Source organism: Gymnoscopelus braueri (assembly GCF_963280865.1).
Source record: "Gymnoscopelus braueri genome assembly, chromosome: 24".
NCBI classification, from domain to species: domain Eukaryota; kingdom Metazoa; phylum Chordata; class Actinopteri; order Myctophiformes; family Myctophidae; genus Gymnoscopelus; species Gymnoscopelus braueri.
Genome location: NC_137626.1, coordinates 21018771 through 21090859, shown reverse-complemented (window position 1 = coordinate 21090859; position 72089 = coordinate 21018771). Strand labels below are relative to the sequence as shown.

The window sequence follows — 72089 nt, the reverse complement described above, 5'->3', positions numbered from 1 at the left end:
CAAAAGAACTGGTCATTAAAACAACCCACACCGGACCCCTCATTTATGGTAAAACAGTAGAACAGGTTGCCAGTTTCACATATCTTGGACTCACTTTGGACAATAGACTTAGTAGGTTTTATCAACACATTACATCTACACACATTCTCAGCAAAGACTTCATGTAATAGTTAAGATCATTGTCTGTTGCCCTCACCTTCTGTTATTATTACTGTACCGTACAAAAGCATTATTCAACCTGTTCTGTTGTATTGTTTCCCATGTTTTTTCACTATATTGTCCATGTCTAACAAAAACAAACTTTTCAGTATTACCCGTATTATTGCCTCTAAGATTATTGGACTTCCCACACCAACACTTTCTGATATGAACAATAAAGCCATCACACGATAGCAAATGAAATTGATCATCCCTTACATCGTCACTTCGAACTCATGCCATCTGGATGAAGCTGAAATGGGGGGAAAAAAATGTTTTGTCCCTTCAGCCATTGCAGCATTAAACAAACTGCCTCACTGATAGGATGTTTGTGTATACTGGGGACTTCATGAATTGTCTTAGTGTCATGTTGTTATGTACTATGTTGTTCTGTGCTATGTGTTTTTCTGTTTGAACACAATGTGAAGATGAATATCCCTGTGGGGACAATAAAGACAATTATTATTATTATTATTATTAATACAGAGGGAGCGGGTCCTCTTCCATGGAGCCCACCATATTGCACTTTTGTACAGTAGCCCAGAAGGGACAAACTCATAGAACCTGTTTATGTTTGTACAGTTGTGTGATTGCTTATTATTATTATTACTACTTCTTGGATGGATGTATAAATCAGGGAAAGGAGGTACTGAAGCCATTTGAGAACCACGGCTGCACTGCATGTTCCTTGTGGATCATTTCACCATCAAAATGTATATAATGTGCAAGTAATCAAACTATTTCTATGTTTGTGTCCTTCTGAATAGTGATTTAATCATCATCATCTACTACCATAAACCATTATTTCAACATGTATCTAATGACATCTCTAACGTGTTTTTTTCCCCTTGATCCAATTAAATCACTAATCCAATTGCCTGTCATTTCTTCAAAACGAATCGAACAATTTGCTTATACTTTATAGAACCTATAATGGATTGCTGAAACATTTTCTCCCCAATTAGATTACTGTAATCTGATTACACGTAATAACTTATTTCTCCACCTTCCTGCTAGACAAAAGTGGAACGAGCCTGCAGGGTTGTTGTGTTACTGTAGAATGTGCTTGTTTCTTCCTCTTGTCTGGGCTGGAAGCCAGAGATTTAAATTGACCAAGCAAATTGAGAACAAAATGGTATTCAGCAGCTGAAATATTAAGCTAAACAACTTTGTATGAGGTCATTATGAAGATAAGACAGCCTGCTTCTCAAGTCCACAACACCACTCTATCTCTCTCTCTCTCCCTCCGTCTCTCGTAAAACGTTCAAACTCTCCCTCTCTCCCTCCAAGCTTCCCCACTGTCTACCTCTCCATCACTTTCTCTTGGGACCATATGGCATGTATGGTCGTTAGCCAGATTCATTTGCAACCGAAACGTGCTCATACAGCTGTAATTGTGGGGACCCCCCCTCCCCCCCCACACCTGCTGTCCAACCACCCACATGACAACAAACATTCTACACACACTGTTTATACTCAGAGAAATACAGGCCGACCTGACAATGTTTTTTGTATGCAGTATTCTCTGTCAATATCCCTATCTCAGCAATGGCTAGGCCGTTTTCTTGGGGCTATAAAGGTGAGACAATTACTACTTATACAAACCAATAATATTTCTCACACAAAATTAGGACATAATTACAACAGGGAATTAACTTAAGAATAAGAATTATGCACTGTGGCAGGTAACCAACCATCATTCAGGGGTCATGTATTATTATTACTACTGTATCCTATTTGGCTTGTAAAATACTAGTGCAAGTGACAACTTTGGATTACATTGGTCACCATGGCTACTAGACTAACATGAAAAAACAAATAAAGGTTTTCTGTTTTTTTCTTCTACAAAAATAGCAAATAACGTGACTTCAAATTATAAAATAGGACTTAAGTGATTAAATAGCTAAAACACTGATTAACTAATGATTAAAGTAGAGACGGTCAGGGTGCCTGGTGGCTCTGTTGCTGGTGGCTGTGCACTGACCACACGCTACCTTGTGAGTCATAGGACCCGGCTTCGAATCAAACACCCATAATCTCCCTGTCCCCTCTCTCTATGCCCTTGGTTTCGTGTCTCTCTCCACACTACTTTCTCAATAAAGCATAACGATAAATAGATAAATAAAAAAACAGAAATGGAGTGGAGAAAGCCAGGAGTTTTAGATGGATAAGTAGAAAAGGGATGCAGTGGATGAATAAACACTGAGGATGAACACAGGTCGCACACAGATGGAGGCATGAGCGTGCACACACACACACACACACACACACACACACACACACACACACACACACACACACACACACACACACACACACACACACACACACACTCTCTCTCTCTCTCTCTCTCTCTTCTGGGAACACAGGTGCACACATACTTGACCAACCCACTCATGCCCTCTTGTTGAGCTACCACCCACACAGTCGACAAAGTGCAGAATGTGCGTGTGTGTGTGTGTGTGTGGGGTGCATAGATTGCACTTCCATTTCCTAAATGTGTGAGTCAGTGTGGTTTCTCAGTGTGTGTGGCGTGGGCTTTAAAAGTAAACGAAGACTACTACTGGACTCACCACTACTGGACTCGGAAGTACTGGAATTTGGCGGAAGAACAGCCCAAGGAGATTACATTGAGGCTTTACACATAATGTTGACATTCCCGTGCATGAAACCAACTGTTGGTGATTGGTTGAAGAATGACAGAAATTAGGTTGTTACCAGGCTTTTCTCCTCGGAGATGAGAAAAGCCTGGCAACACACACACACCTTCCCAATCCCTCCTACGCTGAGCAGCAAAAAAAAGAGGTTTCTGATTTACAATTTAGGCATTTAGCAGACGCTCTTATCAAGAGCAACGTACAAGGTAAACACATACAGTACATAAAATACAGAGACAGTGTAGTGCCTCAGTAAACTACTGTATAGGATCACAGGTAAACCAAGAACCTAGCGTCAGTCTAAACAATATACCATCAAAAAATCATCTGAACATTGAAACTATAGGATACCAGATAGACAATGAACCTAGCATATATCTAATAACATGCTACAGCATCTACGTTACATTTTTTTAACATTGTGGTCAAGAATATAAACAAAACAAAACAGAAAAACAAGCCTATGTAACAAAAACATGAGAACCAATGACCATGGTATGTCTGCATGGCCGTCATCGTGGGCTATCTAGGTTAAGTGCTAACTTAGGGCTGAAGTGGAGTCTTCAGATTATGATGACCTGAACCATGACAGGAAAATAAAGCTTAATAGAGCAACCAGCACCTGCTCACAGTATCCTGTCTATCCGCCGAGTGCACTCTCTATTCTCTCAGTATCCTCCATCACCTCACTATCCTCTCTATTCTCTCAGTAGTCGATATCATTTCATAGCACGCTGACTATCCAGATAACCTTTTTAGAAACACCTTGGCGAGAGAAATTCAAAACATTACTGTAACACTGTAAATACCCAAGTACGTACATAAATGCTACTGAAGGAAATATGCCGTTTTGTTACAGTACAAACCTAACCTTGAAAAGTCAAGAGTCCATGCACAGTATAAAATACCCCATTTCCAAGCTTTCTAAATGCAGCAAATGTGCAGGTTAGTGAGCATCAGCATGCATTCTCATCATGTCATCTAAGCCGGTATGGGCCAGGCTATAATATCTCGTCACCTTCACACATTATGTTTGCTCTGGCCAGGCAGCGTGGGACAAATACCACTGTGTGCCTCATCCCAAACCCTGGACAGACTGGGATCACTAGGATATCACTACTAGATCACTACTAGCTCACAATGCATCAAGATTAGATTTACATTTTCATACATTTTCAAACATTTTCCAAAAATAGCGGAAGTAGCTGACGATTATGTAAAATAATCGCGATTTTCTCAAATATTTGCGATTATCTCAAATAATTGTGATAGGCCTAATCAAGATGTGACACATTGTGAGCTTGTAGGCCGGCTATTTTTGCTGTGTATAAAATAGGACACAAGTGGTTCACTCTGAGAGAGTATAAATGGACAGTGTGCAGAGCGGAGATGGAGAAGGCCTCATCAACTGTAGCCTACTATTAACGGGCAAAAAACTAGCACTTTTGACAGAATAATGTATCCGGTAAAAGTTCAATGTGCAGACAAGACATGCACTGAATTTAATCCTGTTCGGGCATCACTGGCAACAAAACAAATGGGCACAACATTACTACATCCAAGCATTGAATTGGATTGCATTGGATCATTCTGGGACTGTTTCTCAGAATATATCACTTCTGAAACAAACTGATTATTGTCTCTCATCAGAATGAACACACACACACACACACACACACACACACACACACACACACACACACACACACACACACACACACACACACACACACACACACACACACACACACACACACACACACACACACACACACACACACACACACACACACAGTCTCCTACCTCCCCACTCCTGTCGTCTCTCCTCTCCTCTCCCCCCCAACAGATGTTGCAGTCCCATGGCTACGGGCACCTTCTGAGTTAATTACACAGGGAGACAGACAGACACAGATAAAGAGACGGACCACGACAGAGGGAGACAGATTAAAAAGAGAAGTCATGAGCAGGGAGGGAGCCAGGATAAATGTGTCCGTGTGGAGTACAAAGACAGATTTGTCCACACCTTCCACCATCCATCCACGAGTCAAGCAGGCAGACGCCAGTGTTGCCAGTTCTGCTTACTATAGCGACTTTGGGCTTGTTTTTTCTGTAAAGTCGCTTGTAAATATTGGTGGTTGCGGGTTTATGGGCTTGTTTCTAAAGTGTAGTTGCTTTTTTGGGCTTGTCTTTAATATTGTTTAAACCCAGTGGTTCTCAAACATTTTAAAATCAAGGACCCCCAAATTAATATGTATTTGTCCATGGACACCCGCATCTGAAAATATTTTGAGCCAGGGACCCCCCATACAAGATTTGTGTTGTTAAAGTAATACTAGGTAACGTTTTCAACAAAACTAAAGTTAAATTGTATATCTTTTGTGAGTGGCAAAAGTTTCACAACACCCACATGAATTTCACCCCCGGAAGCCTTTTATTTATATATTTTCTATTTCTATTTCTAGTGACGGGGGGGACTTTCCCGGGAAAATGACGTCATCTGGCCGGAAAACGGAGGCGGAAATGCACTGGTTTCCTGTTTGGCCAGGAACTACCGCAACGGTTTCCTGTTTGGCCAGGAACTACCGCGCTAATAACAAAAAGGAACCTCACGCTGATTTTAAGAGAATGTAGGATTGGAAGATCGAAAAAGAACAGAAAAAGAAAGCACAGCTCATGGTAACTAATGCTCCACTGGCTAAGAGAAACGATCCGCAGATAGTATAAAACAATTAAAAGAACGCTTTTTGAAACGCTTCCGGCTTCCGGTGAAAACAAATGGAATTCTGGGTAATCGAGGACTACGGAAATTGTATGCAGTGACGGTAGTGACCAGCAGAGGTTGCTAAAAATCGTTATTTGTGAATCTGCATTGTACAACTTTAAAATGTTTCAAAATATTCAAATATTTCTTTTAAACATTGTGAGCTTGTAGATCTGCTATTTTCAAAGTGGTCAAACTTGGCCTATAGTCGCTTCTTTTGGATTTGTTTTTGTACTAACCTGACTGCTTGTGTCTCTTGAAAAAAACGGGCAACACTGGCAGATGCCCGGTACTCGTGGATGAACTGTAAACTACGGCCACAAGCTGTAATGAGACAACATCAAGAGGACTGGTCAATGACTTGACCATAGCTTCCCTCTGGTGTTGCTTTTCTGTACAGCCGCTGTTGTAATAATGACTAAATTTAACATTTTCTAATTCAGAGTAATATGTTTATTTGAATTAAGTTGTACCTCTTGAGCTGAGCACTGAGCAGTTCTCCTCTTAATATGGCATAATAAAGTACAGAAAAATAAAATGCAAATCTGTGTGTCAAAGTACTTATTCCTTGTCATTAAACAATTAAATTAATGTACAGTACTTCAGAATTGGACAAAAACAACTACATTAGAGTAAATGATCCTTTAGATTTTTAATGAACCACAAAACGTATAACTATTAATGAAATTATTCTGCGCATGTCTAAAGAATCCTGCTGTGGGGCCAGTATGTGCTCTCACCTGATGAGAATACAAGTCCTTCCCACTGCTGGTCAGGGAGGGTTTCAATCCGACCCGAGGCTCTTTGCTGCATGTCATCCCCTCTCTCTCCCCCGTCTTTCTCGTCTCTGTTTATTTTAATTATCAAAATAAAACAGAAATGCCATAAAAGTATTATCCTGCATTGTTCTTTGTAAGAAAAGAAAAACCAGACGGCTAAATGTTCCAAGGAACTCCCAGGGAATAGAGAGTTAAAGTAAACTACCTTTATTAAAACATGGGTATTAAAAACAAACTGCTGGGGACCTGTATGTTGTTTTAATGTACTAGCACCCATGTTTTAATTACGGCCTTTTACCTTTTGGGTGCTTTGGAACAACAACATTAATTGCTTTAAGACAATGGAAACTTGGGAACCCAGGACACAAATCTTCATGTAAAATTAATCCAACCTAAGAGCCAGAATGCATTTATCTACCTGGTATAACAGAAAAGTAGTCTAGCATTCTGGGGGGCCCAGAACAAATCTTAGGGCCACTGCGTTAGTGCACTCTGCTGGCCATGCAGAGAAGTAATAATGTTTGTGACCAAATTATATAATGATCCACAGACAGGTAAAACTCTTAATTCACCTACAAAATGTACATAACTTAAGGGACACTAATCAATTGCTTCACACAGACAGTGTAGCAATGATGCTTAACAGCTAGCTTCAGCAACAAATGTATCCCTTGGAGTGGAGGGCAGAGAAGAATGAAACAAAGTTGAAAAGGAGGGCAAAAGAAAGAGGTAGAGAGGAGAGAATGAAATGAAAGAGAGATAGTGAGAGAACAGAATGCTCTGGCTAGCCAACATGTATCTAAAAAAGCAATAGCTCCAAACTAAACATGTGGTGGTTATAGCTGCTTTGATATGTTTATCAACTACAGTTACATTTTGTTCACAACTTCAGTTTGCTTGCTGTGACCACAACATAAATACAGCATTTTCTTTCATTAATTGAATCTTATAAGTTGACATAGCTGTTATCAGGTCCAGGAAACTGCTTGTGTTTCATCCACATAGCTATTCTCTTGTTAGCAAATGTAGAATTTGCTGTAGTCTTCAGGGCATTCTGTAATGAAAAGGGGACCGAACTCATTTCCACATGCAGCAAAAATATAGTTCTCCCACCCACAGGTAAAGCAGCCTGGTAAATAGACCCCCTAACAGACGACGTCACACTGATAAGAACCAGTATGCGCGCGCAGGCCGGCACCAAATGAAACCCATTAAACGATTCTGTCATGTCTCGCTAGGACGCGCCTCACTAGCCAAGCCAACACACAAGAGGAGGTTGAATGAACTGATATCAGCGCACCCCGAAACAAAATATGTTGGGAATTGATTGCATGAAACAATCACCTGCGCGTGTGCGTCCAGTCTCAATGTTGGTAAACAAATAATTGGTCTATGAAGATGCACATTGTACACACAAGAAGGAATAAATTGTTCACAGGTGACCTTCATTGCTCTAATGGCCTCTCCCATTAGTGCAATGAAGGTTATTCCAGACCAGACCTGTTGACACCAGCCAGGGCTGTAGAGATAGAAGCCATCTCCGTTCATTCCTTATTTTTAACTCTATGGTTCATTCACTCCATCGGGCCAGTCCAATGGCGGCTCATGGGAAGCCAATAGGCTATAGTTCCAAAACTGTAACCCGGTTTAGGGTTGAAGTCTATGAGATGTGCTTGTAGATAGGATATTTTCACTATTAAAGTGTCATTCAACTAGCCTATGTGTTAGTTTAAAATCACTATTATATATTTATATATAGATAGATATAGATATAGATATATATTATAGTACTGTGTGAATGCAATAATACCATACACATACATATAATGATATGTCATGTCAAGTCAGTGACAGCACACTGTAAAATTTCATTTCCCCCAGCTGTCACACTGACAGTCAGGGATTCACAGCATTTCTCATCTGGATGAATTGATATTCTGTTAATACAAACCTTCTGGTGTTATCTGAAAGTTAGACAAAATGACAGAATATATTGACAAACTCAATCCTATATTTTATGACACAAATAATAGCTAACGGCTAATTTAAGCACCTCAGTAAATAAGGCTTGCTGCCTTATAGTTACTGAACTTCTCTCCTCAATTATTGTGAATCACTTTATTTTATATAATGTTTTTATAATAGTATAAAGTAAATATTACAGACATTTAAGTTGTTTAAAGTACTTTAAAACAGTTGTCATATTGTATTATATCATACCATCTATCTATCTATCTATCCGTTTCCGTCCGTCCATCCGTCTGTCCATGTGCTCTGTGTTTTATACATATGCTTGCTACTGCAACAAGAGCCAAGGACATTGCTTGTACTCTAGGTTGTACCACCTGGCAATAAATTGATTATGATATTCCACCAACAGAGTTTGCAGAGGCTTGTTGAGTCTCTGCCAAAGCAAGTTTAGTCACACTTTAGTTTGGCAGGTATTATATGTATTTGAGAAGAGCACTGCCTGTCTCATCGTGTGCAGTTCAGGAAGTTCCCTCAAGTGCTCTCAGTCAAGTTCATATCTAGAAGGCAAAGTAGAGAATTATCCGAGGGAAACGCACCATATGCTGTCACACGCACACACGCAAACACACGCACGCACCCACGCACGCACGCACACACGCACACACAAACTTTCTATCTCTATCCAAGGTAACTCTGTCGAACTGAAAAGAGGGGAAATGGGAAGTCAAAACAAAAAAGTGAAAGATTGAAAAGGGGACACAGATGGAGAGAGAGAGAGAGCAGACAAAACAGTGGGCAAGGAAAAGAGAGAGGGGAACATACTTCCTGACAACAGCTGGGCAACTTCCTGTTTTCCCCGGAGGAATGAGGCACTAGGCATAGTCACGGTAACGGTTGTCAAGGTGTTGAGGGGCTGTCAGACGCACCAGTCACTAGGGAGAATCAAACTCGCTTTGAATCTGCCAATCAGAAGACAGCTATGTACAGCTATTGCACACAGACAGACAGACAGACAGACAGACAGACAGACAGACAGACAGACATCTTTCACTAGCAGCCCTGACATGCACCCTCGGTATGTGAGTGTTTGACCTCCATTAACTCCCTAAAATTCTGCTTTAAGTTTGTGCATTTATTGGTGTCATTTAGAGGTCAGACCTCCACTACAGTACACCTACACTCACTGACCCTCACTTTATAGGCATTGATTTTATATGATATATGACACCTAAACATCCTCCCATCAGTGTCAACAACAGGCCTGACCCTGCTGGCGCGGGAACACCACCCTGTTCTGCTTTGGAACTGTTGTTCAACTCTCACACCAATAAATCATCTGCACTGGAAATACATTGACGCGTGGAACACATGACTGGACTGGACTGTGAGTCGAGACAGCCGAAGTTATGAAGCAAAAATACCAAGATTTCCCTGACTGTAAAAGGGGAGAGAGAGAGAGAGAGAGAGAGAGAGAGAGAGAGAGAGAGAGAGAGAGAGAGAGAGAGAGAGAGAGAGAGAGAGAGAGAAAGTGGTGGAGAGTGTGTGTGTGTGTGTGTGTGTGTGTGTGTGTGTGTGTGTGTGTGTGTGTGTGTGTGTGTGTGTGTGTGTGTGTGTGTGTGTGTGTGTGTGTGTGTGTGTGTGTGTGTGTGTGTTCCATATCTGAAAGCTGCATTTTGTGCCATAAAAAGTCATAGCCTGGTGAGCTAGGCACTGAAAGGGAGAGGCTCACACACACGCACACGCACACGCACGCACGCACACGCACACAAAATGAGTACATGTCACATCTGTCTTCTCCCTACAGGGGTAGAGAAACAAAGAGAGAGAGAGAGAGAGAGACAGAGAGAGGTGGAGAGCTGAGCGCAAAAAGCCTGGATGCTCCAGTTGTGATGCTTCACTGATTTTTAGAGAGAGAGAGAGAGAGAGAGAGAGAGAGGGAGAGAGAGAGAGAGCGAGAGAGAGAGAGAGAGAGAGACAGAGAGAGCGAGAGAGAGAGAAAAGGCCCACAGCCCCCTCTCTTCTCCCATTGCTCTTTCTTCTGTCACTCTCTCTCTCTCTCTCCTTTCACACACAAATACAAACATAGTAGGATATGCTCCCACTCCTTGCTCATTTTGCCCTTACAGTTTAGGAAAATGTCTTGTCATTCATTCAAAGGTGGAACTCTAGGGCACTGCTGAACAAATGGAATCTACCTCTCAACCACCTAAACCCAAGCATCTGTATTGTGCGGAAAATAGCAGATCGACGAGCTTGTCAATCGGCTATTTTCATGCAGCAAAAGCTTTCCCCACAATAACAGAAAACAGAAAATACACTAGTAGACTCCGGTCAACCTTGTGGTTGAGAGAGAGAGAGAGATGATGGATGCCTTTGTCAAGGATCAATAATCAAGGATATGTTGTGTAAATCAATCACGCAATCTACCACAGTGCTGTATAGAATGCTAAGAAGATACAGGAAACAGATCAGGCTACAAGGGCCGCTATTTGCTTCAAAAGCTCTATGGCAAGTTATACCGGTAACTATTCCTGCATGCAAATGTACATTTTCATGGTTTTGTAAGCAATGTGACACAGCTCTGTTTGTTTGTATTCCCTTTTACACACAGGCCTAGTTTTTATTTGACACTAGCTTTGGCAGCGCAAATGTATATTTTTATCATGCCAATAATGCTCCTTTGAATTGAAAAGGAATTGAACTGAATTGAAAGAGAGACAGACAGACAGACAGACAGACAGACAGACAGACAGACAGACAGAGATGTTATTAACTAATTGAATCATCAGGCCCAACCAGACACAGCTTCACCCAGACCAGACCCATGCAGCTTCCCAGACCTTCACCCTGATGCTGTCACTTTGCTCAGCTCACGGTGTGTGTAACAGACAGCTATATAGGACTTTAATTCAGTTGGTTATGTTTAATTGACAAGTGAGCAGCAACCAAATATTTTGTTGGTTGCGTTCTCTTCGCAGTGAAGGGAGAGATGACTGATGCTTGCTTTAGGGTCATAGATCTGCATGGTACATTTTGTCTTCCACCCACATGAAGCAGCACAAGTTACATCACAGTACCAGAGATGCATTGTCTATTCACATTGTTCTATCAAAGAGCCATGGGTATCTGCTTTGGCTGGGGAGGAACAGCTCTGTAATGCTAATAAAGCACATTGAATTAACAGAGAGAGAGAGAGAGAGAGAGAGAGAGAGAGAGAGAGAGAGAGAGAGAGAGAGAGAGAGAGAGAGAGAGAGAGAGAGAGAATAAGAGAAAAAACAGTGAGATAATTAAAGGATACAAAGCCATTTAAAGTGAAATTAATTCTGATTGATTACTGTTTTGTTTCACATATTAAATATGTTACTTTTTAAACAGTATTTTATTTTCTAACGATATTAATGTGTGATATGTATTCTCTTTTCTCTCCCTCTGTTGTTTCCTTCCTTCTTATTTGGATCCATCTCTCTCCCCCCATGGCAACTGGTACACGGTGAACTCTGTATGCTTGACATGAAGCACATTTCACACACATTCTGATACATTTACATATTTATATAACTGCCAGGCTCTCAGTGCTTAATGTGTGGTGTAAAAATAGATAGTGCTGCTATTGGAAAGATGAAGAGAGAGAGAGAGAGAGAGAGAGAGAGAGAGAGAGAGAGAGAGAGAGAGAGAGAGAGAGAGAGAGAGAGAGAGAGAGAGAGAGAGAGAGAGAGATGATCACACATTCCTAGAGGAATGTATGATCATCTATTTTCCTGTTCAAGACGGAGAGAGAAAAGTAGACTCCTATGGTCTTCCTTTGATATGAGAGCGAGAGAGAGAGAGAGAGAGAGAGAGAGGGAGAGAGATATTCTATAATATATGGTCCTTTTTATAAAGATCTGTATGACTGAGGTTCTATATAGAACTTTTTAGCAGGAATGTATTAACCGTCTTGTCACTCCAGATCCTATAGTGTCCATGACCTCTTGTTCTACACTGTTAACATTATTTGGATATAGCCTTCCGAGTGATCACAACAATACAGCTACATGAAAGATGCCCTCACTGCAAAAAATGTTACAATTTTGGCACAATAACAGGACATTTTGGACATAGGCCTATATTGGAGTCAATGAAACATTTATGATAGATTATGCAAACGTGTTTAATTTCCTGTCAGCCCAGCTTACCCAGAAAAAGATTATTATTATTTTTTACCCTGTGAAATGACTTTTAGTCTCACTCGAGGAGTTTTTTTTATTCTTTGTCTTATTTATTAGGTCCATGTTTTGGCATGAATGAATAAGTCTCTTCTAGACATAACTGTGTTATGTCACATCCATCCACAGGGTGGCAGTGCTGGATTTTTCAAGACGTTTCCAACACTGAGCTGACACGGAAGGTGTTCTCTCTTGCCTCGCCTCCTCAGCAGTGTTGCCATGTCTGCTTATTATAAGCGACGTTGGGCTTGTTGTTTCTGTAAAGTTGCTTGTAAATATTGGTTAGTTGCGGATTGCGTTTTGACTTGAGCTTGTAGATCGGCTATTTTCAAACATCCGACGCTCAAGTGGCCTAGTCGCTTCTTTTGGGCTTGTTTTCATAGATAGACCTCTTCTCTTCGCAGATGAGTGAGGCTGGGACCGAGGCTAGATAGACCTTAACCTCGCATCACCAGTCTTTCCACCTCGGAGGAAAGCCTGGTGTCTGTTACTAAAGACCCATATGATCCGGTCTAGGCCACGCCTACTGAAAAAGAAAAAAGAATCCTGTTTCCGGATTGTCGCGATCCTGTTTTGCGGTGCCGCTTTGTTTTGGTTCCCCAATCCCTATTTAAATGGAATAGAATTTCCCCGTGGGATAATACGGATAATACAGACGCTAAATAGTCTCCGGAAAGTACACTCACATTTATATTTAAAAAATAAGCTAAACTACGCCGCATCAAGGATTTTATAGGACGGACCTATTTTGGGGTGAGACGTGTTTCCGGTTTGTCGCGATCCGGTCGCTGATGACGCGGATGACGTAGAGCTCCCGACCGGATCATATACCCGAAAAGGAATGGTGCCCAGGCTAGATAGACCCATAGATATATATGTTACAGGGTGAATGGAGAACCAGGGTGATTGAAGAAGGCTCGCTCGTTTTTACCACCCACCCAGCAATTCTGTAGAAGCAACACTAGACACTAGAGGGAGCCACAAGCCAGGCTTGTGCACAAGCATATATGGCCGCTACCACACACACACACACAGTCACACACACACACGCGCGTGCGCGCACGCACACGCGCACATGCTTTCAATGGACTGTTAAGATACTTTTATTGTGTTCTGCTGGCTTTTGTTTTAGTTTCTCCCTGACACACACACACACACACACACACACACACACACACACACACACACACACACACACACACACACACACACACACACACACACACACACACACAGTGATCCATGAAAAGAACTATTCTGTCCCTATCGGTTTACAAATCAAACGGCGCTGAGTCGACTAGTGGAGCGTCGGCCGGTCAGTGCGGGCACTCGCGCCCGGAGGCGCGAGGGCGCACTTCCTCGGCCTCAAGCTCCACTAAGTCGGCGCGCCGTGCGTGTGAACGCGTGTTCAGCGTTCCCCTCATAGATATTATGGTTGCTATGTGGGGGGGAACAACAAAAGACAGGTCTCCACTCTCCGTCGGCGCATCAAAGCCCCGCCTCTCCGCGCTCTCCTTCTCCTCCTCCTCCTCGGAGGAGAAGGAGAGAAGGAGAGGACGGGACGTTTTAAAACGCGAGGAGGAGGAGGAGGAGGAGGAGGCTCCTCTTCCTCGCGAGCCTCGCGTAATAACCCCCCGCATCGCAGCGCCGTCCTCCTCCTCCTCCTCACGAGCCTCGCTAATAAACCCTGTCTCGAAAAGCCCCGCATCGCCCCGAAGCCCCGTGCCTAAAAACAAGCGCTCTGTCTTCAATCACCCTGGCTCTCCAAACACCCTGTGACATATATAAAGGCTAGATGATGATATATAAAGACCCGCGCTGCTGGCCAATGGAGTACAACGTTGCCACATGGCGGCCATCTTGGGACGGTCATTCATAACATTATGTCTATGGGGCATATACTTTGAAATAACCATAGCGTGCTCAATTTTCATCCAATTTTCAAACGGTTTGGTGTTTTGTAAACACCAAAGATGTAGTTATGACACTGCATACTTATAATTATAATCATGTTTTTTTTTTAAATTAAGTATGCAGTATCAAAACTACATCTTTGGTGTTTACAAAACACCAAACCGTTTGAAAATCGGATGAAAATTGAGCACGCTATGGTTATTTCAAAGTATATGCCCCATAGACAGAATGTTATGAATGACCGTCGCAAGATGGCCGCGGTTGAGCTACGCTTGCAACGCCCCCTTGAGCCATCTAGCCTTTATATAGTAGGCAGCCCTGAAACTGAAACATGACCGTCATACATTATGACAGTCATGACGAAACCTCAATCTGGGGTTTGAACTTTATCCCTTTTTAGTCCGTAAATCTACATAAACGTTCAGATTTCAAATATAAAGTGTTTACCCCATGGCCACGGATGTTACAATTCTGTACGGACCCTCAGAAGTACCCGTATCTCCCGTATTGTTCAATAAAAAGCATTTTAATCCGATCGGTGGCTATTTTCTCATAGTTATAATGTATCAGAGTGCAATACACCTTCCAACCGACAGGGTTTCATAGTTGAAAATGCGGGGGGAATGGCCACCAATCGGATTAAAATGCTTTTTATTGAACAATACGGAAGATACGGGTACTTCTAAGGACCCGTATATAATTGTAACATCCGTTGCCGTGGGCTAAGCACTTCATATGTGAAATCTGAACGTTTATGTAGATGTAAGGGCCAAAAGGGGAGACGTTTCGCCAACGACCGTCGTGTGATCCATGGCTAATAGACCTGGTTGCTTATTTGTCTCGCAATATCTGGCAACACTGCTGCTCGGTTCCATGCTAGAGGAAGAAGTTGAACAGTAAACAGACGTGTCCTATGGACGACTCAAATGTAAATTAATGTAGGTTTTTAAGGGCACATTATTGTTGCTTTGGATCATCATGGACGTCGCGCTGTACCTGATCGCTGCTGCGATCCTCATCGTGCTGATCGTGTTAGCTGTGAAGCTGCGTGGACACACTGAGGATGGTGAGACGATGGACTGACAGCTGCTCATTATCTAATTCTAACACACTGTCTGTCTTCTGTATAACTGACAATGTTTATACCAAAATGTCATTACATAATTATGCATAAAAGTGAATATGTCATGCATAAGTTTAGTAGTAGTGGTAGTAGTTTATTTTGGTCATAAAAAATAAAAATACAATGTATTCATTTTTCATTTCACATCATATTAGACCAAAAAGGCTGTAGGCTGAAGTCTTGGCGAATGGCTTATCCTTTTCACGTCAAAAATCATAAACGTAACGAAAAAACTTCGGGAAGAAATCAAAAGAGAAAACAAAACACTAAGGAAAAAAAGAAAAAGACAAAGACAAATGTGATGTCTCAGATTTACAAAAGAAAAGAGTAAATGATACGGTTATAGCGTTACTTTATCATAATTAATATATAATTAATAAGATGTAATTAATAAGATATCATTACATAGCTGATATTCCTTGGAGTATCAATAATTCATTAATGTTCTATATTTATCTATTATTTTAGATGTATACATCTTTGGATTGATTGATTGATGTACTTTATTTAGTAAGACATGAGAACATCAGTACATGGAAGTACAAATTCACAATACAAGGTCTACTAAACTGGAAGTCTCATAAAGCACTGAGCTTGTTTAAAATGAGATACCCACGCATACAAATCATGATGAATTGGAGGTTTAGTTATTCTTAGTATGCGTGTTGTGTGCACTGTGTCTATTATCATGTAAAACATGACATTTTCCCATGGTGGAACACATTATAAAGACATTAGGGGCAGGCTATGTTGACTTGAAACCTTTTATCACATTTAAAACATAACTAGCCTTTTTATAGCATAATATAATGCCTCAATTCTTACAATCAAATATGATTATTTTGGGGGGTCACTGCCTGAAAAGTTTGGGAACCCTTGTACTAAAAAACAATACCAGTTGCTTTTTCCCCCATATAAATGACTTAAAATTTCGTGCAGGTAACAGAATGGAATTGCACAGTGATGACATGAGTGGAGGAAGTGGACGTAGCTCTTTATACTGTACTGTACTTCTGTGTAATATTGACCTATAAATGTACATTGTAAATGTCTAGCATTCAAAACTAGCTCCATTTGCAGTGCTCTGGAAGCCTTAGTTTTTCTACGGTTAAATTAAAAGTACGTTGTATATTGATAAATATCCTTGTACTTGTTTATAGGGAGCTTGGGTGAGTTTACCCGGTTGGACTTCTTCCACTCCTGACATCACAGCCTTGAGTATGGGTTTAGCTGTTCATATACACTGAGTGCGCCTATACAAATAAAGTATATTATTGTCATTATGTAACGTTACCTTTTTTTTGTGTGTGTCCATTTCAGCTGACGGGGAACAGGCACAGGATGTGGCGCGGGCGGTGGCACCACGTCCACAGCAGGTGGCACAGGAGCGAGGTGCAGGCATGCCCCGCAGGAGGAACTTGAACGCCAGGGTCAGACGAGCCCAGAGAGACACTCCTGACAATGGTACTGCTTGAAAAACACACCACCAAGTGCAGGGCTGTCATGATCATGGCATTGTTTTACTTTTACTTTTTAAGATTAATTGTCACACAAATAACTGCGATTAACTATTTTAATTGTGTTTTTAAATAAAAGATAAAATTTCTGTTTAGCTTCATAAACAAAGGCTGTACAGGGCAGATATGACAAATAACTTAATACAAAGAAATGGGTGACATTTATAGCTATATATAACTTTATACTTTCAAAATGAAAATTGTGGGAATAGACTATCTACAAGCTCACTACACGTCACATTGTGTCACCTCAGGCATTAATTACTTAAACCTGCATGGTTGAGCGGAGTCCCTCACGGCTCTATGTTAGTGTATTTTAAATAGCTGATAGATGAGCTTGTCGATTCTATTTTCAGCGCAAGCTTTCCCCACAATACAGATGATGGGGTTAAAATCATGTGACGATGAGTGTGGTTCTTGCAGAGGACAGTCCTGTGGAGTGATGAAGATGATGAATCAGCGTGTGTGCTTATTGCAGAGGGCAGTCCTGTAGAGTTAAAGATGATGATTAAGTTTGTGTGGTTCTCGCAGAGGACAATGCTGTGGAAGAGGTGGCTGCTGCTGCTGCAGCTACAGATGAGGAAGATGATGAGGAGCCTCAGCAGTTCCAGGCCACGTCGGGGAAAGTCGGAGCCAAGAAGCAGAGGAAGATAGAAGAGAAACAAGCCAAAAAGGCCCAGAGAGAGGTGGGAGAGATGCCAATGTTTGTCCCCGTTAACCCCAGGCTGACCCATGACATGTCCACATACCAATGTTATAGCCTGTTAACCACACACTAACCACTATCCAGAAACTACTGTTTCTACAATCTTCTACAATTGTTAACCACAGACTAACCCATATTTTTCGTATACTCTAAGTACTGTTCTACTTTTAATCTAACAGTACTGAAAATGCATAAAGTAAGGTTTGTGTTTCTGTGACGCTGAAGATAGATTTTGACAAGCGGACATACATTTAGATAAAGCACTTGGCTTGACTTGGCCACAGGAAAAAAACAATCCTATTATTCTATCAAATGTATCTATTTTTGTCAGTTTGCAAGTTCAATTCCAAGTATTACATGGATGGATGCTGGTGATTCGTATTTTTGGTTTGCAATCCATTTAAATTTGGTCAGCTGAAGATTTGTAATGGAGGTTTGATCCAATTGTGGTGTATTTAATGCAGTAAAATGTCACATCCTGGTTGGTTGCATGTCCCTCCATAGGCCGAGCTGGAGGAAAGAGAGGAGAGAAAGAAGATGCAGGAGTTGAGAGAGCAAGAGCAACGTAAGGAAGATGCGAAGGAAAGACTCCTGGAGCAGAAACAGGTAAAACAAACACTTCAACCCTCTCTGAAGACAAAGTTTAGTCATTACCAAAACAACTCGCTCAAGTCCTTTTCTTCCAATTACTGTGTGCCCTCTTCAGGAGGACGAGGAGCGTCGGGTTAAGGAGGAGCAGGACAAGAAGGATGAAGAGGAATACCTGAAGCTAAAAGCGGCATTTGTCATCGAGGACCAAGGCGAGGCGGAGATTCTGGACGAGGATGAGGTCAGCTAGGTCTATTGCTGTCTGATCATGTGGCTGTAATGCACAAACACTTACAGGCTGCAATGTGCTCACTCCTCTTATTTAATCTAATCTGCCAAAACCCTGAAGCCTGTAGTTCTATTGTGAGGATGGGATACATATATCACATAAAATATCCAAATGCATTCGGTCTCGAAAACTCATTGTCTATGTCTAGGTGATGGAAAAACTCTACCAACCTGTAAAATGCAGTCGCTTTCCAGTGTAATTGTATAATAGAACAGAATGTAACAAAATCTAGCACCTGGTCCCCATTGTAGATCTGCTAAAAAAGCAATATAAGCAATATTTACATAATTAATTTCAACAGTGTAACATGAGACTTGCTGTTCAATCACACTTGACATAATAGACAGTAGAATTCCATGCCAACTATGGTGACGGTGATAATAAAGCCATGTTGTGTTCTTTACTTTCAGTCACGCAACCTCCTGCAGGAATTCATCCAGTACATTGAGGTAAGAATTGACAAGACACCACATACCCCATGTACACTTGTACTGCAATATGTGTCTGTATATCTAAATCCCTGTTTGACCCCCTCCCCCCCAGGACTCCAAAGTGGTACTGCTGGAAGACCTGGCCTCACACTTTGGGATGCGGACGCAAGACGCCATCTCTAGACTACAGGACCTGTTAGCCGATGGTTCCATCACTGGTTAGTGGATGTACCGTGCATAAAAGGTCATAGTGTGCCAGCAGCTGACTAGATAGTGAATCTACCACATAATTATGGGCGACTCGATCAAGGCATATTTTAATTGATAAAAATTGATTGGTGTCTGCAATATTAATTAATTTTAAATCATTACACTCTATATCTCAGCAGTCATAAACTGACACTGTTGGGCTACTGCCTAAAACAGAAGGAATATTATAGTTTTAAAATGTGGCGAAGGAATGAAAGAAGACCAACGGCCAATGTTTACATTGTGTTTGAGGCGTCACGTGTATCTTACCTTAAATTGCTAGATTTTACCAGCTTTATAACAGGATACTGCAAACGCTCAAAATACTCTCAAAATATTACATTAGTCAGGTCAGTACCTCCTTAGACATAATTAACATTCCTAGTTGGATTCCGGAGAACTGTTACTTATCTATCTCTCTCTATCCTCAGCTCCCTCTTTGCCATAATCTCATCTAAATAAATGTATATCTTTCAATGTTCAGCTGTTTTGAACTCTTTGGCTTTCAATTTGAAACTAACAGCACACTGTCAAGCACACCAAGGCTTCTGATTGCAATGTTCTGTCTGTGTTCTGATACTTTTCACTGTTGCTAACTGTTGCGCTCACAATATGGTATACATGAAACTAAATGTGATGCCCATCTGTGAAACGGACACTTTAAAGATGGCACAGGGTTTCCACTCAGAATAACAGTGCATCCAAGTTGGGATAGATCTGTCTACCAATGGTATACTTTGGCCCATTACCATGTCTGTACTTCAAATCTTTAGCTGAACCAACTAACCTTTCTCTGCAGGTGTGATTGACGACAGAGGGAAATTCATCTCCATCACTCCGGATGAGCTCAAAGCAGTCGCCCAGTTCATCAAACAGAGAGGGAGAGTGTCCATCACAGAGCTGGCCCAGGCCAGCAACTCTCTCATTAACCTCACACCTGTGAACCGCAACGCTGCCTGAAGGACTGGGACGTGTGCAGTTACACCCGGACACTGGCGTTACTTTTGACATTTAAATGTTCACCGACATGTTTTATATGAAAACATATTTTCAACGAGCCTAGTCTTTATTTAAACGCGGAACGACTTAGACTTTGATTTGCCATGTCTTTGCCTTTAGAGAACAGAGCTATGTCCCAGCTCTCTCAAATCCTACATGTCACCTTGCAGATTTCTGAAAAGTAATTGTTTAAGTGGATCTGAAAAAAGATGATACAACTATCCAAAATTAAAGCTTGCAAAAAGTTACAATGGGACACTTGTTCAGGACAACTTGTCGTTGACAATGACATTAGAGCAAATTACATTGTTTGTATTTTAAATGTAATAAAGTTCAGTTTGAATAGTTATGTGACATTGTTTGTGTTAATGTTATGAGTTACCGATTTCAGAGCAAGTAGTACAAAGAGTCAGAGAATTTTATTTGGTGAAACCAACCAGGAACAAAAATTGTGATCACAAGGGACATGCCATAGTATGTATTTCAAAGTGAGTCATTCTGATGCTACAAATTTTGATATTGATTGATACTTTTGGGCTACTTTTTCATCAGGCAAAGGAAATCTTAATGGTTACCAAGTTCACTGAGATATTGGTGAATGAATATTCATTTTAAAACAGTAAGATACAGAATATAATGGTATTTTTTCTATATTTGGCCCCCAATAGTCAGTTTGAACACAGGTTTTATTTGCAAAAGATAAGTATTAATCTAATGTCACTTGTGTAAATAAATAGGGATATCGTTTTACCACAGCCAACCCCTAAAACGCCAATGCAAATAACATTACAGCCAAGAAAGTAAATACAAAATGTAACACTGAATAGTTGTATTCTTCACCTTGTTTATGTTAGGAATGAGAAGTTGCTCACGTTCTTCACAGGAATACAAGAACATTACATGGAATCTGTGGTGCCAGAAAAAAAATTCCTGTAAGAAATCAAGATGATTAAATGGGAAAATCTTCATACTGAATTTACTGCTTCCTGAAATGAGCAAGTCAGTGAAAGTATTATCCGAAACTCTCTTGCGAAGTTTCTGGATTCTGTAATGAAGATTAGCACAGCAGCAGCAGTCTTCCTCGAGAAACGGACACATTTTGGCACGTAGGCCTTCCTTAGTGTTTCAAACAAAAGTCAACAATGCCTCCAACTCTGAAACACGAGCATTAGTCTGAGAGGTAGAATTTTGTTGCATCTAGGATTCTGTCTTGTTTTTGTCTGGGGTGGTCTGTCTTGTCTTTGATATTTCCCAAGTAGAGTTGGGACCTCTGTCCTGGAAACAGAATCAACAAGCCATAATTAGAAGGATTTTGCAGATCTTTCATACTTTTTAAGGTATAAGAGTATTGGGCCATTATACACTGACAGTGTCAAATTCCTGCCCCTACGGTGTTAGAAAAACCACCCTTCGCACACCTCATCAAACAAATCCATATCCTAATGGATTCATTGTGAACTTCTAATTGATCAGATCAATATTCACCTGTATAACAATACCCAGAGGTGCCAGGTCCTTCCTCAGCGTATCGCAGGCTTGAAGAAGTGGAATTCTGTCTTGGTAGGGTCGGGGTTTGGTGCTTCCAGTGGAGCTGGTCTCCTGGGGGGTCAGGGCGAAGGCTCGCACATGGCTTCGGAAATTGGCGAGCTGCTCCACCACGTTATTCAGGGTTCCAGCGGAATCCACAGCGCTGCCCTCCTGTGGACGAAGGGAGGGAGACAAGTAGAGCATAGGCAGCAGTGAGACAGGTATTAAGGTGTATTTCTGATGGGAATTAACTTGGTACCAGACAGTATAGTTGCTAATGCTGCCCTCGCTTTTGCCGATTTTTGTCTTCATTTAAATCAGTTCCAAAAATGTGTATGTAGCACACAGAAAAATTATACTACCACTGTGAATTGATTAACCACATACTGTAAGTCCTATTTTATACATCATTGTGCGATGGTGTTGCACCACAAAAATAGCTGATTTACAATCTCACGATACGTCGATGTACTGTAGATCCAGTTATTTTTTAAATGGTAATTAAAAAATATGCATTTAAGATATATTTAAAATATATTTGTGTGAAACAGATGACAACTTCCTGTCACAACTTTTGCATGGCACAATCACAGACTCTGTACTAACATTCGAAGATTGTGGAAGAGTTATCTGGCTTGAGAGTCAGATGACCAAAATAGGCGATGTCAGGTTTTAAAGTGATGTTTAAATTATTTGGGGAATATTATCATGCAATTCCTCTGACCTTTCTGTCCAGCAGATCGATCCCGAGCTGCTCAAAGAGCTCTTGGATGTATGAGATAATGGCCCCAAACACAGCCGGGCTTCGTACCTGTCCCTCAGGCTGAACACAATAAAATAACATTAGAACAGTAGAACACGCAAAGCTTCACTGCTATACCTCTTATCAAATGAAATATATTTAATTAGTAGTATATACAGTATGTAATGTCATAGATATTCTGTCAAATAGATATTCCTGAGTTTTGATCGTTCAAATTGAGTCATACAATGATAAATAAATGAATACATAGACTTTCAATTACTACCTAGATCAAGAACGTCTTTACAGTCAATGTGGCAGAAAATCGAGAATTGTGTCTGTCTGCCTTCTCCTGTAAAGTCATGACCATAGAAACAAAAGTATGGAACTGATATTTCGATATTGGCAACTCCTTGCCTCCATGTCAAACATGGAAGACAAAGTAATGAATCTATGGCGGCCCCTGTGGTGCATTTGTTCCATGAGAACAAAGATAGATACTGGTAGATTGACATTAATTGATCCCATGGGGAAAGTCTGTTGTCATGGCAGTATACAGTTACGAAACACAGGACAGATGCCAAAAAAAGACAGTAAAAAAACTAGAATAATCAAATAAGCATAGGGATTAGGATTAAAGTACCAAAAACCAACAGAGATTTGCTTGGCCTACTTGGACTGCCCGGGATTACAGAGTATAAATATAAAAGCAGTCAAAGTAAACTAACAGTATCAACAGCATCAACTGTATGATTAACAGGTATAAATATAAACCAAATATGTTTGTGTTGGTTATTGTATCCATAGCAATAAGAGTCATTTGGGCCACCCCACAAAGTAGGTGGCTGTGAACACTTAAGTAAGCCGCTTATGACCCATCTATGCTTTTACATCTATGGTCACAACTTCACAGTTAACAGGAGGACATCTGATCTAAACCCCCTTGACTGACTGTAGCAGCTTTAGGTCTTTCATAACAGGTTCAACTAGAAGGAATGCGAGCACAAACTCCAGTCACAAAAACAATATAAAAAACTTGCCGGGTGCACAGCTCTAAAAGTATATCATGTAAGGAATGTAAGCCAGCACTCACGTTCAGGCTATCATTCCGTGTTTCGGCTACAAAGCGTGATCATGATGATTACGCTGAGGAAATCTTTGTAGACAAAACGCATCCGTCGTTTCTTTTTCAGGTTGCCTGCTTTAATACTAATAAATGAGAAGTGCTGAATGCACAGAACGTGAGTGCTGGCTAGCATTCCTTACTTTTATAACAGGTTACCTTTGTAATGGGTTTAAGTTGGCAGTTGCCATGGTAAACCAGGTTCAGAACGGCATTAATGGCTGTCGGTGTATCGAAGTCATCTGCCAAGGCTGCTAGAACGCTTGTTTTCGTTTCAGACAACCTAGAGAGACAAAATGCAGCAGAATGCCTCCATTTTATATCTCAGCTGATGCCAATAAAAGCATTTGGTGTTCCTAATTATATGCCAAAATGCAACTCATTGGAAGCTTGTAGATAGGCTATTTTGATCATTCGTCGTACGAGAAAGTACTGTATATAGAGTTTAAGTGGTTAACACTACTCATGAGTTGTGTTGTCGACAGGCTGGAATACTTGCCTCATGTTGGATTACCTCCCCTCATGTAAATCATGTTCATGTTTCCTTATGGAAAGTCAACTGAGGTGTTTTTTAACGATGTGAAATATGTGTTGTTGTTTTACCGTTCCATGCTGCATAAACGGGTCTAACAGCACCTTAAGACCACTGTACCTGCTGTTACTTTTTTTAACCCAGCCTCATGGCAGCACATTGTGCACACAACTGCATATGATGCTAATGTTTCTAAAAGATCATGCAGAAAATGTTATATTACCTGCTATCACATACGCTATCAGTATCTTTCATTATTTTATTTAACCTATTTCTGTCTCTTTGCCTTCGCTCTCACTCTACCTCTGCTCTGTCCTCTCTCTTCTCTTACGAATACTACAAAATGATGGATTGCGCGGAAAAAACTTTACACAGAACCTACCTCTCCCACAGAAGTCCCTCTTGTATTGGCAGACACTGTAGCTCAGCCCTCATGTAGGCCTGGGAACTGTGGATGAAGTTGACCACAGTCTCCAGGGAGCATTGTGCCTCATTCATACTGGCATCGCTGTAATCTATGGCTGTGGAAACACCGGAGGAGATCACAAAGGGTTTTTACTGTACTATCATGGCATATGTCTACCCTTTTCTGTGTTTGTGGTTGTGGCATCACTCTACTGCCTTAATTTGGATTCTTATTTCACCACATGAACCCTAGCATCCCTATTCTAAGCCAAACATTCAGCGAAAATAGCCGATCTACGAGCTTGATTTGGTGAAGAGGGGAAAAAAGTAGGGACCCCTGGGGGACTCGGGTCAACAAAGTATAGAGAGGTTAAGTGGTTGAATAAAATGGCATACAGGCATTCAGTACAAAGACAGCTTCAACAACTTTTCTTTTCTGTATTCTGCGTCCAATGCCATAGTTACCATAGTTATGGGGCATACAGTGTGCTGCTCTTTCACGTTTATTCACGTGAAAGCATAAGAGCTCAAATCTGGCCACTGCTGTATTATGACTACTACTATCTACTGCCACACAAAATAACATGAAACTCAATTACATTTGTATAATCAGCTTAATGAAAACAAATATGACATTTATGTGTACCTGATCTGTATTTTGTCATCAGGCAAAACATCCGGAACTCATTGGCAGAATAGGACTCAAGGAAATCCTGACGTGAGAGAAAGTGAACAAGAAACGGAGAGATCAAATCAAAATGTGTGCTAATCAATCACTTCAGCGTTAAATGCACTTCATGTTCAGTGCAAAAATATGATTCAATTAAGCCAAAATGAATACATAACATAACCTTTTTACCTTTATACTGATAAAGTTCTTTAAGGATTTCGACATTTTCTCAACACTGCCTTTTAGATGCAGGTGTCCTGCAAAACAAACAACAACAAAAAGATGATTCACTGAATTATTTCCTCTTGATCACAGACATAAAACCGTTGAATTGCTGATTTATCTGTAAAAATATGGAAATCTGAGATCATAATCAAATGTTAGCCAGGGAAGGTTTTGGTAAATATCATCCAAAAATACCATTTAATGCAAATACAAATGCAAATAGGTTGACATGTTTGGGTTATCTGCTAATAGTCTAGTCCAGGGGTCTTCAACGTTGTCAGGCCAAGGACCCCCTAGCTGAGAGAGAGATGAAGCAGGGACCCCCGCTATATTGTATAAAATTGTGTTTCAGATTAAACTTTTTTTGTTTACTTCTGGTCTGCTCTTTTTTCCCTCTACACCTATACCTCTTTGCCAAAAATAGCAGATCTACAAGCTCACAACGCCTCGCAGCGCGAGGCGTTGTGAGCTTGTAGATCGGCTATTTTTGGCTAAAGTTCTCCTCAGAAAAGAGATGCTAGGGTTCAAGTGGTTAAGGTATTTTAAAAAAATCATATAACACAAAGATTTGGCGGACCCCCTGTAGTAACTCTGAGGACCCCCTAGGGGTCCCGGACCCCCTGTTGAAGACCCCTGGTCTAGTCCTTGTTTTGTTGCTACTCTTCTTACCGGAGTGCAGGAAGTAATTCCCCCACTGCCCACACTGATGGTAGGCCTCGCTCTGGGCGATCTCATTCTCATGGTGGGGGAAGGCCAGGTCGATGCCTCCTGAATGGATGTCCAGCTGGCTCCCAAACACAGAGCTATAGCAAGAACACCACACAGGAAAGAACAGAACAGAACTAGTAAAGCCAGTTATACATAGTTGCATGCCGGTGTCGTGATCAGTAAATAGCAGATCTATAAGCTCACAACAACAACAAATCACAGTGATTGATCAAGCACTTAATCCCTACTTTACACTTTGTCGTACAACAGTGTCACACAAAAGTACAGAAAATAGCTCACTACAAGTTCACAGCTCATCGTGAGGCAACGCTTGTGAGCTTGTAGATCAGCTATTTTCTGATATTTTTTTTCCTGAAAGATGTAGCCTATAATGTCATGCCAGGTTGAAAGTGGTGAACTGTCACAGCACTACTGGACTTCACAGTCCATTTATGCTACAGTATTTAAAAAAGGAAGAGAAAAAAAAGGAAAAACGAAAAGAAACACATTTCCCCCTAAATCGATTAGTTTGATTTACTGTTGCACACCAACATTACAATATATGAAGTGGTCAAACCTTGCGATGGTGGAGCATTCAATGTGCCAGCCGGGTCGTCCTTTGCCCCAGGGAGACTCCCAGTAGGGTTCCTGTGGCTTAGAGCTCTTCCACAGAGCAAAGTCCCGCACGTCACGTTTATCCCCTGGATGAGAGATTTTGGAATTTGTCATTTGAACAGTTGGCCTCATGTCAGCCAAAGTGAGGCTAACCAATAAAATATAAAATTTAACTCTGAGAATGTAGGCCTACAAATGAGTTTCTCAGAGTTACAAATGTATGAATGAACACTGAGGATTTTACTGTGTAATAATACCATGAATAAGGGTTGAGCCTACAGAAGACTCTGTCCACATTTATCACTAACCACAAAACAAATCAGAATTCAGAATCCAATTCAGAAACACCTACCTGGCTCACCCTGCGGTTCAACAGCATTCACTAATTTACCATAACGTTCTCCAATGGACTGGATGTCAAAATACACATCCCCTGTGAAAAAAACAAATAGACAAATGAATCAGTGTGAATCAGTCCAAAAAGAAAAAAAAATGTTTACAGCGTCTGTATTATTTGATGAGAAACTTTCCATTTCATAGTTGAGATTGCAACTGCATCCAAAAAGAGTGATTATGATGATATCCAAAAATGTACCATTTTTTACGGCATAGGCATGTCCATTGTTGATGATGCGCTCAATAAACGCCACAATCTGAGGCACGTTCTCAGTGACTCTTAGGTACACTGCAGGAGGAAGCACCTGAAAAACATCAAGGAATCATTAAATTACCTGTTGTAAGTACACACACACATTTTTAAATATTCCAGACTGCATACATTAATAGGCTGCACTTATTTAAATTCAAGGTTTTGTAAACTGTTGAACAAACTAGACAACTCATAAGCCATGAACCCTACAGTCCCTGTTCTGTGGGTCATATAAGGTGAATATTCATTGAAATAGGCAAAAACAATTGCCAAAAATAGCAGATCTATAAGCTCACAACATGACATGTTGTGAGCAGGTAGATCAGCTATTTTTGGCAAAGAGATTTGTTGTGGAGGGAAAAAAGGGGGGGACCAAGTATAGACCCCTGGGGGACCCCGGTCAACGAAGTATATAGGGTTAACTCACCCGTAAATCAGAGTCAATGCACCTAAACAGATACTGCAATTAAGTATTAATAACTGACTTACCTTTAATGACAACATATCTTTTTTGAATTCCTCCTCATACATCCGTGCTAGGGTTGTTGGTGATATATCTTTCTACAAGGAAAAGGACCTTAGAATTATCATGCAGATAATGGTCAATCCAAAATACATAAAGCTATGATCAATCATACAACCATGATTAAACCACTCATTGTTAGGATCTTACCTCAGAACTTCTGTTAATGATTTTATCATCTATATCCGTGATAACCATGGCATGGATCACAGTGATTCCAAACAACCTGGACAGTATCCTCTGCAGGATGTCAAACCTGACATAGGAGCTACGACAAGACAAACAGATGAGCTGATGTCATTTCTATAGGGAAACATATTGTTATTGCTAAATATAATGATGAGGGGTTACCATGCATGACCAAGATGTGCGTGGTCGTAAACAGTCGGTCCACAGCTGTACCTGAAAACAAACGGTACATTCGATCAACTGACTAACCATACTATTATGAAGGTGAAATGTGCGCATCCTTGCTAGTATGAATGCAGTGCAATGCAATGGGAAACCGTATTAATGCAACGTGTAACCATTATGAATGTAATGCAACGTGTATGTGTGTGTGATACTACTAGAGTAATTCACCGTAATATATACAGTGAATGTGTGCAGTGCAATTACTCTGTGTGTGTGTGTGTGTGTGTGTGTGTGTGTGTGTGTGTGTGTGTGTGTAAAACATTACTATTATAAAAGGTAAACAAACCAATACAAGGTGTGTAACCTTATTAGTCTAGGACCTGGCTAACATATGTATGCACTTAATTTAGGAGAGATTATCTCAACTGTTCTTGACTAATATGACCCCAAGGAACAATTTAGGAACTATGAGAAATTCTCTATCCGGGGCGAAATACTCGGAAATGACCACGCCCCTTTTAAAATGAACACTACTTCAAACATGGCTCTATCTTCTAAACCGTTGGAGCTACAGATTTTCTGTGGTGCTCAAAATGTTCAGAATACTCATGTTTGAAACCCGTGCCCGAGCCAGCAACCCTACAGGTCATCATAGTGGCCAAATCCAATATGGCCGCCACCTGAAAAAGGTTTTGTCTATAACTTTTGAACCAGATGAGCTATGAATGCAAACTTGGTGTCTAAATCATGTTTTTTTGACAATTAGAAACATGTTAGAATGCTTATCTTTATGACTGGGTGTGGCTGGACCTCTATTTTGCATATTTCAAAGATGGCGACTATCTGACAATTAGTTTTACTTCCCTTAATCTTCTTCATTTTTGCAAACTTGGTGTCTATTTTATACTTTTTGAACATTAAAAACACATTAGAATGCTCATATCATTGATTGAAGCCATCTAGAGCACTCGGATTTGCTTATTACAAATATGGCCTATATAAAAAATGTTATGTAACAAAGTTTCATCCAGAGTGTAGAGTTGTTGGAATGAGTTAAGATCAAACTGAAGAAAACAAACAACCTGTGTACAGATGTTGAAACAATAGAATATGAGTTGAACACAAATTATACAGCAACAGCCAGTACAGTATATGCAGAGCAATGCTCAGTATAAATTGAATAATATCATACTAGTCAAAGGTGTATAGAGTTTTAACAATATTATGTTTAAATTAGAATCACAGATTTCTTTTGTTCTAATCATACAACTTCTATATCGAGGATATCCAACGGACTCCAGCTTCGCATAATTTGTCCACTACATGACTTTTGAAGCCACGGTGGAGGAGGATGGCTCAAGCTTTACTGGCATCAGCAAGACGGGTGCAGTAAGGTTCCCAAGTCTTAGTCATGGAGTCCCAATACCAGCCCAGCGTACTAAAATCTGGGATGTAATGGCCTTTTGACATGCTGAATGTATGTATCAGTTCTGTTGCTGTTGTAACACAATTATGTACAATGTACAATAATACATATTGTTCAAATTCTATACATCCTATGATAGGATTACATTTATGCTGTGCATTGTTGCACCTACTGTACTAGCTGTATAATTAGGAATGAGTTGTACACTAAATCATTCTATTGTTTCAATAAAATTACATCTGTAAGATACATTGGTTGTTTCATAACATAGTGGCCATATATGTGATATGCACATTATGTCCTCTAGATAGATTAAATCATTAAGATAAGCATTCCAACATGTTTCTAATGATCAAAAAACATGATTTAGACACCAAGTTTGCATTTGCTCATCTGGTTCAAACATAGCCAAAACATTTTTCAGGTGGCGGCCATGTTGGATTTGGCTACTATGACGATCCCGAAGGTTGCTGGCTCGGGCACCCTTGCTACATCATCAGAGCTATCTGGGACACATTTGATGCTTTTAGATTGATTCATGCAAAAATATTCTTATGGCCCTGGACTGTAATAAGTTGGCCGTTTTTAGCCTTTTTTTTAGCTGTTCTGTAATAAAATTTACAATTTGACATTTTACACTTTTCTATTTTTCACTAAACATGAGTATTGTGAACGTTTTGAGCACCTCAGAAAATCTGTAGCTCCAACGGTTTAGAAGATAGAGCCATGTTTGAAGTAGTGTTCATTTTAAAAGGGGCGTGGTCATTTCCGAGTATTTCGCCCCGGATAGAGAATTTCTCATAGTTCCTAAATTGTTCCTTGGGGTCATATTAGTCAAGAACAGTTGAGATAATCTCTCCTAAATTAAGTGCATACATATGTTAGCCAGGTCCTAGACTATATGTCATGTGAAATGTGTGTAAGGGACCAGTCGAAATTTACATAAGGGGGGGCATGGAGGAAAATAGGGGAGGGTCATGCCTTTCTAATTTTGGTCCAAGGGAGGGTCAGCTAATTTTACTTTGAATCCAAGGGAGGGTCATGCAATTTTGAATTGATAAAATAGTCCGTTTTTTATATACCTTTTTAGTACAGCAGAACAGTGGTCAATGACCCCTCTCCATTTCAAAGGATACAAAGAATTCAAATCAAGTAACACCTTGTCTATTTAGAATCAATGACGGTCGTTAACAAGCCATCAACGCACAGCGAGTGTGAACGACCCAGTCAAATCTATTCAGCGTCTTAACGATGGTGGTTGAACAATTAAGCAAAACTTCAACAGGCGTTATTGGAGAGATGCATTATAAATAGGCCTACTATAACTGGATATTCATAATCATTTGAAGTAATTCTGTGCGTGTGATTAATGTGGATCTATATGGACAGTTGTGTATAGATGCCTATAGCTCCACAAGTAAAACCAGAAGCATCAGGCCATAATTGATAGCCTAATTTGTTTTATGTAGGCAACAGTGTAGTTGTAGTCACTGTAGTTGATAATTAAAAGGGCAGAGTGACAAAAGTTTTAAACTACTGGTTACCAAATATTCAACTTTCTTCAATCTGACCAGGATTCAATGGGTTTCCCACATGTAAGATGAGAACACTATCCATTCTGCTACCACTACTACAGATACACTGTGCATTTAGCAAGACTGACTACACTACAGCAATGTTCTAATCAATGTGGAAAGCAAAACATTGGACATATCAGTTTTAAATGTCATGTTGTATTTGATGGGGAGGGTTAGGGGTGTCAAGAATTTCACAATACGATACATGATGTTGGGCATGATATCGATATGATATATTATTAATGTTCTTTTCTCATGTATCATCAACATTGGCCATCATCTTATAAATAACGTTATAAAGCAAGTTAGAAACAATTACAAAGTGCTTTGTACACAAATAAATACATTTGTGCAAGCTTAATGGAGAAGTGAAGTTCTCACTAACTATAAACCCATTGTTTCAGAGGACAGATAGACACTAATATAACAAATATAATATAATATAAGACTGCATAACTATAAATTCCACAAACCTCATATTTTTGTCATCTGGACTTTACCAACCAAGTGCAGCCTAGTTATTTCCAACAGCTAAAAAACATCTATAATACCAGATACAGTATAATACAATCTTAGATTAGATGTAGGCCTATTTGAGAGTGCAGATGCATGTCACATTAACGAGCGTCAACGAGCATCAGCTGACACACAACACCTCCCCTCTGCAGTGCTTTAAACTGAAAGTGACTGACTGGAGTCTGTTTCATTTCTCTCCAAAATACCTTGAATATGATGGAGGACATGATTAATAATTACTATGATTATGATAAGCTTTACATTTCATATCATACAGTAAAAACTCCTAACTTTCACCGGCAAAAAAAAAGAAAGTGTTTTTTTTTGTTTTAAAAAAACAATTAAAAAAATATTACGATACAGTATGACATCATGACAATACCTATCATCACATTTTAATACCACGATAGGCTATATCGTGACACAATATATCGTGACACTTCTAGGCGGGGAGGGTTACTCTTTTTTTTGTAATCACTTGGGGAGGGTCATTGATTTTTTTTTTTTGTCAAAGGGAGGGTCATGGCATTTTAGATCAGGGCACATACATTTCCTCCATGCCCCCCCTTATGTAAATTTCGACTGGTCCCTAACCTTTTTATTATGAAAGTAAAGTGTGTGTGTAACGTTACTATTATGATAGTCTTGGACCAAGACTGTCATATATTTCAATTCTTAAAATAAATCTATGACAGTCTTGATCCGAAGCTACTAAATTATAATAATAATAATAAACTTGATTTATAAAGCACTTTTCAAAACAAAGTTACAAAGTGCTTTCCAATGGCAGAATAAAATACAGTGCAAGGTAAAAGGTAAAACAACAACAACGGTTAATACAAATAAAAGGTAAACAAGTAAAAACTAAATATTCAGCTATATATGTACAGTGTGCTTTAACGATACTGATAGGAAAGTACAATGTGTGTAACCTTATCTTTATGAATGTACAGTATGTGTAATTGTCCTACCAGGTCGCCACTCGTTCCCTTGCCAGTATGAGCGGTTCTTTCCGCTTGGTGAGGCTGTTGTAGGTCTTCAGACCCGTGTTGAATCCAGTGGAGGGTGGGCTCCATTGTTTACCTGCAGCACCTATGCATAGGCCTGTCACAATTATTACATGATCGCCTAATTGCAATTATTTGAGATAATCACAATATTTTTTTGCATAATCACCATAATCATTTGTTTCCATGTTGAAAAATGTTCACCCATTTTCAAATATTAAATAAACTTCAAAGAAGCTTCAAATATTAAAATATTAAAGAAGTTTGTAGATCAGCTATTTCTGCTACTTTATAAAACTATTAAATGTCAATAATTTCTTTGTATATTTAGAAAATATTGTATTAACATGTTGTGTTCAATGCCAAACACAATTAAAATCATTAATTGCAATAATTTGAGTGACAATTAATCATCAACTTCAATTTGTAATCGTGACTGACAGCCCTACCTGTGCATCCTGACCTGCAGATGACTGTGAGAGCAACAACCCTACCTGTGCATCCTGACCTGTAGATGACTGAGTGACAACCCTACCTGTGCATCCTGACCTGTAGATGACTGAGTGACAGCCCTACCTGTGCATCCTGACCTGTAGATGACTGAGTGACAACCCTACCTGTGCATCCTGACCTGTAGATGAATGAGTGACAACCCTACCTGTGCATCATCCTGACCTGTAGATGACTGAGTGACAACCCTACCTGTGCATCATCCTGACCTGTAGATGACTGAGTGACAACCCTACCTGTGCATCATCCTGACCTGTAGATGACTGAGTGACAACCCTACCTGTGCATCATCCTGACCTGTAGATGACTGAGTGACAACCCTACCTGTGCATCCTGATCTGTAGATGACTGAGTGACAACCCTACCTGTGCATCCTGACCTGTAGATGAATGAGTGACAACCCTACCTGTGCATCATCCTGACCTGTAGATGACTGAGTGACAACCCTACCTGTGCATCATCCTGACCTGTAGATGACTGAGTGACAACCCTACCTGTGCATCATCCTGACCTGTAGATGACTGAGTGACAACCCTACCTGTGCATCATCCTGACCTGTAGATGACTGAGTGACAACCCTACCTGTGCATCCTGATCTGTAGATGACTGAATGACAACACTACCTGTGCATCATCCTGACCTGTAGATGAATGAATGACAACACTACCTGTGCATCCTGATCTGTAGATGACTGAGTGACAACCCTACCTGTGCATCCTGATCTGTAGATGACTCTGAGTGACAACTGGCAGTAGGCTGTCTTCTGCAACGTGCATAATGACGACCTGCTTCTACTGGGCCACATTGTTTTGTGGCGTTAACTGTTTATTTTATATTAACGCGACAATTCAACTTTTTGACAAAGACATTAATAGGGCTTCACTAATGCAAGACACTGTACTTTGTTCCAGTAGCAACCTTCTATTGACTCGTTACTTCCTGAAGATAAATCACGTGTGCTTTGAGAAGTGTTGCCAGATTTTGTGAGAGAAATAAGCAACTAGGTCCAGGAAAACAAGTCCAAAAGAAGGTCGCGATGCGACGAGTTGTGAGCTTGTAGATTGGCTATTTTCAATACATCTTGAAATAAAATGTGGAATATTTGGAAGATTTTTGAAACATTCTAACACAAATCTGTTACGGGGGCTCCCTGGTACAAAACATTTTCAGATGGGGGTTAGGAACAAATACATATTAATTTGGGGGTCCATGACATGAACATATTTGAGAACCACTGGTTAGAATAATTTAACAATTGTGAAACAAGCCCCAAATAAGCAACTAAACTCTCGAAACAAGCCCCAAAAAAATTACAAACAACTTCACAGAAAAATAAGCCAAAGTCGCTTATAATAAGTGGACATGGCAACGCTGCCTGGAGATCAACCACGTGGGTTCTGAGCTTCTTGTGGTGCGTCTTTCGTCCTTCAAAATAAAAGCATTGGTAAACTATCCGTTTATTCTCTCGTCTGCTGACCAAAATTGAGACAATAGCTGATTTACAAGCTCACAATGTGAGCTTGTAGATCGGCTATTTTCAAAAGGCCAAAATGTTTATAGGGTTGTGGTTAATGTATATTTAGTAATAATAATCAAAATCTACAAAGTAACTAGACATTTTCAAATAATTATAGTGGAGTAAAAAGTACAATATTTGCCTCTGAGATGTAGTGGAGTAGATGTAAAAGTACTGACAATTGGAAATACTAAGATTATGTCAGCAGGTCAGCATGCAGAAAGTCTTGTAGCATATTTTCAGAATTAAAAGCAAAAGGCTGATTGATTAAATAAATCAACGATTTTGTAACAAATGTAGGCTTTTAATTACAAGTGTGGAATAAATGACACCTTTGGATAAACCTGTGCAGAATATGCATGAATAACATGTCTTCTTCTATAAACAAAATGTGATACAGAGAGCCACACAGAGGGAGATGTTTCATACAGCCATGCTTCTATAGTCAATAGTTTAGATGTGTTTCAACTCTTATTCAATGTTTGATTATAGTATCCAGTCTGTTCCATGCTGACAGGAGACTTTCATTTAAAACAGAAAAACAGAACGGCAGACTTTCACAGGCCAAAACCTAAACAAATGATTAATCATTATTCAATGCATGAGTTTCATGATACATTTTAACATGTTTTGTCATTATTACGTACAGATATTGTACTGTAAAACAGAATTTGGGACTCTAAGAAAATGTATTTTAGAACTCAAGCACCTGGATCTCTGTGTTCTCAAATCATACACAGAAAATGTTTGGGCATGTGTATAATGTGGCTAACAAGTCAAGAATGCGGTAAAACATAAAAGAAAGCACAAAATACCCTTCATAGTCCTGTCAGGCATACCATTAAAGTGCATACAAGTGTCATAAAAACAAAACACAATAAAAAAAAAAAAAGCATTCATTATCAGTCACGCAGCTAATAGGTCTAAATGACATTCTGTGTTCTTGTGGACAGGTGACATCACAGAGACATAATCCCAGTAGAGGAGACAAAGTCAAACCATTCCTGACATTCAAGAGTGCTTGAGCACCAATGTCCTCTCTTTATGTTCTAAGTAAGTGGTTCTCAACCTTTATAGGCCGCGACCCCCCAAAATAAACATTTTTGATCTGGGGACCCTGGGGATAGTTAAGGCATTAAATTTTGTTTGACTCGTCCCCCAGATAAATATTGTGAAAATAGCAGATCTACAAGCTCACAACGCCTCGCAATGCGAGGTGTTGTGAGCTTGTTGATCGGCTATTTTCAAAATGTTTGCCCCTTTCTATATTATTTGACAATTTGGCCAATGTTTCACCAATTTCTATAGTATAGTTTGTGGATTACTCTTGATGCAGTAATGCTCTTTTTTCTTTTCTTTCCTTTTGAGGTATTAAAAAGGTCTTAAAAGTCCTTAAATTGTCATTTCACTGTCATCCGGGGACCCCCCAAAACATCATGTGGGGACCCCACTGGGGGTCACCGACCCACAGGTTGAGAACCACTGTTCTAAGTCTCTGTGGCGGTCGTTCGTTTTGTCTCACGGGACGGTCAGCTGTCCCTCCAGCTCTGCTCTACGATGGCCGAAACTCTTTTCTCGTACTCTCGTTTATTCTCCTGGTACAGCTGTGCTGCCTGGCTGTTCGCCGGGCTGTTGGGATTCGGTTCGTCCAGCAGAGACTGTGAAGAGGAGGAGGAGCGAGGTTTAATAGCGGGTTGACGCCATGACTCAGGATTCAAAGACTTTAATTGTCACATTATGCTCATACTGTACGTGTATGAGCAGTGAAATGTTGGTGTGGCAGCCTCCACCACAATGTGCTAGAGGTTATGTCTAAATGCACTGTAATACAAGTAGGTAATGATAATGAAAGATACACAAAAACAAGTTATAAAACAAGTAAGTTACTACTGTAATAAGTAATACAGTAGTAAGTAATAAAGTGTAAAGTGTGGTGGATGACCATCAAGGTATAGTATATGCAAATTAGAATTGTGCATTCCCTGGGACCTAGGACATATCTTCTGTCCCAGTGAAGTAGCAATTCAAAACTGTATATTCTCTTCAGAAAATAACATTTTAAGTTGCACCGTCCCTGGTAATTGAGGTGCAGGATAAATGTATATGTTTCAGCCAAAAACTAAAACATACAGAATAGAGAATAGACAGAAATAAAGATGAATAAATTAGTGACCGAAAGATATACAGAATATACATTCATGCAGCAAGGATGAATAAGTTGGCAACGGAGTATAGCCTATGCATAGTTCAAATAGCAGTCAGTATTATGTAACGAACTATACACATTCCTAACAGGTACAGTACGATCTAACAACACACAATTTATGCAAGCAGGTTTTGCAAGATAATGTCCCGAAGGAACTGTATGTGCTCTGTTGGTGAGCGGGTAATTAACCACTTAAAACAGCAGATCGCCAAGCTCACACAACACGTCGCATTGTGAGCTTGTCGATCGGCTATTTGCAGCGAAAGCTTTCCCCACAATAACAGAAAACCAAAAAATATACTAGTATTGAGCCTTGAGGGACTCCGGTTACCCATATGGGGTTTAAGACAGTTGCCCTGGCAGTTGGGTCATTGTTCAGAGATCTGATAGCCTGAGGGAAAAAGCTCTTTATGTGTTCCATGTTTAAAACCTGAAAGAAATTTGAGACCGATGTTGAGCTACTCAAATGCACAGAATAAAACAAATAATAAAAGCAGCACCAGTACCTATCTTCACAATACATGCTTCTACAATGCATGACCTAGTTTTGACGAGCATGCAGACTAATGCAAAGGTTAAAAATGTAATTTAGATAGCATGTTATTTAGACCGATGCTACCTTTAAATGTACCGATTAGTTATTTTGATAGTCTATTGCTTAGACTGATGCTAGGTTCTTGGTTCTGTGATCCTAGTTTACTGCGGCACTACATTGTGCCAGTGATGTATGTATTTACCTTGCTTATTGTAAGTTGCTCTGGATAAGTAAATTGTAAATTGATTCTTTTACCGCTTTACTGTTCAGACGATCTATAGGGTCCCTAATCACACTGAATACTTTCAAGTGCAAATAGGAATTGTGTTTAAAGCTACAATCCAGGACTTATTTGAATGAATACAATATTTTATCCAATCTGTATGGTAGAGTATGTAAAACAATAATAAAACTAGTACATCTGCAGTGGTTGGAGCCAGGGAGGATGTCTCCCTAGTCCCTACTATTCCACTGAGACATTTCGACCCTGGTTGACAATGTCAACAATGTTATTTGAGGCAGATGGTGCAACGGATTGGACACTTGATGTGCTGCCATCTTTATTGTAGTGTTGACGCTATTGTAATTACCTCTGTCCCTCAGGATAGAGAGACGGTCATAGAACTTAAGATATGTAGCTTTTCATCACCAACATTTCTATTCTGAGCCTGAATGAAATGTACAACTTGCCTGACTGTCAAATACCTGCCATAATTTTTGGCATGTTAAATCTGATTTATATTTTGTTGTACAACCATTTAGCTCGCCGAAAATATTGGTGAGGTAAATGGTAATACGACTAAGTATAAAGTAGGCAGTGGTAGAATTTTTCAAATGGCCTAAATGTACTGTATATAGGACTGAAGTGGTTAATGTATGTTTTGTAATAATAATCAAAATCTACAAAGTAACTAGTAACTAAAGTTTTCAAATAATTGTAGTGGAGTAAAAGTATAATATTTGCCTCTGAGATGCAGCGGAGTAGAAGTAAAAGTACTGAAAACTGGAAATACTCCAGTAAAGTAAAAATACCTCAACATTAGTACAGTACTTGAGTTACTTTACACCACTAAAAGTAGGGCTTTCAGTTCTATTGCTCTTGCACTCGTCTTCACTACTACGCATACATAGACAGTAAATTGATCCTGGACTCTGTGTGAGACCCGACGCTCTCAGTGTAAATTCTGCATTACTGTGCAGCAGGGGCAGGTAATAGATAGGCCTATATTCTGCCTGGTGGAGATAGTGTACATAGTGGTCAAGAAAGAACCCCTCGTCTCTGGGATCACGTGCACCCATGCTGGCCTCGGATCAAATTCCACTCACTCATGCACTCTCTCTGTGAGCGTTACTACTACCTGGAAAACTGACCACCATCGCTTAACCACTTAAACCCGACACTTGATTGACCGGAGTCCCCCAGGGCTCTATACTCTATTCAGGGCTCTGGACACAATGTGTCGCAACGCGATGCATTGTGAGCTTGTCGATCTGCTATTTTCCGAGAAGGTTTTCCCCACAATATGGATGCTGGGGTTTAAGTGGTTAAAAGGACCATCCATATTCAGACAGAGTATTATGCGAAGAGAAAATGTGTTTAAATCGATTCTCCCTTTGTGCCATTAAACAGACAATCGAGACTTAATCACTTGTGCCCCAGCATCCCTATTCCGGTGGGAATACTAGCTGTACATAGCCGATCAATCGCGTAGACACGTTGGGCTTGTAGATCGGCTATTTTCAGCGGAGAGATTTGGCGTGGAGGGGGGAAAAAAAGAGCGCTCCAAGTACAGTTGCAACTCAAGTCAGTTTTACCAAGAATGGAGGGTTTAATCTAAGTGGTTAAATACTTTGCGTCCCTATTTTTGGAACGTTATCATAGTTGAACGTTTTCAAAGATTTAGTAAATTGTTTAAAAATGTAAAATATTGAGGGGGGTGGATTGCGACGCGTTGTGAGCTTGTAGATCGGCTATTTTCTCTATTCGCTGTACAACGGCGTATACAGGGCTTCAGTGGTTAAATACGTAGATGCACTTTTAATATCTGGCCTCGGTACGATGAGTAATGAATCCCTCTTTGCCTGATTCAGTGAAAACGTACCTGGATAGAGGTAAGAATAGATGACACATCATAGGTAGGACTCCAGCGATTCTGCAAAATATCTAAGCATATGCTTCCATCTGCATATACTGTGGAGACATAGTTCATAGTGTTAAGTAAGAGACCGCAATGAGAGAAAATTGTAAACATTTGGTGGAACGCAACAAAGGGGAAGGTACATACCATTTGGATGAAACATCTTTGAGACAAATCGTACAGTGGGGGGCTTATTGGGATACTCCTCCGTGAACTCCACTGTTAGTTTAAATGTACCTATGGAGAATAAAAGTAAATAAATAAATCAGGAAACCACAGACAATAATGAAGAACTAATGTCTCAACTCAGTTCATTTGATGGCCAAAACGGCCCACATGAACATGCAGAGGGGGCTTGAGCAGATACAAAGGGTGTGTTGCTTCATGACAGCATTTCTTTTCCTTTTTGAGTCTTTTCCTTTTACCATATTGCACTACGTTACCATTTATTATATTTTATTCTAAATTATTTTAACTCAGGTCTCAAATTGCCCTTTTAGTATAGCACTGGTGTTAAAATTGTCCTTGTGTGTTCTTATTTGTACATGTACCGGGGTCCTGAGAAAAGTAATTTTGTTCTATGCATGTGTATCTTTATGGTGACAAATAAACGGATGCTTGGACCTTCCCTTCAGCTGAAGTAGGAAGGCTACCAGAGAATTTTAATTATGTTGTTGTCATGGAAACAAGCCTTGTCTCATGCCTGGACAGAGCACAAGTCTCAGAAAGCCAGAATGTTTAAAAAAAAGGCACGTGCTCTGCATGCCTTGGCTTTTACCATAACAAACCAATTTCCTGAATCTCTTCGGTACCAAACCAAAAGTCATTACCATGAATGGATGCACAACAGCCTGCCATATTCAATGTGCCACCCACTCATGAATATTGTGATTGAGTTGCAAAGCAAGGCACCACGCCTATGCATTGGAGTTGAGGTGTCCCTCATTTGATTGATTGAATACTTTATTAACAGTTTGTTTGCAAAAAAAAAAGGCACAGAGATAGTTTCATGCTAAAAGAATAAACCCAAGAAAGCACTATGGCTTGTTTCCATTGGGGTCCTGTGGATTCAACTCATCAAAATATTTAAGGACAAAGAATAAATAAAATATGCACATGAAAATAAACCAACTACTAACTAGGGCCTATTTCTTCAGGTGTCATAATAAAAAGAAAGGTCAACTCACCATCTTCAAATGGTGTTCCTTCTGGCCTGGAATGCAAATAAATGTGAATCACCCAACTATATTAAACAATATTTACATTTTGCTTACAATTTCACGTGCCCAGGTATAGGCCAATACAAATGTTCGTTTTGAGGCATGGATTATTTAGAGCACAGTATTTTTCATTTTTTCCCTTTTTAACAAATCTTTATTTATAACTATCTTTTTTTAAGCACAACATTGTGTCAGAGCTTACCCAAATATGACAGCATTCCAAACCATGATATTGTTTTCAGATGGGGCCCCGCTCACTCCAGCTGGCGGGTCCTCTTGCAACCTACAGTGGTCATTAATACGTTACATTAAGTTACCAACCGTTACTTGGAAGTAACGCCAAAAATAATGTTGTGCCAGAAGCCCCCAGTAGAAAACAACTACACTGTTGCCTTGTTCCGCAACATTAGGGCTTACTGTACCTTTTGAAGTCTCTCATAAGTCGCCTTCTCGACGGGGTGGACATCGTTATGGAGGATTTATTATTTTACAGATCTGGTGTTTAAAGATAACTGTGTTTTGCCGATCGGGGTCAATATGTTGTTGTAGAGTTTTACCCCACAACAAGATTCTCTTCCTCTGACCCAACAGGAATTGAGGGCCATACTATTCTCTAAAGCAGGGGGTATTGTAGCCCTGCTCCAGAGCGTTAGTGAGTTCTCTCTGACGCTCTGACAGGCGCGCTGCTCTGGTCATAGACCGAAAATTCCACTGCTGTGCGAGGTGTACGTCTTTAGTAAAAAATAAACAAAACCGTTTCGCTACTCACCGAAACAAAGGCAGTTTTGTGTTGTTGAAAGTCTATTCTCCAGGGTGGGAAGCCTCTCGGGACCCCACCTTTTCTGTATAATACACTTTTTGGGCAAAAAATAAAATATATCCACCAGATGGAAATTATTTTATTTACTCCACTGCGCCCTCTACATATCTGGTCGATGGTAATTTATATTGACCAGATCTGTAGAGGGCGCAGTGGAGTATATACAATCATTTCCATCTGGCGGACATTTTCTGCCCAAAAAGTGTATTATACAGAGAAGGTGGGGTCCTGAGAGGCTTCCCACCCTGGAGAATAGACTTTCAACAACACAAAAAAGTCTTGTTTTGATAAGTAACGACACCGTTTTGTTTATTTTTTTTACTAAAGACGGAGACCTTGCACGGCAGTGGAATCTTCGGTCTATGAGCAGAGCAGCGCACCTGGCAGGGCGTTAGAGAGAACTCACTAACGTAACGCTCTGGACCAGGGCTAGGGGTATTGTCATTGAAGAACTCCATGATGTTTGTCAAGGTGTGGGGCGGAGGGGGCTGTGGGTGTGCTTTGTTAGCTTAATGATTTACCGCTGTGAAGAGGCGGAACATTCGAGACAGTGATCTGTTTGTCTTTTTACACCTCGAAGTTACTTATTGACATTTACGTTACAATAGCCTCCACCCCTGCGTAATGGAAGAGTCCCGGGGGGCGGAGCGTTGCTCACACGTGACGGGGATGTGTCCTTACTGGGAGTGCAGGTGACGCGCCGGTGCGCGGACACGTGAGCCACAGTGAGAGGATGGTTTTGAACAGTGGTGGAAGAAGTACTCAGATATTTTTACTTGAAAGTAAAAGTACCAATGCAACAATATAAAAATACTCTGTTACAAGTAAAAGGACTGTGTTCAGAATGTTGCTTCAGTAAAAGTACAAAAGTATTGGCATCAAAATATACTTAAAAGTACCCAAAATAAATCTACAATGTTTGAAAATAGCAGATCTACAAGATGCCTTGTGAGCTTGTAGATCGGCTATTTTAAAATAGCCTATGTATAAAATAGGGCTGAAGTGGTTAATGTATGTTTTATAATATAATAATTTCTATCTGCAAAGTAAATAAAGATTTCAAATAATTGTAGCAGAGTAAAAGTACAATATTTGCCTCTGAGATGTAATGGAGTAATTCAAAGTATTGAAAATTGGAAATACCCCAGTAAAGTAAAATGGCTCAAAATTGTACTTAAGTACAGTACTTGAGTAAATGTACTTAGTTACTTTACACCACTGGTTTTGAAGTTATTCTCAAGGGAATAGACTACTGTCCACTCTGAGGTGATGAATGCAGAGATGTTGCCATTGTTGTGGACAGTAATAGAGTAACTAAAGTACATTTACTTGAGTACATATTTTTGGAGGGTTTTTTCTTTTCTTTCTTTGCAAGCTCATGACCTTCTATTCACTATGCTACTACACGATTCAAATAGAAATATTGTACTTTTGACGGATACAGGATAGGTGGGCACATTTGGGCACCTCGATGTAAAATAGGCTATTTTGTCCAAAATGCTAAAAAATATATATATTTAAAAAATGGTCTTATAAGTAATGTGATGTGAACATGCGCGGTACATCATTATCAGACTTAATTTTTATGCCCCAAAATAGTAGAAATAGTAGCAATTGTAGAAATATTAGACCTTAATTGTCAAATGTTTAAACATGTTCTAATCATGTATGCTTTACTTGACTGAAGACCATTTTTAAAAAACATTTTGGACAAAATAGTCAATTTTACATTGAGGTGCCCAGATGTCCCTATAGTGCCCAACTATCCTGTTACATTTTGAGATTATTCTCTCAAGGGAATAGACTACCCTCTGAGCTGATGAATGCAAAGATGTTGCCATTGGTGGACACTGTAACAGAGTAACTAAAGAACATTTACTTGAGTACATGTTTTTGGAGTTTTTTCCCCCCTTCTTTTCTTTCTTTGCAAGCATGACCTTCACTCAGCTACATTTCAAATAGAAATATTTTATTTTGACTCCACTACATTTCTAGGAAGGGACTCTTGGGACCCAAACTTAACAAAATATATTATGAACTAAATTAGGGTAGGGCAAAGTGAGGAAAAGAGTAAGGAAAGAGTACACATTTCTCTGCATAAATTGTTTAGTGTTCCAGTTCCATTTTGTCTGCTCATTTCTTTGTCATCACTTCCAATTACATTAGTTTATCCTGTATCCTGTGTGAGTTTTCCATCCTGATTGGATAGAATTGGTATCCCGACCTGAATATTTTTTTTCTGCTTATTAAAGACCTGGATAGACAGGGTGACTCCTGTTATTGAAGAAACACTTAAAACATGCATTAAAACAATACTGGATACTTGTCTGTGGATTTTAACCTAACATCACATTGATGAAAAAATATATATACGCGCACGCACACACACACACACACACACACACACACACACACACACACACACACACACAGTGTATCATGAAGAAAATAACTAACAAAGAGACTGCAACCATTTAATATTACATTTTCTGTCGAAATACAGGTTTACGGTCATTTTTTGTTTTTAATGTTTTGAGTGGAAAAAAACAATGACAAAGACTTCAGTATAAAAAACACAAGTGTTCTATATGTAAATTCTGTAAAACTACAGGGGTGGAACAATTTTCTTTATTTGACATAACATAACATAAACCCTGTGGAGCAGCAAGTCTGTCTTTCGTTGTTCTTGGTGAACGGTGAAAGTAATATAACCAACACACAGGATGACCATATGAGGCTTTTATGAAGATGACAGTAGCTTACATGCTGTTTAAACCATTACCCCACTTCCACTGAGATTAAAAAACATCACCGCTTACTTACCACTTAAGCCCTATAAAAAAATGTCATTTAATAAGAAAGAAAAGTAAAAAAATAATTGGAACATAGCCGATGCGACGGCACAACACACAAATAAATCTTTAAAAAATACTAATAGTTGTGAAAACAAAACTACTGTCATTTTGGTAGCTGTTTACATAAAAAAAAAATATGGAATGTCTAAATTATCTGGCAGAATTGTGCACATTTAGCGTATAGCTCTACATTCAAACAGTGAAAACTCACTGGGCAGAACAGTATTGAAGCTTTATAAGAGTTTCTCATACAACTCCCCAGGCAGATTAGCTACTACTGTTATTAAATTCACTGGCCACAATTAAACCAAAACTCATCCCACTCACATATGCAATGCAAAACAAGCATGGCATACCAGATGGGACAGTTTTATTGAACACAAACTGTTCCACCCTAAGCAAATTACACACATTACCATTACATACATTAGTCTACAAAACATTCCCCTTCAGTTCTAATAGTGCTGACAGAAAGGAGGCAATGACTTTACATACGTCTTCCATACATTTTGCCATTTTGCAAAAGGCCTACAGTACGCACTCACCAATATCAACTAGAATTAGGTTACCCCAACCACAATCTCTGGAACTCAACATAAATATTGTAAAACAACTTTTCAAAAAGAAGGAGAAAAAAAGACTAACTTATCTCTTTCCTTTGGTAGATATGGGACAACGCGGCCCTTTCAGTCTCATTACAAAATCCCTAACTGTTAAGTTTAAGGCGAACGGTCCCTGGGCACGGAAAACGTGGGAGTTGGACTGAGGTCATTTGAAAAGTGATTATGTTACCTTCTGGGAGGGACTGATCTCGTCTGCAAAAGTTCATCACACCTCATTGCCATAAAGAGTGCAAACAAAGTCAAACATACGGTAGGCAGACTAAAGCAGAAACTGGGACGCAACTGTAGCCGTTGATCTGATTAACCACTTAAACCCGTTGACTGGGGTCCCCCCAGGGGTCTATACTAGGCCCCCTCCTTTTCTCCCTCTACACCAAATGTCACTGCATCTACAAGCTCACAAAGCGTTGCATTGTGACACCTTGTGAGCTTGTAGATCGGCTATTTTTTGGCAAATGTTTGCCCCCAGAATAGGGACAATAGGGTTCATGTGGTTAAAGACAAGGCTCGGTGTCTCTCCACTTATGAACCGTGGAAAAGCTGCATGGTGTTGACCATGGTCTGGTTGTAATGTTGCTCGGCGTACACACTGATGCTGTGCTCCAGGCGGCTGCTGGTCTCGGTCAGGTCCTCGGCGGTGTCCCCGAAACCGTGGTAGTGGCCGTAGTGCAGCGAGTCCCCCGCGTCCGATCCCATCATGCCCCAGGCGGGCCGATAGGCGACGCAGCTGCTCGGGCTCTCCGTCAGATGCAACGAGCCGCACATGTCGGTAGGGCAGCGGCCGCCGGGGGCCATCTGCCGCCCTGACTCCTGATTGGTTAGCGCCAGGGAGAGCTCGTTCTTTGCGGACCGCGGTGGCGCCGTCGATCTCCACTGCGCAGAGGAGGCCGAGCCGTTGACTCCGTTGACGTGAGGCCGTGCGTCGTAATGTCCATTGGTGGAGCCAGAGCTGGGGACGCTATGACCGTTGGACATGGCTTTGGGGTCCTCCTCTGCCATTTTCAAAAGAAGACATGGGGGTCAGATTCAGTGGTGAAGAGATGCAGTGAAAAGTCCATCCAGGAATACAGCCTGGCAGGTTCATGGCAAATTTAAGCAAGTCTCCTCATAAACATAAGGCATTGATTTTTGGAGACTATCAATACGGGTCCAAATTTGTTTTTGCACATATTGTCCATGTCCAGATAAACATTCGGTACAAGTTGCCATGTCCATGTTTGCTGTCCCTAAAGAACTGTATCTGTACCCTCACAAGACGCCACTGTGTCACTTGTCAAGTGATACGATCAAACAGTGAAATATAATTGTGTCTTGTAGCGGTCAATATACCAGGTCAGTTGTCTTGCAATATAGTCTTTGTGGTCTCACTTGTCCCTGATCTGTATAACCACTAGGGGGCAGAATTATAGCAAATAGCAAAAGTAGAACATTACTGCTGTCTCACAGGACACTGTGCTACAGAGGTTTGAGCAGGATAATTAATATGTGCAATTCAAGACACAAATAATTAGAAAATAATATATATATTGAGAGCCTAATAACCAATATTTCTATCAAGTATAGAACCCATATCTACACACGCACACCCACACACCCAAACACAAAGGCACACACGCACGCACGCACGCACGCACCCACACACACCTAGAGTAGAGTATAACTACGTACAGGCCGAACATAAGTGAATGTTGGTATTAAGAATTAAACTGAATCATATGGTATAATAATTTGCTTTATTTCTTAAACAGAGTAGGCCTTTCATTGCTAATTTTGATTCAACATTACACCATGAGGTTGAAAACTAGTCATAAACAATGCATAACTGTTTTTAGCATTGCACAAGCCCAAAAATTAGCTTAAAGGTTGCATATAGAAAAAGCTGTGTTTTATATTGAAATTTATTCTGCCATACATTAGAAAAAGCACTTAATCACCAAGCTACATTTATAATTCTTTCTATTATCAACTTCACAGTGCAAAATGGGCTCACTTATAATAGCTTCCCTTTTGAAATTACAGCCTAAGTAAGTAAGTCCCCCGCTTAGCCTTTATGTCAATTCCCCCCTTGTGTATAGTCCCTGTCACTGCCGAAACCCTGTTGCTCTTGGGGAAGGTGTAGACCCGTGTTTCCCAAACGTTTTAGCTCGAGACCCAAAAGAGAAATTTGATGTCTCCCTGGGATCCAAACTAGTGAAATTAGCCAATCTATAAGCTCACAACACATCGCGATGCGAAGTGTTGTGAGCTTGTAGATCTGCTATTTTCACTACGTCTTAAAAGTATTATTCTAATGGATTTTCTTTTATGGAATTCTTTTGAAAAACATTTGAAGGGTTAACTTTAGAATTTTGGGGGAATTTCAATATTTGAAATAATAATAATGATAAACTAATAAAAATAAAGGGGTATTTACTCACGACCCATAAAAATTGGTCCGCGACCCACGAATGGGTCCCGACCCACTGTTTGGGAACCATTGGACAAGCACTGGACAAGCACATGTCTCCTCCGATACACGTGGAGTCGCCAACCGCCTCTTTTCCCTAGACAGTGAGGAGTTTCACCTGAAGGACACACAGTAACACGTGCTGGAGGAGCACGCTCACCGTGGAGGAATCAAACCCCAGTCTCCTCCGCGGTGGTGGGAGGGAACGTTACCCCTGCATCACCCAGACGCACCCCTAGGTATGATATTCTTTTAAAGAATCATTCAAGCAAAGATTACATTTCACTAAATACACTACAAAATGGCATTGTTTATATAAAAAAAAAAGGTCTATAAATCAATTTGAGGATGGAATGTGTAAACTTACGAGACAAGTTTCATGCCATGTGGTTTATGAAACCAATCAAATGGAAACAAGACGGGACACGGGTCCATTAAACAAAATGTGATCCACTCAACGTGGAATAAGTAAAATTTTACTTGAGCTACAGTAGCTCAAGCCGACAGTAAATATAATGGACAAAGACCGTAGTGCAAAAACAAATTCCATGGTGGCACAGAAAACTAACTGAAAGGTCTGATTAAAAAGGTTATCGCAAACCTTTGTTTCAATGTTAAATGAGGAAAATGCACACGTCTTCCATGCATTAATATGCATGTACTGATTGTTGAACATGAACATGCCAGATGCATATTTTTCAGGTTGGATGGCTTAGAAAGAGTTGCTTAGAAAAACATTAGAGATCAACACATAACATTGTATAGCAACTAGGGCTGGGCAATATATTCATATTAAATTGACATAGTGATATGAGACTTGAATTTCGTCTGGGATTTTGTATATCGTAATATGGTGATATGGCACGTGTTGTCTTTTCCTGCTTTAAATCACACAGGCCTTATTTTATACTTGAAAAAATAGCAAGAAATAGATGATCTACAAGCTGTGAGCTATTTTTGAACGTGTTAGAAAAATGAAAGATATTGTCACAATATATTATCATCACAATATCGATATTGAGGTATTTGGTAAAAAATATTGTGATATCTGATTTTGTTCTTATCACCCAACCCTAATAGCAACACGTCTCAACATAGAATATAAAACAAGCTTACTTCTTGCCATAAATCTTAACACAAGACCATATTGAACCCAGCATACACATATTTCTATATAAGAACAATTCTAGCATGTTCGGCTTGGATAAAGCCCATTACAGATAAGCGTAGGAATTAGTGCAGCTATAAGGGATCTGTATGGAGGCCACGGTGGAGTTCTCCATTTCTTTGGGGCCGTGAGAGGGGCTCTCCATTGGCCCCCAGTCCTCCTCTGACCCAGACACCATAGGGCCACATGTTACGAGACGAGTCCCACCTGAGTGCACGTCCTGTGCGGACTCCACGTGCATGCTCTCCAGTTCCTCACCACCTCCGTTCTGCAGCATCCTCATGGACAGGTCTACAACTGTAAGGAGGAATGTTGAACTTGGATTTAACGGACTGATACCTCGGTTTGAGGGAAATCACAGCAGCTGCGTTTACATGGAGCCTCAGAATAAACCAGCCCATTCCATTCGAAAGTGGTGGCATAAGCTTTTTATAATCCTTTTGACAAGATGAGAGTTTCTTATGTAAACACTCCTGACGATTAAAAACAAGAAAGAAACAAGTGCACAACGGAGAATGAAATAGGCTATTAGTCTTGAAGGTGCTCCTGGATCAACAGGAAATAAAGTTCTGGGCACACTCAGGACAAAAAGTGAGAAAAACCTATGATACAATACGTGGTCCACTGTGGTCTAAACATTTTGACTTTTAATTTTGACAAGCCATTAATAAAGGCTTTTTACCAAACATTTTCCGTCCCTGTGTTCGGATCTTTTTCTCTATTCTCCCAACAATTATAGAATATCTTGTCGCAACTTTCTGCACGTTTGTCTACTTGAGTTTAACCACTTAAGCCCTATATACTTTGGTGTACGTTGAGTAGCGAAAATAGGGGTGGGGTGTTTTGCGTGTGGCACTTTCATGTCAATCAGCTTGACTGAATTTGGAAATTAAAACATTTGGCTCATCTACTAGTGATACAACGGATCATGTCTTTAAGTCTGGCTGAAGAAATCCTTACCGTCAGTTCTGGCTTTCTTCACGTGGACTGTCTCCATGTCGTTCAGCAGCCTCTTTCTGCTGGCCGCACCGTTGGCAAGGAGGCTCTGACCCTGGCAGAGGTTAGTGTTCCCATTCAGGGTTCCATTGGCATGGAATCCATTGAGTTGAATGAGATGGTTTTGGGCGTTGGTGAGGAGCTGAGAGCACTCGTGGAAGCCCTGGGCATGGGCTAGGTCAGCAGCTGTCAGCCCACTGGCGTTCCTCAAACTGTGCAATGGAAGAAGAGCATCTTAACCTTCTTGCCATGTACCGCTGTTAGCTAGCTCTAACATGACTTGCACAACCAGTCTCTATCTACGTATATGACTGTTATTTCTGTCTATTCTGTTTGACAAATATCTATTGATTTACTGTCCTCAGGCTGTGTGCATAGAGCTTATACTGATAACATACATCGCTGAAATAAGAACGTAAAGGTATTAGGATGGGAAACCTGCCCTAAATATTGCAATGGGAGAGGATCTAGTATCAATGAATATGCCAACACAGAAGCAATTGAATTCAATGGTCATAACTTCTCTTCTTCCGACCAACCAACAAGATTAATTTTTTTACTAATAAAATACTTTCTTTTATTTTTTGCACTTAATACTCTGTCTTAATGTGTCAATGCTTAATACCTTTCTGTAAAGCACTTTGAAATTGTTCAAATGTGCTATACAAAGAAACTAAAATCTACCAAATACCAATAGTTTCCAAAAATATGTTCCAGTTCATAATATAACATTACAAGACACTGAGCAATCGTAGTGAATTGTTCAATTACTTAAATGTCACTTGCTACACTGTACTGTACCTAAACAACTGACAGCCAATCCACGTCATTTCCATCTCTTTATCTTTGGCTTATTAGGACATAACTCACACATGGCATTAACAACACCATAATAACTTCTTGCTCTTGCTGGCTCGCATTACGGGCTTGACCGAGAGTTACATTGACATGATATTCTGGTACCGTACCACCCACCAGCAATGTACGCAGCACAGTGGTCAAACCATTAAGGGCTTGGCTTCAGTCCAGTTCCGGATGAGATCACTCTAATGCTACTCGCATCTTAATGTTACAGCCAGTTCCGGATGAGATCATTATAATGCCACTAGCTTTCTTAATGCTACTACTGTATGTTCTTATCTTCTCAATCAGATTAATGGTATAAAACATCAACAAGATGTTCTGTTGTCAAGCACATTAATATGTCAAAGTTGTGCAGTTCTTCAGTTCTTGTGCAGAAGATCCAATGGATTAATAAACATAACACATAATAAACCCTGAACATTTTGTTGACCAGGGTTCCTTCGGGGGTCTGTATTTGCTGCTACCCTCCATTTTTCCTTCTACAGTATACCAAATATCTTTGGTACGGTATACAAACTCTGCTGTGAGATCTGCTCTGCTATTTTCACCAAATATTTGCCTATTTTCGCCAATTATGACATGCCCAGAATAGGGACACTAGAGTTGAACAAGGAATCAAGGACCACGATTCACATCTTGGGGACATTAAATAAATTCTTCTCGTGGCATTAACATATTCCTGACAGTTGACCATCTCCCACTGCAATGCTTTCTGCTCAAAATCCATGAATGGACAAACTCTTCATCACCATGCGCCAATACAATGCCGTTCACGGCTCACTTTTCCATGTACCAAAATTAGACAATACATTTTCTTATAGTTATTAAAAAACATGGATGCCACTCGAGTTGAATGACCAGTCTAGAATGTGGGGAAAGTCTTTGGGTTTTCAATGAATATTCAGTAGAGATGGCCTGATAACTTGGATTGTAGATTACATTTAATTGTAGAAAAAAAAAATGTCTTAAGTATCTAGTAACAGCCAAACACACCAGTTATGCTGTTAAACGTCTGGTGTATACAACAGGATATGAAACTCTGGTGTCATATGACTTCTAACTTATCCAATGGCTGATCGATAAATATTACAAGATCCTTATCTTATTTGGTAGCATTAATTTACTGTACGTCAAAATCCAGAACAGAGTGGCTGTTGTATGCCAAAAAGACACAAGATGTGAGAGATCCGTCCTTCATGGATTAGGCGCAGTTTAAGACAAAACATCTGACCATCTGTACAACAAATGAAACATAAAATGCATTGACAGAATTAAGAAAATGAAACAAAATCACCACAAATTAGCTACTTTGTAACAAATTAAATGTAGAAATACTTTATTTAAACATAATCCCACTTTACACCTATATCAAATTAAATGTTTCCCCAACAGGTTCTGATATTGAAGTGAAATATTGACTTATTAATATAATCATCTAAAAGTCTTCCTCAATAAAGACATTATTGTATGTGACCACAACCTGAGCAGGGTTAATTAAAATAGGAATACATAATATTCCTAATAGTCCATACTATAATAATAAATAATAGGACAGTATCTAAACCTGGGATAATGTTTTATTAAATTATTTTCAAACTTTTAATATAGTTTCTTATTCAAAATGAGAAGTATACTCATTTTCAACTATTGTAAAATTACATTAGTTGATATCAGTCATGTACCTAATTCAACAAGGTATATCTTTAATATCAAAAACAATGATACACCAGCAAAATGGTAGAGGGGTGAAAATAGTTGGGCAAATTAAATGTAAATGCCACATACAGTATCTATTCCTCTAATCCACATGTTGAACGTTGCAAGTATGCAAAGACGTCTTGTGTGGTACATGATATTAAGTGTAACCACTTAACCACAGAGGTTTTCTAAATTATTCTGAAAATAGCCTATCTACAAGCTAACAACGCGCCCCAGTGCAGCACTGTAGATCTGTTTGTTGTTGTTGTTTTTTATAATTACATGCCCAAGGGTTAAAGTAGTTGAACTGAAATGGAATCTCATAATAGGCTTGAATCCAGTCATTCAAGTTGTGACAGAACCCGTTTAAAAGGAAGCATTTAATCTGATGCATATCCTTGGTGTAAAACAAAGCTTGCACTCATCCACCCTCTATTTCTCCTTCTAAAGCCTAGCATTTATTCAGCCTAGACTGCACATGTCTTATAATCTAAGGCCAGAGCGTGGGCGCTGCTAATCCCCATTGTTAGTTAGCTTGCACAGTATCTGAATTAGGACAAGATTAACAGTTACAGGATGTCTAAGCAAAAAGCATGCAGGTCTAGACATTGGCTATCATGGCTGCTCGCCTAGCATTAAAACCAATCACTGCAGGAAAATACCTCGACAGTTTGCCAGAGTGTAGGAACTGTAGGAAGCGATAGTGAGAACACTCAATGGCAACACTGCAAGATGTTCGCTGAAGCACTTGTGGCAGATTCTGCAGTGCCTATTTGGATTGCTCCCCGCTTTTCTGGGATTACTCGAGAAAATCAAGTCATGTTCAAATTCAAGTAGCTGTAAAAAACATCAAAACGTGGAGGGGATTTGTTTGTTTGTTCGTTCTCTTTTTTTTCTGAGCCAGGACAATGTTTTTTCAGTTGGATTCTTATAACTGCCATTTCTTTGCTCAGAAAATGCTAAATATATAACCTCACAAAACAGTTCTGTAGATAAAGAATTTATACATTCAGAGCAGTTTTAGTCCTATGTAAACAAGGAAACGTGAAAACAATAGTAGAACAAAAACAAAAGTGCTGTTCACTCATCACTGTCTGTCAACTGGAACCTTTGTTATGGCTGAGGTTAGCTAAGGCCGAAAAGCTCATGGAAAAAATATAAATAAAATTCCGTAAAAATACAGCAGTCATTTACTGTTTTTCCCTGACTTTGGAATACATTTTGATTAAGTGAAACATGTCACGTTTAGTTTTGATTCAAATGAGAGCTAGAAATAAAAGTATTAATATTGATGATTATTGTTATTGATAAGAGCCTTTCTCTACACTTTAAGTATAAAACCGCTCAGTTGAATGGCTCAGTCTGGTTGTATGGGAAGTGTTTATTTGAGCTTCTAGATAGATCATTTTAGTTTGTACTATAAGTATTGACACTTATTTAGGTACATTTACGTCCACTGAGCACTTGACAAGTGATTCAAAATGACGGTGTCAGAATCTGGTGAGATAAAAATTAAGAAATTTAAACCATAAAAATTTAAATCAGTACTGTAGGTTGATAGCTAGTTATTAACAGTGCTAGACCTGGGGTTTTGTCATTCAATCATTCCAAAGTATCTACTTATAGTATCTAATATAATTAATCTTACCAAACAACAAAAGTAAAGGCATGATTATCAGAACAGATGATAATATGGTTGTTTAATGCTTTGGGAGCAGAATTACGGAGTCTTAAGAAACAGTCCGCACTCACAAAATACATTTTCTTTGCGTTTTAAATTTCTTAAGACTGTTTGCTGTGAGTCTGCTATTAAACTATTGTCAGTAGACCACACTTAGCTTAGGACTTCAGTCCTATAGTATTTGAAAGCAGAATGAATGAACCACGTAAACTCTATCCTTTGTTGAGAGGAGTCCCCCAAGGGGTTTATTATCCCATGATCCAACCATAACAGCCCATAACATATTGTGTTGCTGTGTTGATCGTGATTATGACTTGGCTTAAATTATGGCTTGGCTTAAATAAATAGTGTCTAATTTCATTATTATTTCATATCATATTTAAGCAGTAAATCATGACAGGCTACTGTATGTTAAGAGACATAGAGCATCCACTCTAGTAACCAGGTGCAGGACAAACTGAAAATCAGCATAAAGTAATCAATAAAGTCTGCACACAGCTAATTTGCTCTCACTGTTTATTGGAAGTAATGGGTCAATGTTTCGATCACGTCTGGATCTTCATTAGGATGATCAAAACACTGACCACTCTTTAGTGGACTGGGAGCAAACCAGCATTGTGCTGACTTTATTGTTTACTTTAGGCTATATTGTATGTTGTCATTCATTATATGACACCTAAGCAGCCGCTGTTCACCTTTGGGTGTTACATAATACCTACAGTAATATTCCATGGCCAGGAGTGAGATATTGCTTTTATAAAACAGTAGCTCCATAGATAGACACATCCCAATTGAAACTGATTATTGAATATTGAGCCGAATATTTTCTACAAGAAAGTGCCTGCACAAAAACGGTGGTTGCTATGCAATATTTACATTTATATTAGTCGTCCTTTGCCGTTTCTGATACTGCATACTGGGGCATTACAAAGGGTCCTTAAACCACACTGTTAAAGCTGTTGGAAGATTTAAAACTACACCTTTACCCCCAAGTTCATCAATCATCTTTCTGCAGCTGTGCATGTCGTCCTTTTAAGGTTGATTTTCCCCCAGAGACATTGCTGTATCCACTCCTCCAGAGTTAAGCATCAGAGGTCAAACTTCACCGTAGAAATTTGTTGTGGATTTCACCTTGCCCTACAGTTAGCAGCGTAAGGGCGCGCTCCCACCAAGAGTTGGTGGGAGTGTCGCGCCTGTCACTCACTTTCAGGACCCTCCCCGTAGCCCGCACTGCCTATGCTGCCTGCTGCCTTGAGCACCATGTTGCTTCCTGAGTCTTGAGACAGTCCGCCTTCCACTCACCCGATTGGACAGAGGGAGAAAATCAGCGCCTGCCTCCAGCAGTTTTATGCTTAGTCGCGGAGAGCAGATAAACGCAAGGTCTGCGCGACAAGCGGAAAAATCTGCTCTTGTGTGAATCAACGCATTTGCATTGACAATGCATTGGCAGATTCTGCAAACAGCGGCCAGCCCTAAGGGCGCGCTCCCACCGCATTTTATTTTACCTCTGGGGCAGAATCTGCCAGTGCTTTGTCAATGTAAATGCATGGATTCACGCAAGAGCGGATCTTTCCGCCTGTCGCGCAGACCGTGCGTTTATCCGCTCTACACGACTTGTCCATTTGAAGCATAAAACTGCTGGAGGCAGGAGCTGATTTTCCCCCTCTGTCCAATCGGGTGAGTCGAAGGCGGACCGTCCCAAGACTCAGGAAGCAACATGGTGCTCAAGGCAGAAGGCGGTGCGGGCTACGGGGAGGGTCTTGAAAGTGAGTGACAGGAGCGTCACTCCCGTTTTTCAGAATCCGCTGGCTGCAAAAAACTGTGGCCGCGCACAACCTGCGTTTAACGCAAGCCGACCATGTTTTGGTGGGAGCGCGCCCTAAAGGCACGGCCCCACCGCACTTTTATTTTACCTCTGGGGCGGAATCTGCCAATGCTTTGTCAATGCAAATGGGTGGATTCTTGGCCTTGCAGATTTTTTCCAAGAATCCACGCATTTGCATTGACAAAGCATTAGCAGATTCCGCCCCAGAGGTAAAATAAAAGTGCGGTGGGGCCGTGCCCTAAAGGTTTTTCTTAGCCATGGAGAGATATGGAACTGTACAGACAAAGACATTTGAGTCCTATTTGTGAATCTCCAAAACAGACCGGGGATTTTTTACGGACTGCCATTTAACAAAATAAAAACATGAGCTTCTCCGCCTTAGCGCCAATGCTACCTCCTTATTACATGCGGCAGGTGAGAACTAATTATTTATTGCTAAAGCTGTTAAAGAAAACTGAATTATACACACAAATGGTTTATACAAACTAACTAACTAACTAAACTACAAACACAACTCACTTATTAAAATGAATTTTAAGTCATGTTTGGAAAGGAGCATGGTTCAAATGCATATTTCTTAAAGGAATATCCTTGATAACTATATACATGTATATTTAGGATTAGCATTCAATCCGGGAAAGCATCTACCGTATGTCATTTTAGATTTTAGCTAAATATATAGCAACATACGTTTTTTGGAAAACTGTTAGGATTTAATAGCCATTTTTTATTATCAGCCTCAGGTCTAAATGGGTTAAATTAATTAATTCCCCAGGGATGAATATGTAATTCCCAAAATTCTAAAATTAAACCAATTAAATCTGCAATTGAAATAAAAAAACTAACGCATCCAAATATTTTGGATACTAGCCCATTTATTCTGGGTTAATAGCACTAGTAAACTGAAAACTAGATCAATAGTTTTTCACATGTACAGGAATCGGTTCCTAAAATTAATAAGTGGCTCCAGTTTTAATGATCTCTGAATAAGCCGGTCAAAGTAGAGCGGTCCAAACTTTTTGTAACTTTACATTTTACTCAATTGTCAAACACATATTTTCAGGGGCCATATGTGCTGTATAATGACGGAAGTGCAGAAATTGTGTTTCTTAGTGTAATTTCTGAAATGGCCACAGCAGGGAAAGGGGAAGAAATCTTGCATTTGACCCATGTCCTGTCAAACGCCAACACCAATATATTGACCTAAAACAGAGACAATAAATCAACAAACTTTAGAAACAAACAAGCTAAGTTTAGAGATGACAACCACAGCAACAATTGCATTGATGAGGGACACCGTCATTGTGCTTTGGAAGATTAGCAAAAGCCTGTGAAAGCATTTCTGATATGTAACATCCTCACTCCCTCTCAAGGAGGAGCCTGGTGAGTTCTACAATGAGGATTTGTAGCCCCCCCTGCCCCCCACACACCGAAATATAAATGAGCTTAAGGACTAGTCACAGCCCGGCCAAATCCTTACAGACCTCCATTTGATGCAAAGGCCCAGGCCCCTAAGCACCAGATTTATATTACAAAGCCATCTACAGTAGCTTGATCCAAAGTGGCAACTAAGCACAGATTAGGCTGTAAAGTGGCGTTCACACCAAGTATGATAACTATAATGATAATTATAAATATGCCGTCTTAAAAATATTTCTAACTGAAGTGGATGGCAGAGTCTATACTACAACTATAGCGACAACGACGGCCACGAATGATATCGTTTGGATTACTTTCAGAGTGTTTTTCTGAATGATCATTGACAGCCTGGGCTATCTCTCCTCCTTATAATGAATAATCAGAGTCAGATTATCCAAATAATATATCCAATTCATGTGTCTTTCAGATCTTTCAGATCTCTCTGTCTGTCTGTTTTTATCTCTCTCTCTCTCTCTGCCTCAGTGTGTAGGCTCTGACACAGCTATAAAGTATAGGGCTGTTCTGTTCATTATTACCTGCCATAATACAGAAAGTACAGGACTGAACCGTGTGTACGAGAGTCCCTCATAAATCACAATACCATTGTTGCTGTGGTGTCCGACCTTAACATGGTAAGAGTGTAGTGTACTGTTGGACAGAAGATGGACTCTGGAGGGTACTTACTGCGGCTTAGCGCCCTGCAACAAGAGGGCCTTGATACACTCCATGCTACCTGCCCGGGCTGCCTTGTGGATGGGGGTCTCACCCACATAATCCTGAAAACAGACAATGCAAAACAAAGTAGAGCTGCTTTAGAGTTTGGACACCAGGCAATCCTGCAGCCTAATGTTGTAGAATGTGATTGAGAGAGGTAACCAATAGGGCTGCAACAGTTAATCAAACTAATAGATTTAATCCATTATTTAAAATAAATAAAAAATAAATAAATGAAATATCAATATCCCTTTTCTAAAAGTATTTTGGACATGTCATTATTAATACAAAAATAGCAGATCTACAAGCTTGCAATGCATTGCATTGTGGTGCATTTAGATCTTGTAGATTGTCTATTTAAAACAGGGCTTAAGCGGTTAATAAGATGAATCAATTAATTAATAAAGTGCTTAATAAAATGTTTTATGAATATTGCCAATAAAATAGCCACAATAGTGGCCCTAGCAACCAATTAAATGTAAAAGTTTGCTTAACGCGTTGTTAATAATGCAATATTCTTCGCTCAATTAACCACGTTACTCTCTTTTCAGCACCCACTGCTCCTTTTGGCCTTTCTGACAGCACCTAATTGTGTAAATTAGGCATGTGAAATGCTCACATGAAGACAAGGAGACATGGATTTGAATTGCAAAGCGGAGGACAAGAAAGTGTGTCCACTAGCCCCTAATTTACGGTTCTAAATCCTGAATGTATCACGAAACATTTACAGTTTCTGAATCCCAACTCTGGAAATCTCGTCTCAGCATAAACAGATTGGTTCTGAATGTCTACAAATCCTGTCTCAAATGATCCACAGAGCAGCTCCATACTTCCATACTTTATACCTGGAATTAAAAACACTCACTAAAACTCTCTGTTCTCTGGTTTCGGGGAGTGCTCCAGATGGACAGTAAAAACATATCACAGAGTTTTTCGCTGCAACTATTAACAGATGGCAAGCATTCATTTAGAGTCGGTTGCCAGTGGCAACTGTCCCTGAGAGAGTAGAAAGCATCTTGGTCTTCCACAAGTAGATTCAGAGCATAGATTCTGCGGAAAATATTCCAGAGCCAAGAGCGTGCCACCAGATGACCATGTGTTAACGGAAACGAAATGCATGTTGTAGTAGTAACTTGAGTAAGTAAGCGACGGGTGATGATGGCCGTTTTTTACACCATAAGAAGTCGCCCTTTGATGAGCTCTGGCATGCGACCACAACAAAAAACGACATCAACAATTGTGATAATGGATCACTAAATGAAGACAATGCCTGGTGTGAGATAAACCTTTATGACGTCTCGGCTGCTTGGGTTTACAAGGCTGAACCAAAGCTGTGCAGCGTTTGCTCGTAAAACAAGATGCAGATGAAAGCGAAGGATAGTCATAACTAACTGTGGCATTAACCTGGCTGGAGGATAATAATGTGACGGCATAAATGAGGAATGCAAAGAAGAGGAACTGCTTTCTGCTCTCTAGAGTCTAGACCAGGCCGGTCCTTAAAGGGGTTTCAAGGGGTCCCCACTCCCCAGCTAAATGAGGAACAGTATTGACGCTATACAATAAAATAGGTTTAAGCTAAACCTATTTACTTTTTCGGTTATTCGAACATTCTACAAGCCCATAACTCATCACGATGCTATGTGTTGTTGTATATCTGCTTTTCCAAAACATTTGGACAAATCTTCTCTTATGGGGGTCCCTGGCACAAAATCTTTTCAAGTGGGGGTCTGTGGCCAAATACATATCAATTTGGAGGTCCTTGACATGAACATGTTTGAGAACATTGAGCCCATCAGAACCCCCTGGTGCCCTCTGCACAGTGTGGAATTGAACATTTTGTTCATTGAAGGTTTACTCGTGCACGCCGGCGGGGGAAAAGACGTGATCACACTCACAGCTACTTAATAAGACTGTCCTTGACCATGAGAGTAATATAAATTAATTCCTAATATGAGTGATGTTGCCATTTAAAGCTCTGTCTGGAAGGGTCAGAAGAACGGCACTGAACTCTTCAACCCCGCTCCACGACGAGCTCCCATCCATTCATAACAGAATTCAACACATTAGTTGGCACGTTCACTTGGCTTATCTGCCCCGGAGCCACCATTCTGCTGCACTGTTGGTTGCTGGAATGTAGGTCAGCCTGCACACTTCTACTGAGAACCAACTCTCAGAGTAATTTGGGATGCGGTTGCATGTGTCACTGTCACCGTAATGCTGCAACTATCGATTATTTTCTTCTCGATAATTATGTCGATCACCTTTTCAATGAATCGAATAATCGAGAAGTAGTTTTTTTTATGATTTATCTTATTCTTATTTATTTATTGACAAATTAACACAAAACAAATTCAAATATGTTTTTATAATCGACTAAATCGATTAGTCTGATTAATCACTTAAGCTCTACTTTATGCTTCGTCGTTCAACGCCATCTTGCAAATATTTTTTTTAAATTGTCACCCATAATAGAGACACCAAAAGTGGCTAATTGTTGCAGCCCTATTGGACTCCACGGTCCATTTATGCTACTGTATTCAAGAGAAAAGAAATACATAGATTTCAAAATGTCCCCCCCAAAATCCATCCAATCTTATCCAATCTTTATTAAAATGGAAAAAAATGTATGATCGATGAAATTGATTAGTTTGTTTAACTGGTGCCCGCATAATCGCGTGGCATCACCTTACGCGTTACTACCCGGATCAACAGTAAATAAACAGTCTCATCTGGGTCTCTAGCACCCCACTGGGATCACTATTGGCATATTAATAATCAATCGAGGTTAAATCAACCTTGATGAGGAGCAGTTGCGCCTGTCGTCCCTGCATAATTACAACATCAAATATGTTGTTGGAAGCCGTGGGACGGGCTTAAGTAGTGGGTTACGCAACAGTGACCTACTAATCCGATTTCCATGATAAAGAGCTTCCTCTACATCCATTTCCAATGAGAGGTCACAGACATGCCGCCGGACGTCCCGCCGAGCTGATGTGGACTGTATCTGACAGCTGACATTGCTGAGTGTGTAAGTACAACATGTCACCGCTCTCAGTGTGATAAAGGTTTGTTTGGAAGACCTTCAGTCACTTTGAGCTACGGGTGCAACAGTTAATTTAACTTTTCAATGTATTACTTCAATCTTAGAACTTAATACTTAGAACTTAAAACGATTCTACAAATGCCTTCTAAATCAGTAGTTCTCACACTTTCAAGATCTTTCAAAAATGTTCAAAAATAGCAGATGTACAAGCTCGCAGCTCAAAACACATACACACACATACAGCTTAGATACAATATTCACATATTTGATCCATAGAGGTATATATACACAGCATTCAGCTGATCTATAAGGTTGCATAAAGTTACAGATAGTTACGTACAGCATTCAACAGTAGTAATCGTCATAATTTTAGAGCAATAGACAAACAATACTATTAAACATGACCAGGACAGTGACAATCCGTTGTCTTCATACCACCTTTAGCTTTATGCCCAGAAGGTTCAGTGGTTTCTCCCAGATTCTATAGAAAAGGTGCGCTCTCCCATTAATACAGTATCTCAATTTCTCTAGCGGCAGCATCGGATATCAAAGATTTCCACAACTGAATAGACGGAGAGTCATCTCCAACCAACTTTGTCATTATTGCTTTCCTAGATAACATTAGAAGGAATTGGACTATTTCTCTATGCACCTTAAAAGAATCTGGGATACTTCCTAATAAACATACATGAGGATTAGGGGCCAATTGTTGCCCAATAACCATGCTAATTTCTTTGCATATTGCCTTCCACAATAATTTGATTTTGATGCACTCCCATAGACAGTGAAATCTGGTTCCACTTGCTGTTTTACATTTGGGACAATTTGGGGAGATGCCTGCTGTATATTTACTGTACGTATTTGGGGATATGTATACGTTCATTACGTTGCGTACAATATTATATTGCATCACCCTATATCTGTTACATATTGAAATTCTGGAAAGCAACAGCTGAATTCTTCTCGATTATTTGATTAATTGAAAAAGTAATCAATGGAATAATCGCTAAGACAATAATAGTTGCCGCCCTACTCTGAGCCGTGGTTGAGGCTGTGGAGAAGCAACAGACAAATCCCATAATAGGATCAATTTGATCAGGGCTACACAATATGTTGTTTCAACACTGACACAAGCCCATTGGGGCCGTTAGTCACATTGTACTAAAACACTTTTACTTGTGGATAGATGGAAACTAGCAAGGTTTGCATTTTTCATGAGTAATTTGGAAGAAAAAATGTACAGTCCCTGTGATAAATATAATGATATAATTACTTCTTGGTCTTGCATGCACATTCTGCATTCAGAAGTGAAATGTTGAATGAGTATTGTACTTATTCCCCCTCTTATCATTGCTACAGTTATAAGTTCTTTCCAAATGGAACTATTGGAGTAGTTATAGTTAGTAGAATATTAGACATATTCAGATCTGCATATGTAGTGAAATTATCACTACATATTGCAAAGCAAATACTGCAATGTCAACCCTCACTCTAGTCTGGGATGCACTTGTAAACAGAAACGTTTCATAAAGTCAACAGCAGCCTTATATAGTGAGCTTATATAACTTTCAGTGCCACAAACCATTCCTCACTCTGTTTCTTGGTTATAAATACTGTAGGTTCGCCAAAATCAATGCTGCCAACTTGGTAATAACTACTTGCCAAAATAATAGGCAGTAAGAAAAGGCTTAGATTTCAGTATAAAGCCTTTGCAATTTGCTTAAGGACAAGATGGAGTCTTCACTAACTAAGTTCTAAATGCAAATGCTTTATACTGCACATTGTAGATTGGGTGCAATCATAAAATCAAATTTGTTTTTGAATGACTGAATTAACACATTTCCTCTCCAGGATTTAATGCAAGCAGCATGCACTGACACTCTCTCGAGTACTTTTAAGTCAACTAACTGGTATCCTCTGTGCCAGGGTAAGTGTCATACCGTGACATGTACAAATCACTCCACCCATAGCAGAGGGTGTGTACTGTACAGTAGTAGAGGATGACGGGTTGAATGTAAAAATAACTATAATAACGCCAGCTCTTATCGCTGTCCAACATGTTTCTCACACATGGATCAAGTATAATTCTACGTTTCAGTAATCTTACAAACAGCTGAAGCTGTTGGCCCCTGGCTCTGGTCCCACGGGGACACTGCAAAATAAATGTCCTATTCTAGCAGGTAATTAAAATGTATTTAGTTGCATTCAGAAATTCACATGTTGTCTCTCTGATTGTTTGGCTGAAATGAAAATCTGCAGTGTTGCAGGCTCCATGGATCAGAGTTGAACACAGCTGAACTTTTTTCCCCCCACCTTTATCATTTGTTTTATTTTTTATTTTTATACTGTACATCAGGGGTCTTCAACAGGGGGTCCGGGACCCCTGGGGGGTCCTCAAGAGTTACTGCAAGGGTGCTGCCAAATCTTTGTGTTATTTTTTTTGACTCACGCTGCGAGGCGTTGTGAGCTTGGTGGTGTGGAGGGGAAAAAAGAGTGAAAGAATACAGAGTGAAAGGTCAAGTGTACTAAGTATTGGCGGTTTAAAGGTATAGTAGGCAACATTAAGCCTATATTTGAAAAATACCTCTATATATATATTTTGCATTTTTTCCCCTCTATCAGCCACTATATAATGATGCTGGGGTGTTTTCCTGCATTGAAAAACACTCCTCTTTCTGAAATCCGTATTTTCCCTACTATTTAGGTTACACATCCGGGTATCCGGTGCGTAAATTCACGCACGCATGTGCGCATCCGTGCGCGTCCGTGTGAACTTTTTACTTTCGGTTTTAAAATGCTCTCAAACTTCGTTTTTTAGGCACATAATTTACTTTTCAAAAAGCGTTTGGATAGAATTTAGTTGTTTAACTTCATATATGTGGTCAATTAGTCATGAAAGAGCCTATTTAAAAATAAAAATTCAGAGAACCGGCAGGGGCGGGCAGTTCCGCGAATTGTATCCGAATAAAGTAACCTATATTCGGCATGGCCCGTTTAGAAGTCTGCTTACTCTATGGAAGTCCTCCGTGCGTCACCCCCTGGTGGTCGGGGAAACGAACTGCTGGATTTTTTTTCTTTGTTTATCTCTGAATCGCCTACAATCCCTTTAAGTATGAAAAAGTTTAATCTTCAACACAATTTTATACAATATGTAGTGGGGGGTTCCTGCGTCATCACTCCCCCCGGCTAGGGGGTCCTTGGGCTGAAAAACGTTTAAGACGCCTGCTGTAGATGCAACGCACGCTGTTCAACAGTATTTCTGAACGGAGGTTCCGGACGGAGACCACCCACCTGTCTGTTCACATCAGCCCCGGCCTGCAGCAGCCAAAGCACGCACTCCGGATGACCCCCGAAGGCGGCGATGTGCGCCGGTGTCTGCGCGAACTTGGTGGTGACGGCGTTCACCTCGCATCCCACCTGCACCAGGCGCATGACACACTCCAGCTGTGTGCACAATGTTTGAGAACAAAAACGGTGGAAAAGTGAGACGAGGAAGAAGGTAGAGTGGGGAATGCAGACACTGCACGGCTCAAAAGATCAATTAACCCATTAAGACCGGAACTGTGTCATTTTTTGATTTGAGCTAAAAAGCATTATTTTACACTTTGGGCTATTCAAAAATAGCAGATCTACAAGCTCATAGCGCGGCACCGAGTGCCGCGCTACGAGCTTCTAGATCTGCTATTTTTGAAAAATCGTGAAAATGTGGTCAAATCTTTGAATATATATATTTTTAAAGCGAACATTTATAACTCAAATCTTTGCTTCTGGGGGTCCCTGGAACAAGATATTTTTATGGGGGTCCGCGGCCAAATACATATAATTTTGGGGGTCCTTGACATGAAAAAGATTGAGCACCACTGATATAGAAACGTTTTTCAGAATACTGTTGAGATTTAGGAGACATGTAGAATCGGCTTCAGGTCTCAATGGGTTAAAAGGCTTCACTGCATGCTGAGAGCACAGCACACATCCGTTATTGATTCGTTATGGATTGTGTCACACGGCACCACAGTCTATTAGCGAACCGCTGCCAGTGACATTTCATATTCCTCGCGCTGCAATCGGTCACAGGACATTATGCGTGACTGTATAACAATGACTGAGCCAGAATGTGTGTAGTTCGGGGGCTAAATACACTTCAGTATCACCAACTTAATCTACAATAAGGTTATTGTATTACAGAGGCCAGCCAGCGGGCCACCTGCCACTGTGGACAGAGTTCAAATACCCATGAATCACTTTTTCCCACTGGGTTCCCGCCCAAGGTACAGCCCATAGACACTGCCACTCCCCAAGTCATCTGGCGGGAGCTACCGCTTCCCAGGCAAACATGCACACCTTATCTTTTTTAAACCAGCCCGGCTGAATCCCTTTCTCTTCCAACGCAGTTGCAGTCATATAGTGCTATAAAAGAAAACATTTGACCCCCAAAGTGACATTTTAAAACTTGACACCACTGAGTTGAACAAAGGACAGGATAAAACATTATTGATCGATCCCCCTTGGGGAAATTCAGATGTCATAGCAGCAACAGCAGTAAGTGTGAAACACAGCAGAGTTACAGGTAAGAATAGAGAGATAAGAATGAAGTACAAATTAATACTTACGAGTCTGACAATAGACATCTGCACTATTGCCAATGGATAATGTACAGACTATCAACAGTGCACTGTATGTGAGACTGATATATACACTGTCGAACAAATGAGTATCCTTCATGCTGGTCTCTTGAGGCACTGAATGGAAGTTATCACACCTATAACCCTCTCCCTTTCCCTCTCTCCTCTCCATCTTCTGTCTCGTTTCCACCATCATGTGAAATGTGCTACACACATACAACCTCAGTAAAAGAAACCGTCATGTGAAACCTCGTCAATATATGCTGGTTGCTGGACACGGACATGTGCACACAGGTACAGACACACAGACACCCTTCTGTCTCATCTACCCTCGCCGCGTTGTGCCACACTAACATGCGTGTTGATTCAAGTGGAGCTGTGAAAACTACTTACTCAGCGGATGTCGACTAGTATTAGCTTTCATTTCACTTCACTTTCTTCTTTCTTACAAAAAAAAAACAACACCCAGTCAGTGTGCTGCAGACAGTCTGCACATGCAGTGCACCACAGGTCAGTGCCAATATGTCTCACCAGCTGTTAGATGAAAACAGGCTGGATCTGTTTCTTGACAAGGTTTTGAACTCAAGCATCCCTGATAATCTGGGGGGAACATTCGCCGAAATGTGCAGCTCTACAAGCTTACAACACAATGTGAGCTTGTAGATCTGCAATTGTCGGCTAAGAGGTTTGGTGTAGAGAGAAAAAGAACAGACCAAGTACAGAGTATTAGTTTGTAAGTAGAGGGTTTACTTTAAGGGGTTAAGCCTTTACTGTATAGTAGGCCTGTATTCCTTAATACCTATTTCAATGTTGGGACTTGAAAATCAACAATTTAGGCCCTAAAAACTTTTTTTAAATGATAGATCTATTAAGTGCAAAACACATGCTGTTGATTAAGGAATTAAGGACTCTACTCAACTTGAGTGGAAGTGTTTATGTTTATTTGTTTTTCCCTCAACAATATATATTCATAATCCCAGTCACAACATCTATTTAGGTGGTCAATTTATGGCTGAGCAATTAAGTATACCATATACATCTATGGGGGGCTGTAGCTGAGTGGGTAGAGAGGCAGAGGTCTGGGAATCGGAAGGTTGCAGGTTCAACTCTCGGCTCGCCCAGTCTACATGTCAAAGTAACCCTGAGCAAGACACTTAACCCAGCTGCCCCAGGTGTTCATCATCTGAGTAGCCATCTGCTGGGCGAATGCAGTAAAGTAATTTCCCCTCCCTGGAGACCACCAGTAAACACTTCCTTATCAAATAATGACAGAAGGACAAATCTCCAAATTTGGTTTCGCTCTAAGCATACAGAAATGGTGACATACTGGACAGTACCCTCCTCAGCCAGTACATTTTGATACCAATACTTTTGTACTTTTATTCAAGTATATTTTTAATTGTAATACTTTTTTCTTGTAACAGAGTATTTCTACATTGCAGTATTGACACTTTTACTTAAGTAAAACACGTGAGTACTTTTTCCACCACTGCCTGGCTCTCACACATTTCGTCTTAGATCAGATCACTGTGCACTCTGTGTGCACTGTCTGTCTAGTAGTGGGAGAGCAGAAGGGGTTAAGTAACCCAGCACGAGGCTGGCACAGTGCCAAGACAAACTGGACTGTTTGTGTTTTATGATCTTGGCTCAGATTCTGTCAGGAGGAGGAGGAGGAGGGCCGGCTGGCTTTATTTGACTTGCGTTTGTTTTGGCGCCTGGGCGCTCATTGGTCACAGCCATAGCCAATCAAAAAGCTCTGAGACATCATCATAAAAGCAGTGGTGGAAAGTACATGTACTCAAGTACTGTACTTAAAAGTACAATCTTGAGGTACTTATTATTTACTGGAGTTGGTGGAGTATTTCCAATTTGCAATACTTTTACTTCTACTCCACTACATCTCAGAGACAAATATTGTACTTTTACTCCACTACAATTAAAAACTTTAGTTACTAGTTACTTTGTAGATTATATTATTATTACAAAACATACATTAACCACTTCAGCCCTATTTAAACTTTGGCTATTTTCAAAGGATTTTTATACTTTTGAAAAATTGTGAAATGGGACCTTCTGCATAATGAGTACTTTTACTTTTGGTACTTTAGGTACATTTTGATACCAATACTTTTGTACTTTTACTCAAGTCATTTTTTAATTCCAGACTTTTACTTGTAACAGAGTATTTCTACATTGCAGCATTGATACTTTTACTGAAGTAAAAAAAATCGAGTACTTTTTCCACCACTGCATAAAACAAGGAGAGAGGAGGGGGGGGAAACCCTGCTGTAAATCATTATCCCGGCACAACTAATACATCAAAACAGCCAAGCTGGTGCCCAATTATCAAAAACCTGCACCAAAACGTTAGTTCTTGTCAAAAACATTAATTGTCTCTTTGTCAAAAAAACAAGAACGGATCTACAAGCTATCAACGAGTCTTTTTTGTTAACATCCACGGCCTGATTTATACTTAGTTGCACGCTTGTGTTGCATGCCGTAAATAGCAGATCTACAAGCTCACAACGTGTCACATTTGTGTCGAGTTGAGAGCTTGTAGATCTGGTATTTACTGAGCACGCAACAAACTGAACTAAGTATAACTGAGGCTTAGCTCTGTCTGGTCCATAGCAGTAGAAGGAGTTCTCCCTAACTACTTAGGAGACGTTGCCCGCACACCCCCGGTAGCGCAGGCTGCGCAGCCTCTCTGTAGTGAAAAATAAAAAATACACTTTCGCTACTCACCAAAACAAAGATAGATTTAATGTGTTGAGAGCCTACTTTCCTTAGAGGGAACACTTGGACTCGGAGCCCCCCACCTCACGTCTAAAATACACTTTTTGGACAGAAATCCAAAAAATATTCCACCGGATGGGGAAAACTCCACTGCGCCCCCTACAGATCTTGTCAGTAGAAGAATCACATTGACCAGATCTGTAGGGGGCGCAGTGGAGCAACTAAAACAATGTTCTATCCGGCCGAATGTTTTATTTTCTGTCCAAAATGTGTATTTTAGACGTGAGGTGGGGGGGCTCCGAGTGTTCCGACTAAGGAAAGTAGGCTTTCAACATCTTAAACCCGTCTTTGTTTTGGTGAGTAGCGAATGTTATTTTTTTTAATTTCTACTACAGACGAGAGACTGCGCAGCCTGCGCCACCGGGGGTGTTCGGTCAACGGCTCGAAAGTAACATAGCGTTTGGGAGAACTCCTTCTAAACGCTATGGACCAGAGAGCTATGTATTGTATCCTATAATAATGATAATAATACCTTCCCAAAATGCGCAGCCCAGTGGATGGGGCTCCATCCGTAGACGGAGTCCTCCTGGTTGAGGTGCGCGGTGTCCGTGCAGCGCTGCAGCAGCGCGCACAGCGCAGAGACGTCTCCGTCCCTGCACGCGCGGTGGAGCGGGAAACGCACGTTCAGGATCTCCTCGCTGGAGAAGCCACTGGACTCCAGTCCGACGACGACGGACATGATGAATTATGACGGTGCCGGTGGAATAATCACACAAACAAAGAAAGTATACACAAATTCATGTGGCGGGTGAATTAGAAAAGGTGTTCTCTTTCTCTTTGTTGTGTCATGTGTCTGTGGCGCTGCTGCTCTCTTCCCCGGCCAGAGCGATAGCAGCTTCTTCTCACCGGCGGCCGTGCGCTGAAATGAAGAAAGCGTAGAGTTAGTTAATCTATATCTAGAGGGCGGAACGCCCCGCCCCTACCTATGCATTTCAATGACAGTTGGTCACAAGCGCATGAAGCACAAAGAAGTACCTCTACTTCCTGAATTGGCTCCAATTTCGGAGGCAATAGAGCAGGCGCATTAGCATTTCAGACGACAGAAGTAAGCGCAGTAGCGTCCCAAATGCACAAGCCCTGCAATACCAGATTTAGTCACCAGGCTTCTGAGGCTTCAACCATTCTCCGCGGTTCTGGGGGCTTGGAAGAAAGACGCACACAGCGTTGCCATATTTTGTGAGAGAAATAAGCAACCAGGGTCTAGGAAAACAAGCCCAAAAGAAGCAATTTAGGCCACATGAGCACTTTTTAAACCGATATGCGTTTTCAAGTTCACAACGCGTCGCGATAGAAACGTGTTGTGAGCTTGTAGATTTGCTATTTTCAAAAACTCTTGCAATAAAATGTGGAATACCTTTTTTAACATTCTAACCACACAAATGCTCCCTGGGCACAAAACATTTTCATGAAAATATTTGAGAACCACTGGTTTAAAAAATAATCACAAAATGTGGAAGCAAGCCTAAATGAGCAAGTACACGTTAGAAACAAGCCAAATTAACCGCAACTACCAATTTGTACGAGCAACTTTACAGAACAAGAAGCCCAAAGTCGCTTATAATAAGCCGACATGGCAACACTGGACGCACACCGACCAGAAAGTTAGGTTTCTGGTGGCGGACTTCAAAATAAACCATAAATATACGCATGCAGCAATGTTTTTCGAGTAATAAAAAAACAGAATATGTTGTACGGTCTGTTTTCAGGAATAAAACATTCCCAAAAATGTTTTATGTCAGTGTAGTCCCGCAATGTTAGTAAGCTTGTAATACTAAATTTGAGTCGAATGCCTGTATTTTGAAGGGTAATTGAATCCACTTCCTCTTGTTTCGTGCCCAGCTGTGGTGCAATTTACTCATCAGTTAACTTACTGTAGGCTGTGTGCTGTACTCACACAAAGGAACAGTGGTGGAAAAAGTATTCATATTTTTTACTTAAGTAAAAGTATCAATACTGCGATGTAGAAATACTCTTGTTACAAGAAAAAGTCCGGAATTCAAAATTGACTTCAGTAAAAGTACAAAGGCATCAAAATGTACTTAAAGTACCAAAAGTAGAAAGTACTCATTGTGCAGAATGTCCCATTTCACACGTTTTCAAATGTATAAAAGAAGTCTTTTGAAAATAGCAGATCTACAAGCTCACTATGCGTCCACTAATTGTAGTGGAGTAAAAAAGCACAATATTTGAGATTTAGTGAAGTAGAAGTAAAAGTAGGCTACTGAAAACTGGCAATACTCCAGTAAAGTAAAAAATACCTCAAAATTGTACTTAAGTAAGTGCAGTACTTGAGTAAATGTACTCAGTTCCTTTCCACCACTGCTGTAGTGTACACACTAAGGGTGCGTTCGAAAATACAGCACTGAGCGCACTGGCCAATACAAACTAATAGGCGAGTGTGCTCCGGTGCGTAATTTTCGAACGCGCCCAAAAGGAAGAGGAAAAGATGTGTGGTCCCTCGATCTCCGCTCAGCCTCAGAGAGGGACAAATCCCGGGGTGGATTTCACTTGAGGGAAACGGCTCTGTGACAAACATACAGTTTATAGCTAGCCTAGCTTGGTGGCTCCGGATTTATTTTCAACCGACTCTGCGAATGAAAATTAATTGTGTGTCAAGACCAGACGTCATCAGTCTCATAACAGTTTACGCGTTGACCTGGTCAACGCATAAACTGTTATGAGACAACTTCACCTAGACTGCCTTTATATATATGCTGAGATGCGACCATTTAACGTTCTCATCCATGCATAATAACGGACTAACGGAGTTATATAACTTATATAACTCCGTCTCCGTATAATACAAGTCCAGTATAAACAATAAACAGGCAAATGAAGGTATATCGAGCATAAACCTAAACGATGAGACTTGTTTAAGGTGTTTTGCTGGTATGATTCTTCTCAACTGGCACCCATAGTATTCCCCAAGAGGCATTTGTTTAATTATTTACTTAAGTACTGTAGTACAGTGCTGTTGAAGTACTTTTGCACATCTCAGAAGCAATTTTACTCCACTACATTTATTTAACAGCCTTAGTTACTTACTAGTTACTTTGCATATTTACAAAATGCATTTTTATAAAATATGTATTCTAGTTTAAGTTGCCCCGCAGCACTTAAAATAATTCAAATCAATCAGGTAATATTTTATTTAAAGTTATATCAAAAGTATGCTTAATTAATGCCTGGCAATTCAGATAAATAATGTGGTATAATGTGGATTATAAATCTCAACCGGAGCCAGATTGTTTTGCCTCCCACAATGTTCAAATGCTTCCGTTCCGTCATACATTCGAACGAAGGTTGTGGAATAGTTGTCTGGCTGAGTCTAGACCATGTGGATTATAAATCAGACTCTGCAACTAAGGAGACTTGAGATCCCATCCCATGACAGGACTGTTGTCCTAG

General features: G+C 40.2%; 4 protein-coding genes across 5 annotated transcripts; 1 reads left to right on the top strand and 3 right to left on the bottom strand.

Annotated features, from left to right (window-relative positions):
* Positions 1–15355: 15355 nt before the first annotated feature.
* On the top strand, positions 15356–20732 carry ddrgk1 (DDRGK domain containing 1). The gene is made up of 8 exons (XM_080422916.1): positions 15356–15551; positions 16929–17072; positions 17657–17811; positions 18336–18437; positions 18538–18660; positions 19119–19157; positions 19252–19357; positions 20188–20732. The coding sequence occupies exons 1-8, from the start codon at positions 15464–15466 to the stop codon at positions 20346–20348; spliced, it is 918 nt and encodes a 305-aa protein (XP_080279042.1). The 5' UTR covers positions 15356–15463; the 3' UTR covers positions 20349–20732.
* A 110-nt stretch (positions 20733–20842) lies between these two features.
* Positions 20843–34432, bottom strand: LOC308080868 (cysteine--tRNA ligase, mitochondrial-like). Its single transcript, XM_080422915.1, has 16 exons — positions 34205–34432; positions 32951–33071; positions 28458–28508; positions 28257–28374; positions 28073–28144; positions 27530–27635; positions 27287–27367; positions 26897–27020; positions 26281–26414; positions 25576–25643; positions 25363–25429; positions 24694–24832; positions 23939–24062; positions 22639–22737; positions 21873–22085; positions 20843–21662 (listed from the first exon to the last, which is right to left on the bottom strand). The coding sequence occupies exons 1-16, from the start codon at positions 34299–34301 to the stop codon at positions 21585–21587; spliced, it is 1692 nt and encodes a 563-aa protein (XP_080279041.1). The 5' UTR covers positions 34302–34432; the 3' UTR covers positions 20843–21584.
* Positions 34433–35640: 1208 nt separating this feature from the next.
* Positions 35641–41686, bottom strand: LOC308080731 (ubiquitin-conjugating enzyme E2 A-like). The gene is made up of 6 exons (XM_080422682.1): positions 41534–41686; positions 41314–41394; positions 41079–41104; positions 40039–40128; positions 39856–39944; positions 35641–36670 (listed from the first exon to the last, which is right to left on the bottom strand). The coding sequence occupies exons 1-6, from the start codon at positions 41575–41577 to the stop codon at positions 36542–36544; spliced, it is 459 nt and encodes a 152-aa protein (XP_080278808.1). The 5' UTR covers positions 41578–41686; the 3' UTR covers positions 35641–36541.
* A 2705-nt stretch (positions 41687–44391) lies between these two features.
* LOC308080646 (ankyrin repeat domain-containing protein 10-like) lies at positions 44392–69530 on the bottom strand. Of its 2 annotated transcripts, XM_080422560.1 has the most exons (6): positions 69154–69530; positions 64555–64707; positions 58191–58282; positions 49984–50231; positions 49231–49320; positions 44392–46401 (listed from the first exon to the last, which is right to left on the bottom strand). In XM_080422560.1, the coding sequence occupies exons 1-6, from the start codon at positions 69358–69360 to the stop codon at positions 45932–45934; spliced, it is 1260 nt and encodes a 419-aa protein (XP_080278686.1). In that variant the 5' UTR covers positions 69361–69530; the 3' UTR covers positions 44392–45931. The 2 variants fall into 2 exon arrangements, with proteins under 2 accessions (XP_080278686.1, XP_080278687.1); XM_080422561.1 differs by lacking the exon at positions 64555–64707.
* Positions 69531–72089: the final 2559 nt, after the last annotated feature.

Excerpts from the sequence above, each read along its gene's own strand:
- ddrgk1 (XM_080422916.1), top strand. The coding sequence starts at position 15,464 with ATGGACGTCGCGCTGTACCTGATCGCTGCTGCGATCCTCATCGTGCTG. Across the intron at positions 17,073-17,656 it reads GAGAGACACTCCTGACAATG|AGGACAATGCTGTGGAAGAG; the intron begins GTACTGCTTGAA and ends TGGTTCTCGCAG. Across the intron at positions 19,158-19,251 it reads AATTCATCCAGTACATTGAG|GACTCCAAAGTGGTACTGCT; the intron begins GTAAGAATTGAC and ends CCTCCCCCCCAG.
- LOC308080868 (XM_080422915.1), bottom strand. The coding sequence starts at position 34,301 with ATGTGGCCCAGTAGAAGCAGGTCGTCATTATGCACGTTGCAGAAGACA. Across the intron at positions 27,636-28,072 it reads AAGATATGTTGTCATTAAAG|GTGCTTCCTCCTGCAGTGTA; the intron begins GTAAGTCAGTTA and ends GATGTTTTTCAG. Across the intron at positions 22,738-23,938 it reads AACTTAAACCCATTACAAAG|CCTGAGGGACAGGTACGAAG; the intron begins GTAACCTGTTAT and ends TATTGTGTTCAG.
- LOC308080731 (XM_080422682.1), bottom strand. The coding sequence starts at position 41,577 with ATGTCCACCCCGTCGAGAAGGCGACTTATGAGAGACTTCAAAAG. Across the intron at positions 41,105-41,313 it reads TGGAATGCTGTCATATTTGG|GCCAGAAGGAACACCATTTG; the intron begins GTAAGCTCTGAC and ends TTTGCATTCCAG. Across the intron at positions 36,671-39,855 it reads CTATTCTTACCTCTATCCAG|TCTCTGCTGGACGAACCGAA; the intron begins GTACGTTTTCAC and ends TCCTCTTCACAG.
- LOC308080646 (XM_080422560.1), bottom strand. The coding sequence starts at position 69,360 with ATGTCCGTCGTCGTCGGACTGGAGTCCAGTGGCTTCTCCAGCGAGGAG. Across the intron at positions 64,708-69,153 it reads GGGCTGCGCATTTTGGGAAG|CTGGAGTGTGTCATGCGCCT; the intron begins GTATTATTATCA and ends TTGTGCACACAG. Across the intron at positions 58,283-64,554 it reads GGGCTGATGTGAACAGACAG|GATTATGTGGGTGAGACCCC; the intron begins GTGGGTGGTCTC and ends GTCTGTTTTCAG.